Source organism: Homalodisca vitripennis, unplaced genomic scaffold, assembly GCF_021130785.1.
Source record: "Homalodisca vitripennis isolate AUS2020 unplaced genomic scaffold, UT_GWSS_2.1 ScUCBcl_1304;HRSCAF=4761, whole genome shotgun sequence".
NCBI lineage: Eukaryota > Metazoa > Arthropoda > Insecta > Hemiptera > Cicadellidae > Homalodisca > Homalodisca vitripennis.
In genome coordinates, this window is record NW_025777464.1 from 88,202 (window position 1) to 160,290 (window position 72,089).

At 32.6% G+C, this 72,089-nt stretch overlaps 1 protein-coding gene across 1 annotated transcript; it reads right to left on the reverse strand.

Annotated features, from left to right (window-relative positions):
- Positions 1 to 33,909: 33,909 nt before the first annotated feature.
- Positions 33,910 to 41,973, reverse strand: LOC124371386. Its single transcript, XM_046829717.1, has 8 exons — positions 41,509 to 41,973; positions 39,310 to 39,655; positions 38,670 to 38,867; positions 37,920 to 38,136; positions 37,198 to 37,324; positions 36,598 to 36,895; positions 35,600 to 35,828; positions 33,910 to 35,146 (listed from the first exon to the last, which is right to left on the reverse strand). Exons 1-8 carry the CDS (start codon positions 41,832 to 41,834, stop codon positions 34,959 to 34,961), a joined length of 1,929 nt encoding a protein of 642 aa, XP_046685673.1. The 5' UTR covers positions 41,835 to 41,973; the 3' UTR covers positions 33,910 to 34,958.
- Between the last annotated feature and the right edge of the window lie 30,116 nt (positions 41,974 to 72,089).

Genomic DNA, 72,089 nt, shown 5'->3' on the forward strand with positions numbered 1-72,089 from the left:
TTATTAAAAAATCAAAGGAGAAGTTAAACTGCCATATAAAAACCTTCCTTTGAGTCCCAACCCCTGTTTTACTTTAAATCAAAGAGTAATTGTGAATCAAAGCCGTGAAATTGGCTCTGAACGTTTGTGCAGTGCAGTCCCTGCGCTCGCTCTGTTTATTTTATTGCGCTACCATATGAAGCTGAACTTTTATAAAAGAGACGGAATATACGTTGCTATGAAAAGGTTATTGAAGAATTGTTGATGGACTTATTGAAGTTGTGTGGCTCCACTTTTATCTTAAAATAATATACTTTTTATATTTTTATACAAACGTTACATTTGTAGCTAACCCATTTTTTTTATTCCCATTAAAGGGCGAGCGTTATATCCAAATCTATTATTGTGCAGTCATAAACTACTTCTTCCTCCAGAATTTGGAACGGACTGATAGAGATCTTCAAGAGAAGGGTTTGTCAATTGTTTCTGAGCTCAATTATGAACATTAAATTCGTAACAGAACTTGCCCGTGTAGGATTGTAAATACAACGAATTAAATTCCTGAAATTGTATTTATCTTCGTATTTAGAAAGTATAAGACCATTCTCGGAAAGCGTTTTAAAGACACGCATGCAGTATCTTGGCACTTCAAAAGTTCTGAGTTGCAAATAGCAGCTTTTAGCTTAAGTAAAATTCCAAGACTGCTTTTGTAAGAATATATCCCTTTTTGCCCAATACTAAAAATACATTTAAATAATCTTTATTAGCTGAACAAATTCAGTATTAGATCATGTATACTCACACAAGAGGTTATCTGATCATAACAGGAAGTTCCCGTTAGGGGAAAAGGGTAATATTACGTATGTTAACAGAACACGTGGTTTTCTCTGGAGGGACTTGTTACTTGTGCTTGGGGAATATATGGAAAGTAATATTAATTAGAAAATAAATATCAGGGGGTTTAACTTACCCAGGACATTGTCTACCAATAACGAGGTTAGTGGGGGGAGGGGGCTTTATTGTTACTGGGTTAAAAGAAAAGGGATTCTTTTTTAGATTGTGTGTGTCTGTTATGGGAATAAATAAACCAAGGGACAGGTATTTCGGAAGTATATATCCATCAAAGTGTTGTATATAAATTGATTTTAACGTCGGGAGGTGAAACCTTTACCAGAGGAATATATGTACAGGGAGTTATATTTAGTGAGAAGTTTAAATATTTTTATTGGTTGTGGGCTAATTAAGAAGGAAATTATTCGGATTAATTCGCTCTCCCCTTATATACTAATCATCTATGTCACATTTTCACCAATGGGTTAAGTTCATAAAGTAATTAAAAAGACCAAGTAATTATTCAGGTAAACCAAACTAAAACTTCCTCTGTCCCTACCTACTACGGTTATGGTGGAGTTAAGTGTTACTGTCTGAATGTACTAATATTTTTAAAAAGGAAATATTTTCGCAGTGGTATAATCAACTGTTACTGTTATAAAGTCGAAATCTTAAAAGATCAATCTGCTCCAATCTTTCAATCCCACTAATTTTTAGGTTTTAACGGGTTATCCCGTAAATATGTGGGAAAACACACCGTGGACCGTACATGTAGATAGCCCGTGTTAGGAGATACACTGAAATTATACTTGAGCTATTGCCAATAATTCAGCCGCTATTAGGCTCAAATTACTCTTTTTAACGTGACCATAAATGGAATTTAGCTATGCAAGCGTTTTATCGCTTAACTATAAGATATAAGACGTAAAGTCACTAGATATTTTGTTAGGTCACTCCTCAACTAACGACTTTTGTCAGATTCGATCTACCTCTAACGGTTCATCCGCAATCCAGCTTTAAAGAAAGACCTGCAAGGTAGAATAGGGTGCAAAATTTCGTGAACTATTGAGGTGTTTAATTTTTTAATTTTCGGTTTTCAAACAAATCCAAAATTAAATAGGGCACTTTATCTAAACAATAAATACTTATTCAGAGAGGGTTTTGCCACTTGTTCCAATAAATAAATATAAATTATAATTCAACTTAGTTCAAGAATAATAGAATAAATATTCTATATATACAAACCTAACAAAATATTTTCAACAGTAACTGGGACCCTCTTATAAACATGTTATTCCATTCATTGGCACGCAAAAAATTTTTATTCTCGAGTAGGATTTTAAGGTATTAATTTTATTCTTTAATTTTATGTATCGAAAAGACTCTAATACTCGTGTTACATTTCTTTAGAAAAATATTAACCTACATTTAAAAAATATATATATTTTAGTTGAAAATAATATTTAGTTTTAAAACTAATTCTCTAATTCTTCTCAATATTACAATTTAAGAGACTGGGTCTAAATGTGTATGCACAGGGTTTTATAATGTGTAAAAACAGGGGTATAGAAACCACAGGGATTTAAGAATAAACAAACATTTATTACTGTACATGACAGCACACTAAAAATTATAATTCCTGTAAAATTAGATTTTAGTCCTGTATCAATTAAGATTAACAGCGAAGGAATTGAATAATAATTATTATTGGGCCGACTGAGTAAACGCGTGTGATTGGTTTCCCTTGTTCACTTTAGGAGGCAATTACAAATTTTTTATGGACAAAAGGAAGGTTGAATACATTTTGAGTAAAAAGAACGCGTGAACTCGTTTAACATTTCTTTCCTTCAAAATATGATTTAGGAGATCTACTCTATAATATATTTCTTGCTCAAATAAGAAATTGTGAGCTCTCATGCCACTCATACCTCAACAATAAAATTGAAAGGAACTGATCAAATAGCATGATTTGCTTGGGCGGCTCATTTAAAGCTACATTCATACGCATTGACGATGATCGTCGATTTGCCTTCCCGCAGAATTGTAAACTCATGAAATACTATCCCTCTCGGATTTAATTCTGCTAAATCTGCAATACTCAAATTTCGAGATTTGACCTGAATTCTTAAAACCCCTATGAAGTAAGCTTGTGAGGTCAAGTTATTCCTGTAATCAAATATTTTAATGAGTGAACTTTACATTAAAATGAGAGTATAATAATATCTTCTGGATGTGCTATGAGATGTATCTCAAACCTTGTGATTCACAATTAGTATACAATCTGCCTGAAGTGGATACCATTTAGTCTATCCATATCACCAGGCTATCTGTATACGTTTGTTAACATACAGCCTGAAAAATGGAAAAACTGTGGATTCAAAGAAAGTAATCTGTGGAAAGATTAGAGTGAACTGCTTAATAGAAATCTCCTACTTCATCCTTCCTTTACTGGAATATTTTATCTGTGAAACTTTAGTATTATCGGATAGTATCGTTTGTTTTTCTGATATAGCCTAGAGAACTGAAATTAAGACAAAAAAGCGTCTATAAGATAACTTATATTGTGTGCTTCACCCAAGGACTAAGTTGAAGTCCCTTCCTTCATTAGTTATTTGCTATAATATTGAACCTTAACAGGTAATGATTATTTTCCATCTACAACCTACAATATTTGATTGGATAGTTTCAAGAAAACTATTTCCCGGACTTCTCATAAGCGAATCTTTTATCTATAGAATTTAAACAATACCAGACACTACTAGTTCTCCTTTCTGTACGTTTAAATTTTTCAGTTATACAATAAATATTAGGAAATATCTTCAAAAATAAACTTCTAAAGGATAACGTTGTTGTAAATTCAGAGCTATTCACTCTATTAAAACAGTGGTTAATTAATACCTTCCCTCTTACTTTACAAGAATGTTTTCATTTTTAGACTTCAACCACTTCATATAATGGACTTGACCGTGCACTCTCACTAGTTTTTCTAAGTGTTGCATCAGAGCTCTTGTATTGTGTAGTAGTTTATGCTGCTTTCTTTTGCACTGTAGGGCCTAAAGTCAACATTTTATTTTAAGTATGTCCTTTTACTGAGTCCAGCTTTGCTCATTTATTGTTGTATATTAAAAATTTCTTAATATTAAGATACGTAATTAAAATTGGCTTCGAGCAAAATTACTTACGTAAAATCGTACGCAAATTTGAGTTTTCCAGCACATCCAATAAAAAAATATTTAGAAGCTTTTAAAGTTTATTTATGACATCGAAGTAGCTAATATTAGAAAATTATGGGAGAGTTTAAAACTGTTTTTTAATCTTCAAATACTCGTTAAGAATTGGAAGAAAAAAGTATGATAAATATTTTCGTGAAGTCATATCAATTTCAACTGGAGGGCTGTACCATTGATTGAATTCGCAACTAAAAACAAGAACTGTACCAGAGTTTGGTCCCTCGGCTACAAAACGGAACTACCCTAACAACGTTATTGTTATCCGAGGTTTGCGCTGAAGCTTCCCCAGGGATTGACGCAATCTGTGGTTCTTCTCTACAGCGAGGCTGTGAAACTTCATTGAACCATAACCTCTTTCGTGCTCGTATAACCGCTACCATAGGGAATAGAATTTGCTTGATAGTCTACCGTACTGTTAATTAATTATATAAAAATGATAAAAGCTTTAGGTAAAACTTGTACTACACTGTAATAAACTATAATTATTATAACTGTGTTTAGTATTTAGTACTATGAATGTAAAAATATCGTGAATGTCAAAAGAGTGATTATAATGTTATTTAAACACATTACAGTAAACGATAAATTACAGGCTATTTAGACTAAAACAAAATGCTAGAGATATATATTGAAAACAAAACAAATAAAATTACGCTCAGTTGATAATACAAATTTACACCAGTGTATATTTGAGAACCGTAAAGGAATTAAAAGACTAACAAAAATATTTGCGGACTATTTAGCATGCGTTAATTACATGTTGCACTTGATTGAGCTCATGTTTATGTTTAACAAATACAGTATTTTTAATGCTAATTATGTATGAGCTATGAAATATAGAGTTTAATTATCTTGATTAATATGATTCACCAAGATCCATAATAATGGAAAAGCGTAAAATAGGCCAAATATTTTGTCTTTTACAATAAATGTTTGTACTGACCTTATACCATCCTACAAAAGGAGCAAACAATACATTACATGACTTTTATAAAGTTCTATTATTGCCAAAAAACCACAAGTTTTATAAAAGATGTCTACTGGGTACTTTAATTGTTTGCAGTTGTTAAAACAGAACTTGTTTAGTAAAATAGTAAAATATTTCCTTCTTTATAATAATATTTCATCGCCATTGGGACTCCATGTCTTTGTAGATGTCTCCAATTCATAGTATTGTGGAAGTATTAGACCAGTATTTATTATATCATCCGGCTCTTAAAATAATCTCATTTACTTATTTTTTAATTTTCAAAATGCAAAATAAAGATCTTGTCAACATACAATACGACTACATTCAATCTTCCACAAACTGGCCCAAAATATAAAAAGAATTACAAAAATATTCAATCTTTAATAGGATTTTAAGACTCGCCAATTATAAAAGCCAAAACCTACATATGTGTAATTTTAATTGTTCGGACAACCAATACAGAATCCACAATTAGTCCATTCTCTACTATTTTTAAAAATTAATTTGGATTAAGGATACTAAACTGAATAATCAAATAAATAACAACAATACAATCCAATTAATTTAACAATTAAATGTAGCAAGGAAGAACACAAGACAGTGACGTTCATAAAACCATAAAAACACATACATAAAATTGAATAAGCAAAAACAGCACAGGTGCCAACTAAGGAAACTAATTCAACTGCTTAACCAATAAATAAACTTCATTGCACATAATTAGCTTACAAATACATTCCACTGTTCTGTCCGCACTAACATTAGAACTACTTTCAGACAACCACACTAAGCTTGGCTGAAGTTGCTTGCAAGCTTTTAAAATCTATAGCTTATTTAACTATCAAGATTTCCTGCGTACAGATAAGAATAAAAAATAAGAAAAAATTAACAAAAGACTTCTGGAAAAAGGAGTATCCGTGTCAGCCAAAACAAACAAATTTGGTTTTGTGTATGAGTGGTAAGCGTATATAAGCAATTGCTTGTGTGAATGTGTATATGTATTTATACATATTTAGAACTTAATATACGTGTTATTTATTTATACAATTACAAAGCGCAGCAAATGCTGTTCTTATTTTAGTTTGATCGAACCGGTGAATTTGGTGTTGCAGATTTTTGTTTGAATTGGAGAGTTATTAATATATAGTTATTGATAAGTTAATTAAAATAACTTTTTAAAAAACCCAAAAATAATGAGCCTGCCACAGAAGTAAAAAAATCAAAAAAGGTTTATTTGTTTATTTGCATAAAGTTTACACAACGCGCGCGTCTTTATGCTCTTGGGAGCAATGCACAACATTAGTATAATTTATTTATGTGAATAATATTTTTTACTTTGATTCTTTTTACACGTGTGATCATATATTCTCAAGAGCGCGGGCAAAATATTTGAATATTTTACTATTTTACTTTTACTATATACGTTAGCTCGAGATTTGCGATGGAAGTTACATGAGACATTGAAAAGAAATAGATAGATAGCCTGAGCTACTTAGACAACAGACACGGCTAAATCCTAATGAATGTAGACATTTAAGCTTTAATTACATCATTACACTTTTTTGTAAGCAGTGCAATTTATAAATGTGCCTTTTAAACCTTCTAGTCCATAAAGGCTTTTGCCGATTTGCACGACAAATGCACTTTTTACTCTCATATACTATTTTTGCAGAGTGGATTTATATCCTGTCAAAGGGAGATATATACAGGACATTGAGCACATCAAAGTGCACAGATATCGTATGCAAAATACGGCAGGATACAGCGCCCATACACTGTACCGTATATTACAGACAGCGCGCTGCATAACGTGGCAGAGAACGTGTTTTCCCTCACGACATTTGACATAGAACTGTTTAAAAATTCAATAGCAGCAGACTCTTCTCCAATATACATTAATCTTAAGTGCATATTCACCACATAAGTTTTTCACCCAAGATCTGCAGAAACTCGTACACGGTTTTATCACATATTTTAGAATTAAACTTGTACAGTAATTTTGTTCCGTAAAATTAAACTAACTAACTTTCGTAAGAAAAAGGAAAAACACAATAATACTTATGTTAATTAAACATTTTCTTTAGAAATACCTTTTTTATCGTTCAATATTGTTTTCGTCTATAACTAGATCTGCCTCTTTGAAGCTGCTTTTGATTATATAATACCGCAATATACGAAACGTTTAATGTAAAGTACAGTAAATGTGTAAAAAGTATATTACAATGTATAATCTCCACATTGTATAATCGTAACTCAAAAACTTTTAATTTCATAAAAATGAGTTTTTTGCCAATTAAAGTTTTCGCAGGACTTTGAAGCTGCTTTTGATTATATGATACCGCAATAGACGAAACGTTGTAAAGTACTGTGAATGTGTAAAAATGATATTATAATATACCTCTCCACAGTGTATAATCGTAAACTCAAAAACTTTGAACTTTTAATTTTTATTAATAAACTTAGAAAATTGAGTTCCTTAAAGAAGTGATAAAAAAGTAGTTAATTATCCTTCGTGCGTGAAGTGACACGTTAATCAATTTATTTTTAAAAACGAGTTAATTGCACTACTCTTAGAATTTTGAAGTAAAGCGACTAACCATTTTGTTTGATATGGAATAAACTTCTGAAAAATTAAATATAATTCAAGAATTTCAGGTGCTGTGTATTCTAGGTTGAATAATAAAGTGGTCATCATTTAATTTTCATTTAATTTAATTTTTGAGTGTTTTTTGTGTTCAAAAACACTCATCATCAAGGAATGTTTATAAAAATCTGGCAGTCTGGAGAAGTAGCCATATTTATTGTTGATTTGTTTACATTCTGCCAATTATAACACAACTCTGCCCTTGTACTTTATAATCGGATATGCATTACTGGCACTGCCTGTTCCGGTAAAACTCTGGCAGTCTGGAGAAGTAGCCATATTTATTGTTGATTTGTTTACATTCTGCCAATTATAACACAACTCTGCCCTTGTACTTTATAATCGGATATGCATTACTGGCACTGCCTGTTCCGGTAAAACTCTGGCAGTCTGGAGAAGTAGCCATATTTATTGTTGATTTGTTTACATTCTACCAATCATAACACAACTCTGCCCTTGTACTTTACAAGCGGATATGCATTACTGGCCTGCCTGTTTCGGTAAGAATCTGGTCACTGAAGATGGTCCTCCACAGTAACGCCGAAATATTTTAATTGTTTTAGTAATGTTTAGATTGCGGTTTAAACCGGTTAACATAGTCTTAAACTTTGATAGAACTAATACTAGCAGTAATGGTCGAATAGTGAAATATCAAGTAGTTTACATGAAATACTATAGCTCAGTTCTAATAGTTCTGTTTTTTTTTAATGTAACGTAACTCTGGCCTAAGTGAAAACTCTCTTTTAAAACATTCCTTCCAAACCAATCGAAATCAAATTTGGGAATTCTAAAAGATATTTAAAACCTTCGGAAACAAAATATCATTATAAAGAAGTGATGCAGGTCGTATAAAAACTAAGTGGTACTAGATACTTTGAATAGAAAGAAAATACTGTACTAAATACTGAGAAATATGTCTATTTAATGAAAGTACAGAGTTTCTTCTATTAATGAAATATACTTATGAATGTGCACTGTAACTTGACGGTTACAGTTGGTTGAAGTACGTTTGAAATAGTATTATATTAAAAATATAATGTTTAATCGGGTTATCACACTTTCGATGAAAATAACTCACAAAAAAATCAAACGTTTCTGTATCCATCAGATCGCAAGGAGAGAAGTGTTGCATAGACGCAAAGGCTGAAGACAGACTGCCCTTTTACTTTTTGAAACTTAAGTCAATCGAGTTCTTCTTCTGATCAGGAGGATCCTTTGTTCCAAGTTTATAATCTCTAGGGCCTTTATATAAAGAGCTATCGCAAAGTCGGAATCAGTAAGGTTCTTTGAACAAGACGAAGCTATATATCGTCTCCAGAACCTTTATATCTAGAGTTATTCTACAGACGGTCAGGACGATAAAAAAACAACAATACGATTCAAAAGGTCCAGACGAGTCCTTAATCACGCATGGGATGAGTAAATTTTTCACATGTTGAAAAAGAACTTGTCAGCTTTCTATGACTGAATTGTTTAAGAATATTGGTCGAATCAAAAAATAATTAAATTATCAAACTTATCAAACTTTTAAATGATTGTTTAAAAGACGAATTTGCTCAATTGTGGAACGCCGTGTCCTGCTCGGGTTTGTCTTATGCTTCTCCACAAGGGTGGTAATACTCATCATTTATTTCACTACCATTTGCTTGGTGCAACTGACACAGAACATTCTTTACTAATGCTAGAATATTGTACTTGAATTTTAATTAAAACTTTTACAGAAATTTGTATTTATATATTTAAAAAAACCAACAATAATTTACTATTACTTATTTATTTATTTCAGTTTGAATACTACTATTATTTTTTTCACGTAAAATAAATAACTTCTTCCTTAAAATGATCAAAAGCTAAATACTTGTGTGTTATACTGGTACAAAGTACTAGACAAAATATGATTACAAAAGACCACTATTTATTTATAATGTAAAATATTTTCAACTCATAATCAATACCCAAATAAGAAGAGAATTGACGGGAAAAAAGTACAACACATCAGTAAATAAATAAAAAATACCTCTTATTAATCACTTCTGTTGCTATAAATAACGCTTTTAAATTTCACGACTTATAAAAAGATAGTTAATTAGTTTAAAGTTCCTGTGATAAGACTTTAAAGGATGTGTAACCTAATAAACAAAGGAAAGTAATACCTTAAAGTTAGAAAGTAACCATTAACTGTAAACAAAGTTGGTCAGAGTTGTGGATGTCAACACTCAATAGTACTCAAGAGCCATGGATCCTTATAGTTTCTAATGACAAAGTTGACGAATGGCCTTCTGTATCTAGAAGTTGCTACTTGTCGAAGTGCTGTTGGATCGATGCAGATGTATTATGTCATCGTCACACGTTACATTGAAAAAAAGTTTGATTCTTTCACGAATATAGTATAATTATAATTGATTACCTTGCCTAAATAATCACTAGATGGCTTGTGAAGACAGGAGTGGTCGAGATCAAGTCAGGAACATGTCAGCGGTACTACTTTATTAAGTGTTTTTATTAGTACCTTGAGTGGGTAGGAGGTTTTATTTTTCTTTGCGCATTGATATACATATACAATAATAAACCTTTTTAAACACTTTTATTTATTTTATTTTGTAGAATGCACATTTCGAATCCAACGAATTCATCATCAGGTACTTGTAGAATAAGGTAAATGAAGTATGAATAATTGAAAGCAATAATATGGATATAAATATATTTATGCATTTTCCTTAGTTTATCATGAGATAACTCTTAGGGAAAGGAATTTTCAAGTTTAATGTTGCTGAAGTACGGTACATCTCGGTGGCCTATCTCTCTCAGTATTTTCATTAGTTCAACCTTCAGTGTGCAAGAAGTTTTATTGTTCTTGGCGCAGCATATTAGAGTGTTAGTATGATATAAATACTTTCATATTGATTTACTTTGCTGAATTAATCACGAGATGGTCTGTAGAAAATAGTGTTGAAGGACATTGTGGTAGAAGTGGGTAAAAGGTTGGTGGCGTTTCTCTCAGTGTTTTCACCATTACAAACTTGAAAGTACAGACGTTACATTGTGTGTTCTTCAGCATATTACTACAAAGTTTTAATCACACAACAATTTAAATCGAAGGAAATTTCTCTTTAATCAATGTCTCTCTTTGGCAATGCTGCCTTACGTACGTTATTGATTGTACAAGCAAGTTTAAGAGCAAATAGTTCTTTTTATAATGGGTAATATTTAAAATATTTTCCAATTTTATATACTGGACTAAATTTTAGAGCTGGATAAATTGACGGGACCTCTAGTTTTTTTACTAGGTTCCTTTTCCTAGGGCCCGAAAAATGAGGGTAATATGGAAAGAAGGAGTCTATATTTCAAAATATTTATTTGCTCTAAAAATGACACATTTTGGGGAGTGTGGGCACAATTATATATTAACATTTCATTTCATCTATTATACATAATATATTTTGAGTTAGGTATTTTTGATGCAATACTCTATAAGTTAGTCCGGATATTTTTGAACTTTGAACTTAACCTGTATTGTTCTATGTGGGGTAAACAAGATAGAAAACACGGAGTTTATATGAAGGTTATGTAGGATAACGTATTTAGTCTTCCTAACCCCACATCCAATTTATTTAGTTGTCCCTGTTTAGTTTTCCAACTAAAACCAGGTCAATACTGTAATTAGCACCTGTATTCCCTTTACTTTCCCATTATTATCCCGTTCTTCTTTTAATTTCTGTAATTGATGCTTACATTGTCGTGTACTCAGTAGGGTAAAACAGCTGTTTCATCTTGATACTGTAAAAGCCACCACAAAGAATACCTTTGGTCATCCAGTGATTAAACATAGAGTAATATAAGAGAAGCTAAGGTAAAAAGCAGTTTCAGGTTTACCTAACCACTCAGCTGCTGACACAATTTACCGACAAGCTTACCGCTAATGTCGACCGTCCGTCAGAGTGTAACTGCAGCTCCAGACTGCCTGTAAATCCCCGTATTGATGAAGGTTGAGCCCTGTAATGTGGTTTTTATTACTACGCGATACAGCTAAAGGGTCTATAACACCGTCTTGTGTAATCAATGATCATCTGTGCCTTCTTGATTCAATTCTCGAAGCAGAAAAGAAGCTTTAAACGATAACACTGGCTCTATGGATCTTATTTGAAGTATGCTACACATAACGAAGCTCTGAAACTTAAGTTGAACATTTACTACGTATCTATTATATGTATTGTATCTTTGATTTCATCTTAATTGAAAATATGGATTCAAACTTTTACTCAAAATTGGCTCAGTTCTTTTATAAATATTATCATGTTTCACAAAGTAAATTCTTATACCTCTTAATGTGATGTGAGTTGACAATACTTGATCTAATTTAAAGCAGTAAAAACAATAAATTATTCTTTATGAAACACTCTTTTCATAGCAATAATTATATGAAAATATCCTGTTCCAAAACTTGTTTTGAAAAAAAAACGTACAGGTTGCATTGTAGCTTGACCAGGCTCTACGTACCTCGAATATAGAGATTCCAAGAAGACACACGAGTAGACAACACTCACCGCTGTTTATACAAGATCTTGCCGGAACATTGGTCAACTCTGAATCATTAATTTACCACAACGTCTAGCGATCCCAGAACTCAAGCAATCTGTTTCAATACAATAATTAATCACAAGTTTAAACCCACTTACCTAGTAGATCTTTTATTAACATAACAATAGCTGTGTTAACACTGTGATAGTGCATAAGTTTATATAAACAATGATTTTGTTCTACAGCTCGAAGACGCTGAGTAATACGATAGAATTTTCAAACATATAAATGATTTCTCCATATTTACTTTAAGGTAATTGTAGGCTGTATAATAGGTGTAGTTGTTAGAACCACAGAGTAAGGAGTATGAAGCAAGACGTTTTACGTAGCAGCCTTCACTGATGATGTATGCAAAGTTTGAAACCTATAAGTACATTTGTTTACTACGTTAAATATTGAAACTACATAGAACTGTTTTCAGTTTATTTACAAACTTATTATTCTGCGATTTTCTACTTGCCGTCAAAATTACCTATAAACAACAATGCGCTATTTTCACTATCACTTAGCCAAATCCCATGAAGTGGACGTGCTCCATCATCGTACTCGGTGATGCCTGTATAGAGATTCAAGCTTTGCTACTACATTAACGAGTATACATGTCAGAACGTCCTCTACATAAGTTGTAGTGTGCAAATAAAGAATTAAAAATATTCAAAACTTGCAAATATTAACCTTCATTAAATTTGAGTCAACAAGGAAGATAAATGAAAAATATAGCACCTGTAATAGCAAAGGCAGACTTTCGGATGATTTCTGTAGTATGACTAAAATTGTTGAAGAGAATTGAAACGGAATCTTTGTTTACTTATTATAAATTACAACGCCTTATAGTTTTTACCGAAATTCCCAATAGTATACCTAATCTTCAATTATTTAAATACTTGATTGCGATGGCTGTAAATTCTTAATGTAATTACGTAAATACTTCGGGATTTTTGATCTGTTACTACATATTAATGCCTTGTCGCAAATTAATCACCGTGGACCAGATATTGCCTGCTGTATTTATAGACGGGGGACCCCTGGCCATTTCTTGTGTGTTTTAGAGTCCAGTAACTTTTCTTAACGACTCCCTATTTTAAATTCGTGTTCTGGGGGAAAAAAACAAAAAGCTGTTCCATTATTGACATTTTTTAAACAGTTCTGTAGTGGTTTATAGTAAGCTGTTTACTCTACTAACATATGAACGGATATATTAGTTTTCTCATATCCTAAGTATAATTATGTTTTCATTGATAACTTTCATCGATATTCTGATTTTATTTAAGTACCGGTAGATCTGGGTAAAAACCATTTGGTATTTACCTCCGATAATAATCTATATCTTTAGTAATAATAATAATAGATTATCCATTATAAACTTGCACTTCACATAGTCAAATAAAGAGGTTGAATATTTCTTGACCGATTTGATGAGTAATTTCTCTGTAATTTTTATTATTAATTTATTTTGGTACAGAATTTATTAGAAAAATTAATTTGTTCATACATATGTTAAATTAGTCTGCGCTTGAGATTATGTAAAATTATGAGTGTAATTGGCCAAAGGACAAAATTTTATGTAAAATATAGTATAAACTACGTGAAAAATTCATGACCAATGTAGCAAAAAATTTACAAAACGTATTTTTTCTAAACTTTTGTCTCGGAGGTTGTACTTCTTAAATACTGAAACATTAGACACAATGTCAACTTCAAAGCATAATTTTTGTAATGAGAAGTTTTTTTTAATATTACTTAACGTTCAAAGATTTAATTTCTGGGGTATTTAAACGTTACTTCGTTGTGTTTAATATGTCTCGATAGCAATGAATCATACTGAGACTTACAGTAAGGTTATAGAATATATTAAACTGTAAAACAGTTTTTTCTGGGATATTTTTACATTATAATGTATTACGAATATAATTATTTGTATTGATGAATTATTATTTTAAAATAACAAGTTAAATGGTAAGACGCCGCAGAGGTTAAAATTATAAATCCCCTTCAAAAAATTCCAGATGTTTTAAATCATTAAAAATAAAAACGTAATTAAAATCTCTATAGGAATAAAAAGTAAAATTTCCAGGCTTGTGGAAGAAATATTTCACATGAGGACGATTAAATATTCATCATAACATCAGAATTTTAAAAGTTATTAAAATCAGTATCAATAAATGCATCTTAAATTTGATGTACATCAAAATAATGGGCACTTATTTAATTTACATTTTTATCATCTGTACTGTACAGATATTTAAAATTTATTTTTCATACCAAGATTATTGAAGTAAAATTCACTATTTATTTTTACTCAAATATAACTTTAATTGCATGTTTCTTTATTTTTATTATCGGAACAAGTAATATGGTTGTGAGTAAAATTATTCATCCATGCGCAAACCGAATTTATCACTATGCACTAAAGTAGGATTCACATTCCTATAAAATTATTTTATGTACACTTAAACAGCAGGACTAAACAGTCGATAAATATCTTTACCACTTCGCTAGGATTTGCCGGACCTTAAAGCTCTCTTATCCAATAAGTACTGCTTTCAGATTTGCCTGCCTGTAAAGTGTTATCCACCACTGACTGCACATCGATTAACCTAATACTTGCCTACCCTTTTCTAGCTACAGGCTCCAGACTTGCATTGTTCTATAGAACTAAAATATTTTTTGACCTACAACCGCATAGCTAGGTTCACCTGCCTGTAAAATTTTCTGGACCTTTGTGTTCGGTCCCAATTTTAAGAAATATTTTTACGATGTTACAGCTACACTTGCATTATGCTTAATACTCTCACAAAAACAATATAACTAGATAGCATTTGAACAAATTGCAGTTTTAATTTTTAAGTGACTATTCTTTGTAACTTACTTTCTATGAGATTTCTCGTGTAGATCAATAAAAACCAATAAAATTGAGAAAAGCATTCTTCGTATTAATTTTTTACGAGGCACGAAAAAATACTTACATTACCATAAGTATAAAAAACTTAACTCGGTAATTGAAGGTGAGTTGGCATATAATGGAAGAACATAAAATTAGCATAACACTAGCAGATTTTGAAATGTTTGAAAAGGCCTATAACATCTTTTACGTGGGAGTTATGACAGAAGATGTACGCTAGTCCCTAACAGATTTTCGTCGACCCTCATATCTTAATCAGTCATGGTTACCCATAGGTATGAAAGAGGACCACTGTCAGCATAAACGAAGGACTGCATCCAGGACACAACAATACTACACAATGTTATTGATATTGTTTTGATATACAAAAATTTAAGCGGATTTTTATATTTCTGTACTTAAGGAAAACGTCATTGTAGTGCAACGATAACAAAATCACTTTACCAAGTAGCCTAGAAACTATAAAGACTATGAAAGGGAGAGAAGTACAAACACGTTTATAGCTCCATCCGTTTCTAAGGCCTTTGTAATTCGATCAAAATAGTGAAATGTTAAAGTGTTGTTCTCCGGTTCTGATATAAAGCGCGATGTTGCCTAGTAACTGACGTCAAGGCAATAAACACACTTTCTACCACGAGACACTTTAACGAATTTAATTAGGGAACTTTAACTACATTTTGTCTTCCTAACTTTATCGGTCGGAGTAAAGCACAAATACCTCACGCAACTGTAACTTGGTTCTGCCAAAACTGGAGTTTATAAAGTAAAAATTATATCATTTTAGTACTTAATACAAGAATAAACATGTTTTTCTTGACACGTATTTTTAACGAAACACTAAATATAAATAAATATTCACAAATTTATGAAAGGCTTTTATTGTCCAAAGGAGAAAATAGTATTTACTAATAGTAGGTTTATAACGAGCAGTTTTTTTAAATTAGGTATAATATTGCTCCAAAACATAAAAAAGCATTTGATAAAATTGTAACATGGTTTTTTAAACATACAAAATTAATTAAATTTAATTTATTCATTATTAAAATTGTATAATTAGAACAGAAAATTTTTTAACATTACAAATAACGACTTGAGTTTTAAAATTATCTTTAAAAGGAGCGAAATGATTATTTTACTGACGATGAGTCAGACACTATCTGGCAGGTCCGTGCCCGCACGGAATCGCCGCTTCCCTCCGATCACGGCGAGAGGAGAAGGCTTCCCCCACCCCCGCGATCGCGCGAACCTATATAACCCCCAAGCGACCAAATGGTGGCCCGGCATAACTCCGCCCATAAAGAAACAGCCGACACCACTCCGCCCATTACAAAAATATAGCCAATCAAGAACGGAGTTATGAATATTCAACTAACCAATAGATATTGAGCCAAAATAAGGCAGCGTTTCAATGTTTCGAGTATCAGGCGCGCAGAGATGGATAGCAGAACCTTGGCGATCACCGATTCCATCACAAATAACTGGCGATCTATTGAGGCGGGCAATTTGAATGAGCCGCTCTGTTTTAAACAAACATATATTAAATAAACCTGCGCCGATATATTTATTTCTGAACATAACATTTCTAATTTCTATAGTCATTAACTGAATAAGTTGGTGCTTTTAACGGGGTGGATTTTTAACAATAACATATTTATTGTAATTTATTTTAGTGAATTAAAACTTATAATCTAACTTATTTTGAACACCATTAAAAACATAAAAAAGGAGTAAGCTAGGAACTTTTTATATTATTGGGCAGGGAAAATACTTCCTACGACAAAGTTTTGGATTAAAGTACAATTTTTTAATATATATTTTAAAACGTTTTTGATAGGAAGTCATTTTGCACCGTTTATAAGCGACTACAAATAAGTATTCAAGCTATCATTGCAGTTTGAATACTGGTTATACCCACTAATTAAAACAAACTTATTTCACAATCGTGTATCCAAACTACTGTCAATGGCGCTGTGTAGCGGGTACAACAGTTATCCCAAGATAACTGGGATCAAGCAACGTCGAGCGTGGCTGCTGCTTGGATGGGTGACCGCTGAGAGATCCAGTCCTTGCAAGCAGCCCGCCTGCCCGACAATTGGTGGTGGTTCGTAAGTCACCTTTAAGCCGTTGGTCCCCAGGTTAAGTGTTAGAGAGGGCTTCTTAGCCCTCCCCCTGGTAGAATAAGACATCTTTACTGTACTTGTTTTTACAAATGAGGGGAACTGGCGCGACACTGACACTGGACTCTCGACTTCTGTTCTCAGTTTGGCGGAAGCTATTATATTGAGTCACACGTAATTATCATTATAATAATATAAGAACAATGAGAGCCACAAGTATTGGAATTTAGGTCATTATTTCCAATTTGGCTAGTAAAAGTACTAACGTGTATTAACTATATTTAACACAAACACATCAGAAGAGTTGCATACAACTTTGAACAATAGTACACTTATTTATTACTTTAAATGAGATTCGCCTCACGAATATCTAAGTCACAACTAACCAATAGAAATTGAGCCAAGATAAGACAGCGTTTCAATGTTTCACTGTAACTGAGTATCAGGCGCGCAGAGATGGATAGAGGTTCAGGTAGCAGAACCTTGGCGATCACCGATTCCAGCACAAATAACTGGCGATCTATTGAGGCGGGCAGTTTGAATGAGCCGCAGTGTTTTAAAGAAACATATATTAAATAAACCTGCGCCGATATATTTATTTCTGAACATAACATTTCTAATTTCTATAGTCATTAACTGAATAAGTTGGTGCTTCTAACTGGGTGGATTTTTTAACAATTATATATTTATTGTAATTTAATTTAGTGAATTAAAACTTATAATCTAACTTATTTTGAACACCGTTAAAAACATAAAAAAGGAGTAAGCTAGGAAATTTTTTATCATTGGGCCAGGAAAACACTTCCTACGACAAAGTTTTGGATTAAAGTATAATTTTAATCTGTATTTTAAACGTTTTTGATAGAAAGTAATTTTGCACCGTTTATAAGCGATTACAAATAAGTATTCAAGCTATCGTTACAGTTTGAATACTGGTTATACCCACTAATTGAAACAAACTTATTTCACAATCGTGTATCCAAACTACTGTCAATGGCGCTGTGTAGCGGGTACAACGGTTATCCCAAGATAACTGGATCAAGCAACGTCGAGCGTGGCTGCTGCTTGGATGGGTGACCGCTGAGAGATCCAGTCCTTGCAAGCAGCCCGCCTGCCCGACAATTGGTGGTGGTTCGTAAGTCACCTTTAAGCCGTTGGTCCCCAGGTTAAGTGTTAGAGAGGGCTTCTTAGCCCTCCCCCTGGTAGAATAAGACATCTTTACTGTACTTGTTTTTACAAATGAGGGGAACTGGCGCGACACTGACACTGGACTCTCGACTTCTGTTCTCAGTTTGGCGGAAGCTATTATATTGAGTCACACGTAATTATCATTATAATAATATAAGAACAATGAGAGCCACAAGTATTGGAATTTAGGTCATTATTTCCAATTTGGCTAGTAAAAGTACTAACGTGTATTAACTATATTTAAACACAAACACATCAGAAGAGTTGCATACAACTTTGAACAATAGTACACTTATTTTATTACTTTAAATGAGATTCGCCTCACGAATATCTAAGTCACAACTAACCAATAGAAATTGAGCCAAGATAAGACAGCGTTTCAATGTTTCACTGTAACTGAGTATCAGGCGCGCAGAGATGGATAGAGGTTCAGGTAGCAGAACCTTGGCGATCACCGATTCCAGCACAAATAACTGGCGATCTATTGAGGCGGGCAGTTTGAATGAGCCGCAGTGTTTTAAAGAAACATATATTAAATAAACCTGCGCCGATATATTTATTTCTGAACATAACATTTCTAATTTCTATAGTCATTAACTGAATAAGTTGGTGCTTCTAACTGGGTGGATTTTTAACAATTATATATTTATTGTAATTTAATTTAGTGAATTAAAGCTTATAATCTAACTTATTTTGAACACCGTTAAAAAACATAAAAAAGGAGTAAGCTAGGAAATTTTTTATCATTGGGCCAGGAAAACACTTCCTACGACAAAGTTTTGGATTAAAGTATAATTTTAATCTGTATTTTAAAACGTTTTTGATAGAAAGTAATTTTGCACCGTTTATAAGCGATTACAAATAAGTATTCAAGCTATCGTTACAGTTTGAATACTGGTTTATACCCACTAATTGAAACAAACTTATTTCACAATCGTGTATCCAAACTACTGTCAATGGCGCTGTGTAGCGGGTACAACGGTTATCCCAAGATAACTGGATCAAGCAACGTCGAGCGTGGCTGCTGCTTGGATGGGTGACCGCTGAGAGATCCAGTCCTTGCAAGCAGCCCGCCTGCCCGACAATTGGTGGTGGTTCGTAAGTCACCTTTAAGCCGTTGGTCCCCAGGTTAAGTGTTAGAGAGGGCTTCTTAGCCCTCCACCTGGTAGAATAAGACATCTTTACTGTACTTGTTTTTACAAATGAGGGGAACTGGCGCGACACTGACACTGGACTCTCGACTTCTGTTCTCAGTTTAGCGGAAGCTATTATATATTGAGTCACACGTAATTATCATTATAATAATATAAGAACCATATCAGAGTCACAGGTATTGGAATTTAGGTCATTATTTCCAATTTGGCTAATAAAAGTACTAACGTGTATTAACTATATTTAACACAAACACACCAGAAGAGTTGCGTACAACTTTGTACAATAGTACACTTATTTATTACTTTAAATGAGATTCGCCTCACGAATATCTAAGTCACAACTAACCAATAGAAATTGAGCCAAGATAAGGCAGCGTTTCAATGTTTCACTGTAACTGAGTATCAGGCGCGCAGAGACGGATAGAGGTTCAGGTAGCAGAAACCTTGGCGATCACCGATTCCATCACAAATAACTGGCGATCTATTGAGGCGGGCAGTTTGAATGAGCCGCACTGTTTTAAACAAACATATATTAAATAAACCTGCGCCGATATATTTATTTCTGAACGTGATAAAGGTGATTCGTATTAATGTTATAGTTCCTATGGCAATGTTTATAATAAAAAGATTATACAAAAATCGAACTAATTTAATTGCATGAAGTAGTCAAAAATGGATATTTGACTTAATAAAACTGATTGTTGGTTGACAACCAACAACAAATGGTGGATATTTTTTGCTTAATGAAAAATCTAGTTTTTTTGGTTTCACTCAGCGCTAATTTTACGTTTATTATTCGGTTTCTATAAAATACGTACTTAGGCTGTATGAAAGTTTGTAACATTCAAACCTTCTGCTTTTTGACGGTTCTTTAATTCTTCTTGTTTAATTACTATGCCATATTGCGATTCAATTGTAACGCATGTTGTGTGCTAGTTTGAGCAGTGGCAAGCGTCATTACAGTTTGAATACGGGTTATACCCACTAATTTAAACAAATTTATTTCACAATCGTGTATCAAACTTCTGTCAGTACAATTACATCCGGCAAAGACGTATTAAAATAAATTAAAAAGGAAACAAAATTTCCCTGAGGCCGTGTTGTTACGGGTATGAAGGACGGCTTGCCTCCTGACATTGATAATGTTACAGCTTCATTGATTAAAAATTAAAAAAGACGGCTCTGAAATGGTTGCAAAGCACCTAACTGATCGCTATCCAGTTAGGATATTTTACCAGAATAGTTCTAAAATAAAAACTGATTATGGGGTTTTGCAGGGAAGTATGTGGGGTCATCTCCTGTTTTCTCACTTTTGTGAATAACCTAGATAAAGTCAATTTTGTCGGGAACCGGTCGTTCTTTTATGCCGACGACACGGCTTTGTTGTTTGAGATATTTGTGATATTTTGATAGCGAATTGGGCTATGAATATTAAATTTTTCTAAGCTGTTAATAAGAGTTTGAGCAAAAATATATATTAGGAGGTAAGTTAGGCCACTATCCGTCATTTAACTTAACCATTATGTATAGTCTTGATGCCGAGAGCCAATTTGAATTTTATAAGTACACAACGTAATTTTCTTTAATCTGTTAAGGAGAGGCCCTAATAACAGAATAGGTTGTGAAACTGTTATGAAGACGGATTATTTTATTGAAAACTGTGACTTTATAATATGTGTGGCTTTCTTGCACTAGATAACTAAATATCCGTTTCACATAAAATTAGAACATAGGCGACACTGCACATCCGCCCAGCTGCACATCCACCCTATATATATATATATATATATATATATATATATATATATATATATATATATATATATACGGTATATATATAGTATATTTATATAGACTGTCCACTATGCCACTGAGAATATCTTACACCAGAAATACATCGTCCGATCCTTGCTATTAACAACCATCCCTTCTACTAGTGATGAGATAACCGAATGGATTTTATAACCGACTAACCAGTCAGTTATTTTTGTCGTTAATCGGTTATTTTAGTCGAATGAATAACCGATTACCTTTTAAATTAAATCAATATTTTAGGGATGGGGTGGTGGGGGAATGAACCATTCCTGTTGAGACAGGCACGCGGCGCGGCGCGGCCAATTTACTCACGGCCGTACTTAGCTTTGGCGAGCCCTGGTAAAGATATTCGGTCGGGCCCCGTCGTGTCCCCCCCACCAGACACAGTCCCTTCATATAGACGTGTGACTGGCTCCGGAAGAAATTGTACAAAAAACCCGGTCTGAGTTCGGACCTTAATATGCAATAAAAAAATTCCAAGCAAACCCGCACTGGCAGAACTGTAATTGAAAACGAAATTCTGTAATTGTATTATTACTTTTTTCTGTGCATACGTTATAGTCATAACATTTTAAAATGTTATATTATCATATATTATTTATAACACTACAAGATAATTACCGTTCAAATTGCAAAATTATAATTTATTTTAATTACGAATCACCAAAGTTAACCGAAAGTTAATCGCTAAAGAACGATATTTCAGTAATAAAAATAACTTATTATAATAAACGAGCAGTTCTAGTATAGACTGTCTGCACAACCAGTTAACTTGCAGAAAATTATTCGGTAGAAAAACTAATCTAAAGACTAATTTAAAATAACCGATCAGAATCAACGATTAATTCAAATATAGACTAAGTCTTCACAACCAGTTAACTTATAGAAAAATTAGTCAGTAGAAAAACTTATCTAAAGACTAATTTAAAATAACCTATCAGAATCAACGATTAATTCAAGTACAGACTAATTCTGCACAATCAGTTAACCCTTGACTGGTACAGTGCATTTCGTGGAACACATCTGGTACAGTGGGGTCTTTCAAGGCCCCAATACAAGAACTGGTATAAAACGATTTTGTAAGATCATATTAGTACCAAAATTAGTTTCTTTTAATTAATATATTGTTAGTTATATACCAAGACGACAATTGCAGAAAAATTAATGTATACTTATATTATTTTTAAAGTTTTTTAAAACGAACACAAAAATCCTCTTGTTTTGGTAGCTATCTGAAAAACGGGCTAACCCAGCAAAAGTATTTTTAAATTCTTCATTTTATTACTTTTTCTCTACTGAATAGATCTAGGGAAACTACATGAAACAAGAAAATAGCTGTTATCTCTTAATTTCATTAAAGTCATATTTCATGTAGCTAAATTTCAAAAATGCTTATGTTTTGTATTTATATTTTACTTGTAATTACAACTAAGTTTACTTACTCGTCACAACAGTTGTTGCAGATAATTACAAACTAAGAATGCTCTTTACACACTGTTTTATCGCAGTGTTTACAATTTAATTTTTTTATTATTTTTTCCTCGGGCAGAGTTCATAGCGCTTTCGTTTGGCTGGTTCTTTCTTTTTAGGTTCAGTTTTCAACCATCTCTATGTCAGCTACTGCAGAAGAAACAGGTCTGTTTTTATCTGGCAAAAACTCAGGTGGGATTTCTTGCTTATTTCGTCTCATGGTTCCGACATAAGTTAGACCAATCGCTCGAAGTTCCTCAAATAGTTCTATTGATGAGAACCAGTTATCTCCTGTAACATTTCTGTTTGTGTTTTGTATTGAAGACACCAATGTTAAGACATTTCTTGTAGGTGTAGAAAGCTTTCTAGGATTTGGAGCATTATCTTTCCCACAGTACACAAAGGAGTCAATCAAGTAGCCTGTGCGAGCATCGCATAGACACATGACCTTTAGGCCATATTTTTTGGGTTTGTTCTTGAGGTACATCCTATATTTGAACTTCCCTCGAAACGGAATCATATGCTCATCTACTGTGCTGTATTCTCCACAAGCATAGTTTTGAGTAAAGTTTGACATAAAAGAATTATATATTCCAGAAATTGGAGCTAATTTATCTTCAGCTGCCTTTCGGTCATCTCTGGTTGTTCCATCATCAACACGTTGAGATATTAGTAGGAACAAAAATCTTTTGAGAGACATTATTGCACGAAATATGTCCCTACCTGTACCATCAGAGGCAAACAGAGATGAGGCATTCTCGTGGCCAGATTTGAAAACTCCAGATAAAATGAGAAGACCAAGAAAGGCTTTCAATTCATTCATATCCACATGGCCTGCGAAAGATGGTAAACCCTTATATCTAAAGCTTAAATTTGTAATTTTTTGGTTTGTATGTTCTAGAACATTACAAAAAATGTCTTCTGTAAATAAAGAGACCAAGCATCTATCGGCAATTGGGGTCTATTAGTTTTCGCAGGTCCTACAACTTGAGGTATGTGCAGAATATTTTCTCTGCGGGTACGACTTGGTGCAGGGGGATTCTTAGCTCACTTATACCTATTTTTCCATAGAAATACGTTTCTGTATTACGTACTTGTACTTCCCCTTCCTCTAAATTTTCGTCTTCACTATTATTATCTGAATCTTTTGATAATCCGAACTCACTTCCAGTTTCATGATTACTATCAATTACTTCACCGTCAGACAAATCGCTTCCACCACTACTCTTCCGCATTCCAATCAAGTCATCTTCCGGTCCCAACCTATGTTTTGTTTCTCGACCATATCGGCTGATGACTCGATATACCCAGCTCCTAAATAGTCCTTAATATTTTGCGCACTTGTTTTCCAACAACCCAATCCGTTTTGGAAGTTCTTAATCAATATATATATACACACAAAAATTATAATTTAAATTATTTTGTAGAATTTTTAGTAGCTGAAACCCATTTGAAGTTCAAGATTTTGAAGGTCGGAATAAAAATACTTAATGAGTAGCCCATCTCGTGGTAGCATATGGTTTAACACTGCTTTTCCCTACCGAATACCGATACCTTCGGTAGAATAAAAACTGAAAATTATTTCACAACTTTCAAGACAAATTTAGGATTTTTAAAGCATTTTAAAACCTAGAAGACGACAGCCATGCCATAAATTGTTTACTATAATTTGTTTTTCTAAAAAAGATCCCTCACGGAGCTGGGTCTAGACGACCTCTATTACAAGCTAAACATATCATTTCAAACTTCTACCACATAAAAGTATACACCTATAACACTTTGGAAAATTGTTTACTGATTGGGTTGTATTCACACATGTATTCGAGTAAAAGAAAAATATTTTGATTGTTATTGAGGATTGTGATAACCAAAAAAAGTTTTCTGTTTAAAATATAAGCTTTCTTCACGTTAACTTATCATTATTCCTTATTCTTATTCTGCATTTTGTGTGTGTCTTTTGAAGAACGACGTACAAAAAAATTAGAGTTCACGTTAATAATTAAAGGCGTAATTATTTTTGTTGAAAACCCTTACATAATCGGTTATCAGTTATTATTTTTAGATTTATAAAATACTGTATGATATATGTTCTGCATGTGAATACAGATTTGGATTTGTCCTCATTAAACTTGAATTTATTTATAAATCAACTATCTGTTACCTTCGGCCGTAGCCTACTTTGTCGAAGCACTTATAAATATTTGAATGTTGAATTTAGCTCAAATTCACATTGCTTTTATTGCAGTGTGAAGTATTTTACGCTGTCTCAGACTTCACTCCTGGAATGAGATCCAAAGAAAGTCGGCAACTACGAAGCTCAAAACGAAGCTTTAAAACCTTTTCGACATCAGAGACACCTATAAATAGAAGAAGTGGTGTTCTCATTATCTCATCATATGCACAGCTGAGTGCACCACGATGTTTTGACGTGGTCTCTAAGCATGATAGAAAGAGTTTGTTCCATTTGAATTTAGAATTTCTTTGGATCTCTTCAGACGAACGAGATACTAGGAGTCAAGACTGAGATAACAGATGCTGCAATTAAAGGAAAGTGTACTGTAGTTATTTATCATTCAAATTGAATACACCCTTTCTACCACAGCTACGTTATGTTTAGGTTCTACCACAGCCCTGTACTGCCGATGTAAGTGCGAGTTGGTCCGGGGCAGGGACGTCCATCAATACGGGACAAGAGGCAGGGACAACCTATGTTAGAACATTGATTTTAGGTTATCAATTGAACGCCGACTAATACCTATATAAGTATAGAAGAAAAGTTGAAAAAATAACTTCCGGTCGGATAATACACCGGAAAAACTCTACTGATAAGAAGTTCCGACTACTTTGGATTTCACTGACTGGGGTATTATTTCATTTTCCTTAGTATATATTCCGATCGGAAGTGATTATTTTTGGTTTTTTTTTCTCGATAATTATATATTGTCGGCGTTGAATTAATCTCTAAAATCAATGTCCTAACATAATTACTACTTTTACCTCAACCATTCAACCAGTGAAATCCAAAATCATCAAAACGAATCAGTAGAGAGCTTTTTTCGGTATTTACCGACCGGAAGTGATTTTTTCTCGATAATTATATAGGTGGTCGAGTACAGTTTAATGATAACAAAAAATCGTCGTCCTAACTCAATCAAAAATACCACGTTTACCTCAATAACCGAAGTCCGAAGTAGGTAAAGTTCTAATCATTAGAGGTGTATTTTATTTCCGACCGAAAGTGATTTTTGTTGCTCTGTTTTGTACTTTTTCTTTCTTGTCCAGTAAATCTAACATCACTTTGGTACGTTCTACTCAACCAGAATCTAACTTCGTAAAGTTTCTGTAGCTATACAAGAGAATTTGTGGTACTAGAGTTGCTGTGAGAGTTTAATTTGTCTATTACATCTTTCCACTTTCTATAAGGCGTAGTTACTAAAGTTACATATTTTTGGTATTTACCGTTTACCAGTGAATTCATTGGCAAATAACACACAAAACGTCCCCCGGATCCCCCGGTTTCGGACCCCCCCCGAACGAAATTTCTGGCTACGCTACTGCAACTCGCCTATCTCTTCCGAGGGATGGTTCACACATTGGGAAGGGTTTACTTAATTTCGTCAGCTGGCCGGGCGAACCGCGCAAGGGCCACGTATAAGGGTAAACGGAATGTAGGCCCACGTCGTATAACTGTCGGGACCATTTCAGCGCAGGAAGCTCGCTATCTCGGCCCACCTGCCACACGTGTCCAGTCTAACAATGACTCACAACTAGTGATGGGTTATTCGAATAAAAAAGTTATTCGTTATTTGATAGTTTTTTGCCATACAATTAATCGATTATTTTAAAATTATTCGAATAATTTGGGTGAATAAATGTTTTGAATAAACTGTTACGGGTTGCGGCCGTTTGCGTTTAGTTTTATTCGCTAAAATTATTATTCTTTCTTTGGGGGAAGTATGGGACCTGTTTATTCATTCAGCTGTTTGTAAATGTGAGCTGAACGAATAAATAACACTTATGATTGATCAGTAAGAAAAATATTATCATTAAATTAAAAACATTGTATTAATTTTGTTATTTTAGATATAGAAAATTACGTATTTGTTATTTAAAAATTAACCTTATATAGCATTGCACTTAAGATAATAATAATTGCCAATTTATGAAATATTGAAATTATTAGTAAATTAATATTCATGTATTTTATTCGTTAGTAAAATGTTGGAATTGTTTATTTGACCAGATATGTTTTATTTATTACTTATTTTACTTTTAAGTAATAATGTTAACGGGGTAATCAAATGTTAGAACAATTTCAGGATTATTACACACAATTTTATTCTTACATTTTAAAGGAAATTAATAATAAAGGCATAAATTCAGTAAATATTAAAATATTTTAACAAACAAGAATATGAACAGTAGTATTGATTAAAAGTAATAAAAACACATACATTTTTCTGTTAATACTACTTAGGAAAGCAACAAAGAAAACTAAAGTTTAGGTTTTAAAAACCAGCACAAAATAAGTTAAATTAATGTGAAAACACACAAATGGAAAGTTCACTCCAAGTTTGAATGTAAAAATAATATGTTGTTAATGTTTTTTTTTTTTGCTTTAATCGGTTTCTCCGATCATTTACTACTTGTCCCGCAATTGAGAAGAGTCTTTCTGACGGAACAGAAGTGGCGGGCAAACACAAATAATTTTTTTGGAGATTGTATATTTCAGCCAGTACATCTTTGTGTTTACGGCAAAAGGGTAGAGGATTTTCCCAACGTTTTGGTTGAGGAAGTTCTAAGTAATGCCGCACTATTAGAGCAGTACTTGCGATGGAAGATGATACTTGATTTTTCTTCTTTTCTTCTATCCTCGAATCGACCCATTTCCATAGATTTTGTCTGATTGCAAGTTTTGTTTTTGCTTGCGTAGCCTGCTCTGAACCAGTTTCTTCTGTCTCCTGAACTTCTTCGATAATTTCCTCTGACGAAGGAACAGAGTCTGATTTATTTTTTATATTAAATTCCAACTCTTCCATGATTAGTTTCTCTGCCCTATCAGCATTTTCTTTCAATCCAAAAGAAGTTTTCATAAATCCCGGATCGAGAAACGTGGCTTTTGAAGCTCCTCTATAGAATCATGCCTAACTATTTTTCATAATTAAAGGAATATATAGAAACATCAAATACACAATATCCCTTCCGGCTGATTCGGAAGAAAGGTATATTTCACATGAGGCTACAACTTGAAGATACATTATTAGTTTATGAACTTAACACAGTGATAAAAAACTTATGGATGAGGCATTGGTAGCAAAGGATGAAGTATATTAATCCGCAAGGTTTCTTCATAACTAGTTAATGTAAAAAAATGTTTGGTCTACTTCTGTCCATCTTACCTCTAGTAGATATATCCCTCTGGTAAAGGATTATACCCTCGATTATATTACTTTTTCTAACGGTATCGATGATAATTAGTGTCATATTACGAGAATGAAAAATAGAATTCATATTGGGACTTTCATATTAAGTGATATCAACTATTACATGTAAAATATTCTCACATATACGTTTTGTTGCTCCTTTTGTGAGTAAATCTATTTTCAAATGTGGATCATGAGTCTTTAATTACCTACAGTACTATAGGAAAAGAGGGATCGTGATTTGTAATTACTTTAGAACATCAGTTCAAAAAATCATGGAATGTCGCATTTAAATTAAATTTAGAATATTTTCCAATGACCATAATTTTTTTCATCAGTAGTATGCCATTTTTTTTTAAAGACATCAAGGAGATGTCTATGACGTCCCAGTTATTCTACAAAAATTCCGTACGAAGGGGTGGGTATCAGCTAGTAAACATAAAAAAACTTGAAACTCCTTATTTTTGCCTTAACATCGTTGCTCGTTATATATCGACCGTCTACCAAATATGAAATATACAGAGTGAAATCAACCTGCAAATATCGATTGTAGGACTGTAGGTCCACACATAATTTTGACGAAGCTGACGAAACCCGTCCGTGCACTACCGACCCTACTGTTCAGAACTGATGTGGCCGTATCGAGTGGCCGAGTAATAATATCGATGTTATTCCCAGTTGTTATTCCTATATTAATACATAACTTATTATGTATAGTGAATTTGTTTGATGAACTTTCGAAAAAAATATAAGAAGAAATCAAACAATGTTTGAGTGTACTGGCCCAAGGTGTGGCATATTATACTCTCTAGGCAACGGATACTTTTACACTAGGAAAGAGTAAAGATAAACTAGAACACGGTAATAATCTATGGACAAAAACTGAAAATCATCGCCTTTTTGTATGCAGTTAAAGAATCTTTAACTATTGTGTGTTACATTAGTCACACGTGCACTTCTAACCCCATGTATCTGGAAGTGTCAAACTTAAGGATGACATTCTTACAATATTGTAAAAAGAAGAATGAAATCTCAGCGAAGTCTTTAATAAAGCGTCTATAAAAAGGTAAAATTTAAAATTACACTTCAGCCTAGCTGTACTTTTATTTTAAGGCTATTTATATCGGAAAGTGTAATGAATGTTGTTACACTCTAACTTTCAATTCCTTGTAATTTTTATAACTGATTTGTTAACTAGGTAGTCAACAGATGTATAGAAGCATAAATATTACTTCATTAATAATAAAAAAAATACTATACAAATATACATAATATTTCATTTTGTATACAGTAAACTTTTATGTCTTTTAATGTTTTATTTTCAGGGTAGAACAAAATCTTCAAACCTCGGTTAGAACAAACTTAACAACGCAACAAATAGCAATCTTTACTGGTACATTTAAGCATCTACGTTTTACCACCGCATACCATCAATAGCATATCTACAAACTCCGTATAAATTTACAAACCAGAAGTAGGTCTGAGGTCTTCCATTTAAAAAACAAAGTATTAAATAGAAATATAATAACTATAAAGACATTTTTTATTTTTGGTCTAGGCAATCAACATGTATTAGAGTGTTTTTATGACGTCTTAATAAAAAAAAAACTTATATTCAGAAATAATTAAGGTTACTGTGACCAACGTTCAGCAACCAATTTTTAAAACTTGGTATCGTTGGATTTTTAATTAAATTGTGTAATAATTGATACCTTTTTTACCATATATCGCTTTTAAGATATTTTCGCTTAAAGATTTTCTAGAAATCACTATTTTGAAAATAAATCTTGTAAGAAATTTAAATTTTTGATGTAATTATTCCGGTTATAAAGGTATATACAAAATTTTAACCTAAACAATCCATCAAATATAAATAGTAAAGTAAAAAAGACAAAAACAAAACAAAATTGTGAGAAGTGTGTTTTCTATATTGTCTGTTGTTACCTTGAAAGTTGGCATGAAATTATAGCGAACTACAATTATTGTCCCAAATACAGTCGTAAGGAAGAAGTGGTTACATTTTAGGATAGTTTTTAAGAAATATATAGAATCTGTTCAGTGCCTGAAATAAATGAGTTTAATGGCTCTGGTGGCGGAATCAATGGTATTAATTTCGATTTCGGGATCCAATACAAACGCAATGATAGTTACTGTATACAATTGAAACATTGAATCTGGGAGCGGGTCGATTCAAACTGAGTTGTTATCAGAGTGGCGCGCTACACAGTTCTGTGATGTTCGATTCATTTCAAGTTCATTTCCATTCTGACATTGCTGGACATTCCGAAGACGGACAATTTGCCGGATTTGAAGCATTTCTGATTCCTCGATGCAAATTTATTCTCCTGCGTCTTATTGGCTTCATAGTCTTGAAATAATGTATAAAACAAGTCACAAGGAATAAAGAAACCGAGGGGGGTGTTTGTCCATTGAGAAGCAACAATATATTATTGTTATTACAATCAACAAAATTACACAAAAATCTGATTTTTAAAACATGTGCTTTGCTATAGGCAGACAGCCATGTTGCCTAATCAAAAAATGTAGTGGAGCTTAATCATTGTTTGAAACAGATAGTTATGTGAGTGAAACCAAACTAAGCTATATAAAGCCCATCGGAATTACGAGTATTATAAAACTCCTTATATGAGTGACATATTTTTTGTCTTATACCTGTGAACGTCTTACTTGGGCAATATAAACTCTAGTATCGTTGTAGACTAGAACACATATTTGTTTCTTACTGACGCGTTTGACTTTAATATTAAACTGACAAGTTTCTTAACCGTCAGCTATCACCAGTTTGGCTAAGAAGAATTATTTTTAGTTTTATCGATACTTCTGGGCAATTTTTCTCTTCATAAGAATTTTATTCTTAAATATTTTATATTGTAGATTTGGTTCGCGTGCTTTGTAGTAATGCTCTCAGCATTTTCCGTCTTTTCTTTTTGCCCGTGGTTTCACGCGAAATTTCCTGCTGAATAACAGAGACGCCATGGGCAATATAATATTTAAACGCGTACCAGACACTCCTGTGATGGTTACTGGAAAATATTCTAATGTGATCCAAGAGGTGGGTGAAACAGCTTTTATTTTCCCTCCTAGAAAATACCTAGAATTAATATTTCAATATTCCATTTTATTTAAAAGTAAACCGTTGTTTCAGCCTAATTGTAAAATTTCATATGAAAATGATAATAACGGTCAAGATTTCACTTCAGATTTCGTGTCGTAAAGATTTTAATTCTTTACATGAATTCTTCAATATGTTGGGCAATTCTTTTAGCCTCTCATTGTTGTAACCCATCCTCGGACTGCAACGAATATTAAAAAACCATAATTAGCCAAATTGTTTTCAACCTTTCTCGAGATTAACGCTTACCTACACATTTAGCTATCCATTTTTATATAGCAGTACACATATCCCTAGTAAAATCTAAAAAGCAACATAGAACATGCTTCACAAAAAGGATGTTTGTAATATATCGATATCTACACACTTAAACACAGTCTTGTGAATATTGCAAGGCCAAACAAAATCCTGCTAAGGCCCAAGACGGCCGACGCGACGTGCCGCTGGACAAAGGAAGGCCATCTGGAGGGGTTTATGGTCTTATTTTTTTCACCAGTAGAGATATCCTTCATAATTTATGAGGGTTGCAGGTGTTCTTCAGTTGCTCCCGATCTACAAAAATTGGTCTTTCGCTTCATTTCCAGAATTTTTGAACCGTTACAATTATTACCAACACAAGAACTCCTTACTGTCTTAGTTAGTAGGTTTTTCTTATCAACCCATTCATAAGTTCAAACTACACTAAAGTACTCATTCAAAAATAAGAAGTAAAGAAATCTGTTACACTTTTAGTTATAGTTAATTATTTAAATATCTTTCATAATTTGTTAAGTAAAGCAAAGTTTCATAAAAAATATTTCAAAATTGTATCAATTTATCTTCACCACGCGTTTTAAATTATATGATAGTAACCATAAAAATTACACTTTTTAATCAATTCTTGAAGATAGATTTTTGGCCTGTAGATAATCAATCTACTTGCACTGGCCAGAAGTAACATAGTCAATTTAGATGCTCTTTATGACAAAGACATGTATACATGTCCTATAGGAAGCGTCGTATAATTTATTTTTGTTCTTATTCCCACCACATCAAAATCAAGAACCAAACGTGTAACTTATCCGTTGCTCCCTAGGTACAATTTTAGAGATGGTTTCTTAGTCCTACCTTTACCTGATGAATTAAGACCTTTTTTACCTTTTACCTTTTTACAATTTAGCATCCTGTACATTTAACTTTCATTAATTTTTTAATTGAACTAACCCAGTTTTCCGATTGGCCGATCTCCCAGTTGCATGCAACAAAACTCGTTAATATTGTAAATACGTGTGAATTTGAAACACTGTTTAGGCATGTTTTAAGTCCCATGGTCATTGGAAATTTTTAATTTATTTTGGCAACTCGTTTATAAAATGAACACCTGCCTTCAGGGACAGGTGCTATGCATTCCGGTCGGTTAATTTACCTTGCCTCATACGAATTTATATCTCGGCCAACAATCGAGGCATACAATAAAGAGCGCTTTTCCAAAATATAGAGGTTGAGTAGAGTCAGCAACAGTAGTTTTTCAAGACTCTGGAAATCAAATAAACGATTGCAAATTACTCGTTCTTATCATTTTAAGCACTAAAAATTTGGTTATTTGCACAAGCAAACGACATAAAAACTCCAGAGAGGTGGGAGTTAATCGGTCCATAATATGACATGATCAGATCCTGAGTAGGGTATTATTTCAATAAATACTACAAGACATTAATGCCTGAGGATAATTTTGCTCAAAATTGATATTTAGTGTCATTCAATGTCAGCCTTTGTCATGAACTTTTCAAATGTCAAATTCTTTTTGTATGAAGTCTGTCCAAATGACGGAAAAATATCACGTTTCGGTCCTACAGAATGCAAGGTCAAGTTCATTAATACATTTAATTTAGATGTACTTAGAAGTACTTTTACAACTACAGTAAAGTAACATGTTACCAGAAGTGTAAATTCACCTTATTACAATCAGATTAATTTTAACAACAAATTCTTTCAACGCGTTTTTGTAAATAGTAAAATTATGAATTATAGATAAACGTTTAAAAATGCTATTTTAAATAGGAGGTTGTATGTATAGCCATTAAAAAGGTTTGGTGAGGAAAAATAAATAGTTAGAAATACGTATTATACTGAGTATATTAAATTTTTATTGCTCTGCTTAAATCTATGATATTATATAACCAGACTTAAGAAACAACAAAAAGTTTACATAATAAGAACTTAAATTCAAGTCTCTAGCATTCAAAATAAATTAAGAAGAAGATGAATGATTTATTTCAATGCGTAATAGGCTACAATATTAAACTATTTACAACTCAGTAGCTTCAAACATAATTATATACATATAGTAAATTAATACAAGAAACAATTTGTCATAATCCTAATATTATTATAAATGCGAAAGTAAGTTTGTTTGTTACGCTTTCACGCTAAAACCATTCTATCTGTTGTATTGAAATTTTACATGGACATTCCTAGAAAAAAACATAAGCCTATTCTTATTTTGGAAATCCTTTCGGGCTACGCCCCGCTGGTCTTTCAAAAGTTCTGTACTGTGGGCTCCAAGAACTGGATAAATGCATTCAACTGCTATTTTTAAACATCGTATTAAGTCAGCACGACCACATGTTTTATTATTTTAACCAGTATTTTCTATTTGTTTACATTTATAGAGTGAAAGCATAACAAAGGTAACAAAACTTCTTATTTAAACATAATGAGAAAAAAGGCAAACCAATTGATTTATTCTGGCTCACAAAGCCAACACGAGAGTGACTATAAACGCAATTTTAATGACAGAAAATCGTCAAGGTGACATAGCATCCATTTACTTCCTGATGGGTTCTACGATACTGATTATGTATATAAATACTGATGTAATACCTAAACTGGACCGAAGAAATAGCATACATGAACATGTACTGGGAAGTAAGAACTTTACTGTATCATGTATGATTTACATATGGATGAAAACTGTCACAATGTAAGTATTGAAATGAATTAGTATTGCTGATGTTGATTTCAGTTTTTTATTTTCGATACAAATATTGAGATATCTATATAATTTAGAAAACGATACTGTTTTGAATCGAACCCCATTTCAAAATTAAGTATTTCTGTCTACTGAAATGAATGAATGATTTACTTCCTAAAAACACATCTATTAGTACCCAGAAAAAATCATATGAGTATTATAGAAATCTATACTAACATAACATAAAATTCTGTTTTGACAAATCAAATATAATTTTAATAGGAAGATAGGGTCCCAAAGGCAAAGCAATAACAGTTCATTTGCGGTTGCAGACCTATAACTATTTATAATCCTATATATCCTATATACCATCAGCATGCCTACTTACGATTTAAAATTTCCATAGGACTCCATCATAAGTGCTTTTATTAAGTAATATAAGAACTTCGATTTTGAAAATTGCGTGCGAAACTGCGGGTAACAGCTAGTTAAAAAGAAATATAATTACATAACAACAACAAAACTAAAATACGACTATTTACAATAAATTATTATCCTAGGTTAATTAAAATCAGTGTAGGTTATTTAACCTTAAATAGAGTTCAACGGGAGCCCTACAAGCTATACAAAACCGATGTTCTCGTTCCAGTTGTGGGGCACAGTCCTCGCAGACAGCGGGATGTCCGCAAGGAACAGCTACCATCATCGCTGCCTTGTGCTCCAGGCAAACGAGGCAGTGATTTATCACTAGCTGCTGACCTGTGGAATAATATGTTGTTGTTTGATTTTGAGACATAAAATTAAATTGTATCATATTACATAGTTTAATCGTCAACCCTTGAAGGTTAATTTCTACTTTAAAGTTATTGAAATAAACTGTTAAATTGGATTAGAAATGATTATATACTGTTTCTTATATATTTTATTAAATAATAATAAGCAAAATAATTTTATTAAGTAGTATACTTATTATTCAGCAACTTGGATCTGACCATGTAAAGAAATAGAAACACGGCGTGTGATTTTAGAATTACCAATTTATTTCTATCAATTATAAAGAAAACACAATAATGTTTGAAACAATCATTTTAAACCATTTGAAATAATTCAATTAAAATGTTCTATTAAATTTCAACATTTTATAATTTTAAATCAAACCTTCCTCCAATGTTTAAGAAACGAATACATTACTAATACGAATATTGTTCTTACCCACAACTGGAACAGGTGGTAAAACTGGTGCTTGTAGTGCTGCACCGTCAACTACCATTAGAAAATATGGAATGGGTGGTACCACTGGTAGGGCTTGAGGAGCTGGAAAGACCACTGGACCAGGAGGAGGTACTGGAACAGCAGCAGCAAAAACAGGTAAAGCTTCCACTGCTTCAGCTCCAGGGACCACCGCTGCTGGTGGGGCACGTCCACCTCCATCGGGAAACCTCTGGTACCTTATACATTTAAAAACTATTTATTACAGGTATTGCAAATTCTTTAAGATGGCCATTAAAGGTCAGTTGGAGCCCAATTATATGCAAAGTACAAAATTAAAACAATACGTATTCTCTTCTCTGCTAATATATTTGCATTAAAAAAAATTAACTATAAATGAGTATAACCTTAAAAATATATAAATAAATGTGGAAAATAAAAAATATTAATATCAAGTTTGGTTTTAAATAATGTCTATTTTATAATAATTTAAGAAATGTTATTTTCCATTAATTCATCACATTTGTAGAATGCCTTGGGCTTTTTTATTGGTGGAAGTAGGTGATAGGTACCTTAGTGAAATGACTTATTTAACAAATGTTACTAAAAATTAGATAGCAACTCCGTGTTTCCAATGTGTATTACACTACTGATTCCTAAGCACTATACATTTTATTTAGACTACATTTTAAATGTAAAGACATGTTTCTGCATATTTGGCAGGTTAGTCGACTTACATAATGCAATAGGGTTTTTATTGAGCACAAGAAACGATACTATTTAACTGTCATTAAAACAGAACAAATTATTCCCTAAAATATTATTTATTTTACAATTTGCCTATCTAGAGTTGCTTAAATCATTATGTTATACAGTTTTGCGTTATCTGTAATTGGTATAAAATATATTTTTGGGGATTAATTAGAACTACTTTTCCGTCTCTACAGATCCATATAAAGATACTAGTAAACATGTCATAATGGCAAACATTTTAAACTCACCATCACATGTCTTCGTCTCCCGCGTGCTGCCACTGCCCCACGTCGAACACGTCCTCTTCTTGCCACCGCTCCACGGTTGCGACCGCGTACAGCTACTGCAGCTTGGCCACCAGCTTCTTCGTCCGGCGGCAATCTGCCACCGTCGACACCAACAACATCCTCATCGTCGTCTTCGTCGTCGCCTGCGACGTTGTAGACTTCGTTGTGGATGTTGTCCAGCTGGTGACTAGCAGCCTCCAAAAACTCGCCAACACTGTACTGCCTGTCGTCTAAGCGTGTGGTGAGAGTATTTATTGTCCTGTTGGACAACAAATATCTCGGACGAGGTGGTCTGACAGCGTTGAGACCCCTTTGTAACGAAGCCAACGTTACTGAAGCCTCGTGTTCAAGCGCTCTCAGACCATCTGTAAAATTCAATTATTGTTGTTCAGTCAGTCACTTCATTGCAGTCTTCATTGTATGTCTTTATTAACATGAGCAAATATATCAATATGAGTGAGATGTTTGAGTTGTAATTATTACCATAATTGTTCTTCATAATTATTACTTTTACACGTAAAAGCTACTTAAATTAAATAAATTTAACTTTTGGACCTTTACCTGTAAAAAACCCACACGTTCGGATGGGCAGTATTCATGGTATCCCTCAGCTTTCTGTGGTAGGATTCCATGTCGTTGTTGGTTCGTCTCCTCTGTTTATAAACAGAGAAAGACTCAACACCGACACCTAGGACATTATTTTCGTTGTAAAATAATGTTGTTAGTTTAACAAACTTTCCAATTAAAGTAGAATCATTTATTTAGAACATAATTGTATTTAAATAGTTAAATATTAAAGAGGAAACCAACATCTTATCTGAGTAGTCTGTTAATACGATAATTTTCTTGCCCTTTTAGTGCTACAGCGTCTACGTTGTAGACGCAGCGTATTTATATATATATATATATATAATATATATATATATATATATATATATATATATTGGTTCAGTTTATGCAATTTACTGACTGCAAACGATGATAAAAATAATATAAAATTGTTTACACAATAAAATTGTATGCCAAAGAGAAAACAAAAAAAATATTATAAAATTTACATTTAAAATTTTTTTTTATAACAATCCGAATATGTACAAATGTATTTTTTGTATTTATTTCTGTTTATTGGTTATTTATCTTCAATAGAAAAAAAGTAACAAGATATGACCTGAAATAAGGGAATAGTAAGGAATTTACTAAAACTCTGCATTTATGCACTAAAATGCTTAGCACTCTTGGGTTTGGCAATGCGCCAGACCCCTTAGCACTAAAAGGGTTCTTACCAGTAATCCACACACGGTGCACATAGTTGAGGAACACCGCGAGATTTTGGAGGACGCCCGCCTGCTGCGCGAAGTTCACAACATGGTCGTACCCTGCCTCGATCATGTTCGCTGGAAGTAGAGGCAAGGCCTGGCACATCTTGTAAACTTTTCTTGCAGCAGGGTTTTGGCGTAGCAGCTGAACGTGGCCCAGAGTCCGCGCTTTCTTGTTCATGCTCTGTTAGAACATGCATAATATCGAATTACTTTGTTTTCTGAATTGAATGTCAACAAAAGTAAAATATCTGTATATTTGTGAAATATAAGTAATTTTTCTTTAAGGTACTTCTTACCTACTTTTACCGGTAAAATTATCCACGGCATTTTTACACATTTGATGAGTTAATGGAACACAACGTTATTTAAATAACTAAAACAAAACTTTATATAAATACCTTATAAATCTTAACGTTTTTCTTCGGTTATTTTAATATCTCCAAGGTTTAATTTATTTTTTTAAATTTTTATAGTAATGTATTATCAAAGAACACGTCTTGTTTAAATTTTTGTGTGTTCAATATTGATCTTGATTAACACAACTTACTGTTGATATACATCAATAAAAAGTTTATTATCGTTATTGTTTTATGTACAGTCATAGACAAGTTATTTAATAAACAGTGGCCTTAAATATTTATTATTATTATTTATATATTATTTATAAATATTTGTTATTGACATACATATTATTATACAACTAGAAATACTTACATTTGCCGAGTGAAACCAACATCCGGCCACTCGGCTTTCCGGCCATGCTCTTCTTAAGGCACGCGTCACCGCCTTCTCAAAGTCACATGTGAATACTGTGGGGTGCCAGTCGGACAGAACCTCCCGCAAGTAGTCGAACACTCTACTGTAGAGTAGCTCTGTCTTTCTACCCATCAGCACACTTGCCACCGGAAAAGCCTGTTATAAATCAAATGGCATATTATGACTATTACTTATTTGATATATTATATTAAGATTGGATTATTGCAAAAGATGACTAGTACACCCGTTTCATATAACTTTTCATGGTCGAAAAACAATTAACATTAATATTGTAATGTAATATGTACATTAATGTTCACTTTTAATATAATGAAAGAAGAAATTGTTAACACTTCTTCAAAACTAGTAAATTAAAGGAATACAACATGTTTACAAATTACACAATTATGTCTGAAAAATTCAATAGGCTGGACACGCAAATACAATGTTTTAGTTATATAGGAAATTAAATAAGACCATTCCAACCCATGAAACCATGAATAGTGGAAGTGGTCCCATTAATATTTTTTTCGGTAACTGATCAATAAATATTGTTATTACAGGAAAAATAAAGGATAGTGAGAATACGATAACTTACATGGTCGAAATAAATAGCACTGATAGTAAGGAGCTGGCAGCTTGGAGGAGTGCTCGGCACTACCTTAAATGTGCCGTCCAAATGGATGTGAGAGCCATCGGCCGAGAGCCTTGCAGACAGGTTCTCGGAGATGAAGATTACGGCAACATCGCCGTTGTCGTCGACAACTGTTGCCCTGTAGAAATCTTCACCCCGATGACTCTGCCCGTACCTAGGGTTCTGCGACAGCGCTTCCCCATACTCTTGCAGAGTACTCGGTACGGGCCCATTAGCAGCTCGCCTGGCACGCTGCATCGCTTTGGACAGCACATGATACGGCAGTTCAGCTGCGACGTCAATATCAACCCTAAAATAAATGAAGGGTGTGCATTATTTAATAGTAGTTAAAAATAAGCCGTGTATTCTATGTTGAATACACACTGAAGGGATCTTGCAAACTATGAGATATAGTAAAGATGTAATGGACAAAGTTGAGCGTAATAACAAGACCAGCAAATTTAAGTGGTCAAGTTGATTATTGGTTGCGTCGTTCACACGCTGTGCTAAAAAAACTATTTGTGGTCAAAATGGTCACAACTCTCTTATTAGTAGCTTTATTGAAAAGTGTTCACAGGAAATCTGTATAAAATGTCTTCTAGCTCTCTAAAATTATAATTAAAATGAGATTAATTTATTTTTTGAGAAGCAAGCAGGAGGTGTAGGGTTGCAGTGTATGTTATTAATGCAACGACCCATTTTTTACCTAAAAAAAAGAAAGTATATTTTTTAATGATATCAATAATATAATACTGTGTTATACTTTCCTCTTGGTTTTGATCGAGTAACTCATAATAAACCCGTTATTATACGGTTGTGTAAAGGGAATTTTTATTCTACTATTCTGATAGTTAAATAAGGATGGCTGATATTCCACTGGACGCATTGGTGGATTCAACTGTTTATTTAAACATAGAAATGATCAGACAAGGTCAGTCTAAAAGTGACTGTTTCTGACATTTATGTAATTTTGTATTAACCAAATAGCATGTTGGTTTCAAATTGTATCATCATTTAGAATGTTATATAAAATAAAAATAATTAAACAATCTAATTATGGGTGATTAATTCCAAAATAAAAATATCAAAAATAGATTATTTTTTATTAATTATTCGATACTTACCTTGAGGGAATATATCATATACGGTATCTTTGAAATTAGTAAAAAGTTAATATCTTTTTATTAATAAAAAATTGGTTTAACAAACAATTTTTAGTCGAACCCTATATCTTATGCTTGTTTTTCTTCGAAAACTTGTTCTTACAATTTTTAATAACTAGACGATATTTCATGCAGATTTCATGTGAGCAACGTTTTAATATAGCTAATAAGAGAGCTGTGACAGCTTGAACGTGTTGACCAAAAATAGTTTTGTGAACGACGAAACCAATAATCAGCTTACCAAGTTAATTTGTTGGTCTTGTTATTACGCACAACTTTGTCTATTTTAAAACTTGCTGTATCTCTTGTAGTTTCTAAGACCCCTTCAGTGCGCAATGAATGTAGAACAGACGGTATACATTTGTTCCATTACTTATAATCTTAAAAAATCCATAAATCGACTAAATATATTGCTTTTTTATACTTTTAGATTACCTAAAGACCCCGTGGGCAGTAAATAATCAGTTTTATTCCTAAACCAATTTTGAACATAAGGACAAAGCTTCTGTATTCATTTAGTTTCAGGCAAAATCTAACATTTAGTTTCTGTATACTTAAATTTTTGCTATTTATGTGTAAATTACTTGTAACCATTACTTTTTTGTTACTAAATGAGCTCAAATGTTGTGTATAAGTCTTCACTAAATCTGCATGCAAAGTTTCAAGAAAATAGCTCATTTCCTTCTCGAGATGTTCTGCGGACAAACTGACAATCAGACCGAAAAAAATATTATTGAGATGAAATTGAATATAGTTTCTTTTCGTCGGACTCAATCGAACTTATTAATTCTTATATAAACCGATGCTGCGTACAAAATTTGATGTATATAGGTCTACTCGTTTTCGAGATATGCGGACAGACGGACAAATAAACATATAGACTGATATAAATGAAAAGTTTCCGGTCCACTCGCAAATGCTCAGTAAAGTTAAAACTCAATCTATATTTGATAGCTGTTTTAACAATATAGACATATATATATATATATTGATTACTTACCTCTCACTTTCCTCTCTCTGAATATGCCTAAACGGCGTTGATGTCGTCTCGCATCTTCTCAGAATTGATGTCCTGAGAGTATTCACTTCGAGCCAATTAGGCTGAGGAGGGTGGCTGTGAGGACGAGACGTCACCAAAGAGGAAGCAAGCCTGGCTTCGGGCTGGAGAGGCATATTGGCTCTTGCTGTGCACAACTTCGATACCGCACATCGGAGATAGAACTTATTATTTCTGTCCGTAGAATTTTTGTAATAAAAATATCCGTCTCCTATGTGATACACTGTTGCCTTGAACTTGAGCCCTAAAACCTCGGAAATCATTGCCATGGTTAGCGGACGAAGTAAGCTACACGGAAACTGAAGAGCGAATGACGGTAGAAGGTAGTGGTGGAAATCCCTAAAATGTGGAATTAGAAGGTAATCGGTTATTCATTCGACTAAAATAACCGATTAACGACAAAAATAACTGATTGGTTAGTCGGTTATAAAATCCATTCGGTTATCCCATTACTACGGAAGGGCGAGCAGCCGACTAAGTTCGTGGCCCGTGGAATCTGTGCATAGCGCGCGACACCACCAAGTCTGTTTTCTACCAAAACCACATATGTAGCAGGAACAAAGTGATTCCTATCGTAGAAGTGACAACACCAATCTATAAACATTGTTCATGTGCTACTTCAATCCGTTAACATATTTTCCAATTGTTAAGAGTCACATAAACAAATAAATGTTCATTAAATGTGTCTGAACCATAAAATTACTTAGGGTTTTTTAACAATTTATTATTTATTTGAGGTGTTTTGTACTCTAATTGTTTCAACAGAAAACCAGTTATAATTTAAATATCATCGGTAGTTTTTAAATAAATACGTTATGATCTTAATTTTATTTTTACAGAAACAATCTTTAAACATCCGTCATCTAAAATATACAACTAGAGTTGAGGCGTAATAGTTCAATTTATAGAGGACTTAATAAGCCTTTAGCATCTCAGTCACAACAAATTGTTTTTTAAACGATATCCTACTTTGTTAAATAGTTATACATAGTAAAGTAAATTACACTCATACACAACAATAACTCAGTTACTAAACACTAATGTATAACGGTATACAGCTGTTGTAATTAAATAAGTAATTGTTATATATTTAAAAAAAAACATTACAGGGTTAGAGTTTACATGCAACATTTCAGCTCTGTTGAGTAGTGGAAAGAGGTTAAATATAAGCAATGTATTTTTGCGTCATGACGATACAAACACAGAGATAGTTTGCATACTAGTAGTGGGCATTGAATAGACATTCATACGAAATTGTAACGCTATTATGTCTCAAACCACTTCGGCACTATCAAATGTTTAAGGAGAGATCTAAATAGATATAGATAATAAACAAAATGAAGTAATAAATACATTTCTCAATAGGTTTCCTTCCTTGCTCTTTTCATTTTAAACCAAACCACGTGTCGCGTACCTTATAATATAATATTTGATTAAGAAATGAATATATGAAGCATATTGCAGTATACAAATTGTCTACGAGAATAAATAATAAAGTTTATAATTTTGGACTAGAATCTTGAAGCTGCAGGTGCTGCACGAGCCGCAGGAGCTGCACGCGGTTGACAGGACATGAAAGGCGGCGCGGCGGAACATTCTTTAAAATACAATAAATTTTAAACCGTTAACCTACGCCTGTACGCGATGAGCGTGACAGGACTCTGTAATCACAGCCCCCGGACAGGCCTGACACAGGCACAATATTCATAGCCGCCATATGATTGTACTTGATATATATTCTTAAGTAAAATCTGGAAACACTGTTCGCCGCTAATTACACATACACGGCTGCAGAATTACGCAATATACGCTTGTGCTGAATGATGACAAATTCTTACGGCAGTAACATGACGTAATTATTGATTTTCTTACTTTCAATTATGGTACTGATCTGATATCGTTGCTATATCATTAATTTAGAATTTTTAAAACAATATACTCCTCAATATCCCAAGAGATGTCTCTTACAATTTTTGAATAAGATATTGTTATTGTCATTATTTTCTTGTATAGTAATTGGTTAAAGTGGAGAGAGAGAGCTTAAAATTTAAAAACACAAAACCAATCTTCTTTAGAAAAGCAGTCTATAGGCTACTAAAAGAATTGGGCTGGTAATAGATAAATGCAGTTTTTAAACTGCAAAAATATGATGTAATATGTAATCAAGAAGTACAACAAACTTATGTGTATAGAGATAACTAAAATGCGGCTGCAATTTCATTGTCTTATCTAATACACCGTCGTGAGTACGGTGGGCTCTCAACGACTTCAACGTAGGGAGCAATGCAGGATAGCGATGGTCACTCTGCCCCAATGTTATTGTTGTTCTCTACTCTCCTGATACTTGAGACGCTCATCGCTGACATTTTCAGACACTGTTACGTCATATCGCCCTCTCTCATCGCCCTCTCCCTAAGCAGCTGTGAGGGAAGGATCATCCAATTCTCTTGCCAACCTCTGTGCGCCTGATACTACTCTTTCCTTGTATTACTTTGGAGGGGGGAGGTTGCGTAAACCACGCCCCCACCGCCATTCTGACGTCTGATTTGTACTTGGTGTTTTCCAATAGAAAGATTTTGTCGCTTGTCCTTTTGGTCGCTTGTCGGCCTCCGTATAACGACGGCCGATTGAAGACAGAGAGACAGTCAGTAACCGCGACCACCGCCGACGACCGCTGCTCACCACGAATACTTCGACCCCTTCCCCCGACCACGCTCGCTGAACGACTGTACATCGCGACTCGACGCCGCCGATATCCAGCACCAGGTAAGGAACAACGACCCTGTTCCTTACTAAAGTGTTTTTCTCTATCAACAATTCTTCCAAAGTTTTATGTGAAACAGAATTTAATATTTTATTTGTGATTTATGAAAATTAATCGATCTGTAATATATTATTAATGTTTGATGGTTATAGATTTATTTTGATAAGATAATTGTTTGATTTTAAATATACTCTTAATAATTTATTTGATATTTAAAGGTATCAATAAATTTAAATAGAATATATTTGACTTTCTAAATTTACTCAAACTTTAATTACTTTTTCAACTAGAATTACTAAAGTTATTCTTTTCTTCAATTTAACTTATATTTTGAATTCCAATTAATCAGATTATATTTTTCTGTCATTTCGACTAAATTTTAAATACTGTGATAAAATTTTCCTTTCTAAATTTTTCAGGTCTCGCATTTCTTTTGCCGGCGATCGATCTGACACCTCATCCCGAATTTCCTTTACAAGCTTTCCTACCAATTATCTCCTACCCGGAAAAAATTATAACAGTCGGGACTCGCCTTACCACTGCTTTCTTTCCGGCGATAGTACTGGCATCCTCTACCCACGACTTCCTTTTATAAATACTTTCTTCCCACCGACCCCGTCTTCATAAACTAAATCTTATGTTCTGTTGTCTGATTATTATCACCTTTCTTGGCGAATCTCTAATCTACTCGGAAATATTTTTCTTTCTTATTGAAATTCAATCTAATTTTCATTTTATTAATTATTTATATTTTTGTAAGTGATTATCTTTATTTTTCTCCTTTATATATTTCGGGACTCGCAATCCTTTCTTTTTATTTTTGCGAACGTCCTGACACCCTCACCTCGATAACCTCCATCAAATTATTTATTTAACGATATTTTAGTTTATATTTCTGGTGAACTGTGCAGATAGGGTGAGTGTTCAATTTTTCTTTGATATTCATAGAGCCCTAATATTTATAGTAATTTAGCTTAGTAGCCTATTGCATGGTTTTAAAATCATTTACCTTTATCTTAGCTTGCATATGGTAGGGTAATTCTGCATGGTGTGTTATAAGTGATTATTTTGTTTTTATTTTCCAAAATTATATGCCTGAGAATGTAAACTCGATATTTTATTTTTGGAGCTATACACTTGTCTAGAGAAAAAATACAGTTTAGTCCATTTTTATCTTATTAATTCATCTAGCTTTTGCATCCCGTAGAAATATTTTTTGTTAATGGTTAGTACTTGCTTTATGTATATAGTAGTTGCACTGTGATATTGGTGCATGGCTAATCTTTAATTTATAAGATTTTATATTTGCTATTGGTGTTATTTGAATATTGCTTTTGTTTGCCATTGCTATTCATATTTTGCTTTGATTCTGTATTTTGCTTCTACTAACCATCATTATTTAACCGATTAATTATTCCAACCCCAGGCTCTTACAATAATTACTGTATACGACTCCCCGACCCAGTTATCAGTGGAGACTACTCAACTTACTTGTAATTCCTCACTGACCGACGTATTAATAAACAATACAGTTGTTTTCGAAAATCGAACTCGCTTGAGCAATAACTTTCCTAGAACAAGAAATTTTTATTTTTCTGAGCAAGATTATTTTTTTAATTTTTTTACTTCTTCAAAATTTTATTGGAGTTGACGTGATGAAGTAAGCCTAACATTATTTTGGAAGTATCAATTCCTTCCGCAGGGCCCTCTGATTCGACTCCTAACAATAAATAATAGTTGTATGAAATTCTCGAACCCTGGAAATTTTTAAACCCAGCTCGACTGGCTATCTGGCAAGTTGCGAATATTTTCGCTTGCCTCGAAAATAATCATCGCAAAATGAACAATATTACACTAAGCATTAAAAATGCATAACTGTGCATATGTAGTTTCCTACGTTTTAATGATAATTTCTAATAATAAAGAGGGACATTTATTGTTGTTTTAAACTATACGTTTCATTGTTTCTGAGTGTTTTCGAAAAAGTTATGAATCGTAACAGTTTTCTTTACCGCTACTGTTAAAATGTTGTAAAAAGAAAATAAAAAATGCTCTGTTTAAAGTGAAAAGACAATGTGGTCAAGTCCGCGGCTCGGACCTAATTTTCTTCAGACTGATGTAAGCTTTGCCTTCAGCTCCCTACTGTAGTGAGCGGCTGTGTAGTAGAGTAAGTAGCAAAATGTAAACTCAGCACTTAGCAGAGTTCCATTATACAGGCTAGGACGGATATTATTAGTACTTATTAATGTAAAAAAAGCCTTTACTGTTATATTGTAATATTTATCAAAACAACGTTGGATTCTTCTTTGCATAAAGTATACAATTTTACTTTAAATTATTTTTCTATATAATACATTTTATTAGGATCGCATGGGGCATATTCATCCCCACTACTTCTTGTATAGTAAACCCAAGTGTTTGACAAAGTTTTTCTTGCACAAATTAATATCTACTTTCTTTTATTTAAACAAAACCTTGTATAATGTAACACTAGTGTCACTAAGACTAACATTGGAATCAGTACGCACAGTTGATGTAGTATAACATATTCATATACCAACCAAGTACTACACTTGTTTCAGCGAAATACCTTCGACATATATCACTAAACAATACAAATACATTAAGGTGCTGCAATAGATTTTGTGTTTGGAAAATACTATTTTATATTAAACACGTAGCTCATTACAGTAACTTCCCTGATTACAGAAAGATTAGACAAATTGTTTCAGGTTACTCTTCATCAAATTACAAGCATTTAGAGTTGGAAAGTTTACATATTGTAATCAGGCCCTAATAAAAACGGCTGAAGATAAAAATAATTTACTAAAAACTAAAAAAGCTACTAAAAAACAATTTTCTCCTTTTTCTGTATACAGGTTTATTTTAAACAGCTATGAATTTTAAAATAGACTTATAACTCAAAATGTATTGCAAAACCTCAAACAAAAAACAAATATAATCTGTTTAATACACATCGCGGTCAGGTGGGTTGGTAATATCGGAATCCTTGCCGGACAGGTACATACTCATGAACCAGATCACGTGACTGCCTGCATGCGGTGCAATATTGGCACAATAAGCTCGCCAGTGAACAGCTGCTGGTGATCGCTTTCCTTTCAAAATCAGGGTTAAAATTCGGTTCGATTTAAATTCTAGATTTTATAGAGTATTACAGAGGTCAGATTTATATAAATCATTTTATGATACGAGTAAAATAAATAAAACACCTTAAAATGTTAAATATTAATTATATTCAGTTAATACATCATGAGGTGCACTTGTAGGTTAGGTTTAATGTAAATAAAAGCAAATAATTTGTTCACTTAACCGTGAATTAGAACTACTTTCTTAATTTCAAAATGTTCTAAAGTAGACATTGGGTTACTTTACTTGCATGAAAGTAGTTTGAAGATTGCTTTCAATATTTATAAACGTATCTCTGGTATTAATTAAATGATCAGTATATATTTATTGACTGTGTCTTCAAGGCTTTGACACGTTCATTAATATTAATTTCGAGGGATCGACCAGTTTCTCCAATACAGTTGTTTGACATGCATTGCATGTCAATTCGCATGTTACATGATTGTTAAATTTTAAATTAAGATTTTAGTTTATTGGATTTTGTTCAGTTTTGTTTATTAAATCTAGATTATTAGAAATTTTTAATGCTAATAAATTTACACAATTTTTAAATGCATAAAAGTATTCAAATTAATTACTACAGATTTAATATTTCTTTTTCAATTAAAATGATATTAAAAAAAAATATTATTTTAACAAACTATCTTAATAGCACATAAATTATATATAAAATTTAGCTGCAGACTTAGTTAGTTCTAACTACTATAAATTTAATTCGATTATTATTTTTCACTTATACTTACCTTAATCTAGAACTAAACATGATGAATTCACTGAATCAGAAATCTACATAGTACACTTTAACTGTTAATAGGGTTTTATATCTTTATTTTATTCCACTCTTTTGGAAGCTAAATACTAATACATTTGTATCCCTTTTTATAATCCACACTTCAAGTTTTCGTCATTTTTGACAACGATGTATTTAAAGACCAAACACTTCCTATCTTTAAATGGACACCTACAAGCAACCCAGGCATAATCCAGGTTAAACAGCCTAGCTACAAAAGAGTATTTTAACTTCGTTTTCAATGTCTGATTTGTTTGTTCTACATGTATATGCTGTGACTCTCTGAATACCTCATTCTATAGACGGTGTCTATGCGTTATATTTGTAGTTCTGAAGACAAAATCGATTCCTCTCCACCTACCTCTGTTATCCAACATCTTGCTGGAATCGACAGCCATAATCTATACATATTTATTAGATTTTATATTAGTATATTGGATAATGTGTTTTAAATTGATAATAATTTATAATTTTAATAACTTAATAGCTTTTAATATTTTAATAAATTTGTTTTTGAAACTGCAATATATTTATTCTATTGCAATCGCCACCAGGGATGCCAGTAATTCGTTCTAATTATAAAATAAATGTGTTAATAATTGCTTCTAAGTTTTAAATAAAAAATTCGATTAGCATAAAATGACCTTCTTGGGAAACTTTGCTACCCACAAAGTTTTAAATTAATTGTTATGAATTAAAAAAATATAAGTATGAAGAAATGTTTTAATAATTGCTTCTAAAGTTTTAAATAAAAAATTCGATAATCATACAAATCACCTTATTGGGAAACAAAGTTTTAATTCATAGTTATGAATAAAACAAATATAAGTATGAAGGAAACATGATTTTTCCGGACGTTTCCCATCGTTCACTGACACAACATATCTGGAACACCACGTTTCGAGCTCTACAACTGAACTCTTCCTCACTTAGATAACTAACCTAACTTATAACTGAAATGTAGGTTAAAACAATTAAAAAATGCCAGAGCGTTGACACATAAGTCAAGAATCACAAAATACATGATGTGCTAACTCTATGCACACTAACTATAAAACATGGACTTAACAAAAACAAAACATTAATTATGATTAAAACTGAGCTAAAGAATACAAGTTACAATAGGTCTGCACTGAACGACCACCCACAGAGAACTGACCGAAGATTAACAGTAAATGGCGATCATTATGTCGGAAAGAAGATGGCCACAGATAAGGAGCCTTTTTTATTATTTTATAGTTCCAAATGAACTTCTCAGTAACTCAGCATTTGTTTATATATATAACTGCGCAGTATTTCATATAACAGGCAAATTCTACACTAGATTGAACGAGATAACAATATCTTTGTTTTAGACACTGTAAATAATTGTATTGTTTCATAAAAACTAATAAATTTATATAAAACCTGTCTCTAATTTCAAATTTCTAGTAACTGTTTAACGTAATATAATTTCTACGGTAACCTTACAAAGTGGAACCTGTTGCAGACTATGGTAATATAAGGATTTTTTTAATCTTAGATATTTAATTCCAACATTTAGTTTAACTCAAATAGAGTTAAGACTAAGATAAAAAAGATAAGATAAGAGTTAATCTTCCGCTTGTTGCAAACTCCAAAATTAGACAATGGTAATCACATGTTCTAGTTGGATCAGCTCTTCCCGCCTTATTCAGATATTTAGTCTAATCTCCAATAAAATGTTCGTAAGTCACAAACATCCTAATGCCAATAAAGAAATTTAAATAACCTGTATACAGTAAAGTATATGGCGTAAATCTCTGCTTTTTAATGCATTTTCAAAAGAAGGGTTCCACCTCTGAAGCGACGTGTTAGTTGTGAAATATATACTTGTGTCCTTTTAGTAAAATATATTTACTGAAATTTTGAAACTTTACAAGAAAAGGTTTAATACAAATATTACTAAAACTGTTGTACTACAATTCATTACTGCAGATAAATCAACGCAGGGAAATGTTTTTCTGAACATCAGTATATATCACGTTAACCAGACGGTTCTTGCCCACTGAGTCTGAAACTCGTTCAATAAATCTAACATGCTCGATGCAATGGAACCCTTGGGGAAACAAGCAGCTTTTTATCGGAAATAACAGTGTACAGGTTTTGAAAGTTTGCTTTGCATGAATTTTTTGCAAGTCTGCGAATATTGGCTAGGGCAGTGATTTTGAATTTAATCAGATTGCCAAGCGTTACTAAGTATATCGCTATAGATACTATATAGTGATATATACTATACGAGATATATAGCGTTACTAAGAGCTATAGATTTAAAGTTTTGCATTTAACCTCAGCGAAGCCTCTTACGGCACGTGATGTAGCGTACTTACTATACCTTGTAGTATTAATTAGGTTTGTGGTAGTGAAATCCTTCAGGTTTAATTAGAGCTTCTGCGATTTCTGTTTATTAAAACTTTAAATATTGTAATTTTCATGTTTCATGGTGTATTGGAATACGGGTGATTGGTTTTGAGAATGGATCATAATACAATAATTGATTATTTTAACTAAATTAATGGAAATTCTTTGATACAACTTTTGTAGCCTAATACAATTATAAAATAAAAAAATGATTATAGTTTTAAAACTAATAAATAATTATGTGAGTGTGTATTCTCTTTACAGTTTCATAACTCGGGTTTTTTGTTTCAATGTTTATTTTGTGAAATGTCAAAGGCATGTTTATGTTTTCCTACTAGCGATTACTCACTGATTTGCACGCAATTTAGTAGGTAATCGAGTGAATTATATATCCGATGCCAATGTTGAGTTTGCCTTGTTGTCACGATCGACAAAATACATCAAAACGTTTAGAGTTATGGCCATTGTAATTTACTTGTTCTCAGTATGATTTGTTCCAATATTTGATTTTGCCTTGTTTTATCAGGAAAAATATATATATCACAGATCAGAGAATCCCACTTCTGTCAAAAGTGAACGAAGATGAGTTTTATAAAAGTCTTTGGATTTATAGTAAAAGTTAGATAGCAACATTGCCATTAAGATCTAATACTATAAAACTACATTAACGATTACACTACGCTTTTGCTTTTTTACAAACAGAACAATATTTTAGCATATTTAGAACTGGTATTGGTACATTATATCAAAAGCACAGTTCAGCGAACTTCCATCTAGCATAGTTTTTGCTGACTGCCTGAGTTTTTGGAGTCAAATTCTGACTATGTTTTAGGACATATTCTAAGGTAGATGAGTACTGACTTAATCACTCAAATCTAAAACGGCTTTAATAATAATTGTTATTTCTATCATTATTAGAAATCACTTATATTAGAATATACTCCCTTTAGATGTAAAAAAATTGAAAATCATAAAAAATGTTTATACAATACAGTTAATTTGACATGCTCATTTAATTAATATTTATCAACCTTAAAGACCAAGATGGAATTTTTTGCTACATTTAAGATCAATGAGGCGTAGCCCGGAGAGATTTTCAAATAAAAATAGGCCTATAATCATCCCAGGCACGTAAAAATGTCCACGTAAAATGTCAATACAATCGGTTGAATAGTTTACGCGCGAAAGCAAAAGAAGCAAACAAAGGCGCTTTCGCATTTATAATATAATTAGGTTATGTAAATAGTAAACAAGTATCTTTTAACAGTGTTAGGGAAATTGTATGAATGTTCTTTATTGGTATTTACCCAATAACTGTAAAATAATTTGAATAATAATGACTAAATAATTATTAATCCCTTTTAATCCTTTTGACTAAGACAATGATCGAATATAACTTGACAAATTGCAACAGAGTGTACCAAAATATAATCTTGGTGAACTCTGTTTGCATGTAATCTACATATATTACTTTATTATACCTCAATGTATTGTACATACAAGGGAGACAAACGCCACACCACGAGTCGCAATAGGTTTCGGTGAGGTTGCATGCAAATTTCAAATCTATAGCTGATTTCATTCTCTTGGTAGCTTCAACGGCACTCAGCAAAATTCCATGGTTGGCCATGTACTAGCATAGAACTAATTCTTGACTATGTATAAATAAGGTTTCATGCAAAAGTCTGCAGATGAAATAATTGTCGAGATATATTTTCACATGATACAATTTTGTTTATTAAATAAGTTTACGTATCAGTGTTTAAATAATAAAATTCTATTCACCAAATAACCACATAATGATGTTATATGTGATAGGATCGTCAGGCCTACATCTGTTAATATATCACATTGTGGAATATCCTATGGGTCTATTGAGTTTGAATATACATTTATTTACTATGCTATTTTATCGCTACCAAGATGGTTACCCATAAGACCAATGTAATCTATTCACTAGTTCTCAGCCAAATTAATTGTATAGACATATATATATTATATATAGACATATATATATAATTTCAATAAACATTGAAATCACAAAAAATATATGTATATATATATATATATATATATATATATATATATATATATATACATGCAGACGTGCAGTCAGATGCACACACATGCAGACGGATGATGTTTCAGCTGAAGTTCGCCAAAGAGGGTGAAACGCACATCGACATTTAAATAAAAAAAAAAAAACGAAATAAATATCAATGCTTGATCAGCAATAGCAGTCATGCAAATAAAAAATGCCAAGGTACCATCTTACTTTTATTCCAGATTGCGCTAGAGACGAATTAAATACTTCTAATAAATTGTTAAGTTATTAAAAATTGAAAATAACCGCATATAAAAAAACTTTTAACATGGGATGTCAATAGAAAATAGATTTTAACCTTCTATATTTGTGTAAGGATGATTTAATAGTATTCCAAAATGAGGTTCAGAATTTTTGATGGAATGGACACAAATTTGGTGAAGTTTTTCTCAAAGTTTGGGAGGATTTATAACAATTTGTTGCATTAGATGAATCTAATGTCATGTTACGTCTGGTCTAGCCAAGTACTTTAAATGCCGAAGAAATCCATCAATTGCAATATAGTCATCCCTGTGGAGAACAAAAAGCTTAGCAGTTTGTATTAAAAATGGGGTGAAATATGAAATACCTTTGAAGAGAACAGATCTTCACTGACATTCCAGCAAGCTCCGCCATTCCAGTTAACATTCCTTCTACAGTTGAGTGAATGTCTTCATAAAAGGAATTATACACAGTTTCTCAATCCCGTCTGAACAACGGTTGTTGCATCAAATTCTACACCCGTTTTTAAATGTTTTGAACAATGCAATACTCTCTAATATAAAGTATACAATGGGCCAATATGAGTTTAGCTATGATTTAATATTAGCGTTTCGTATAATAGGTCGGATCTAGTGAAGGCTACAATTGAAGTGCACAAAATCCAATGTTTTTATGTCTGAAAGTAAACACAACGCATAGTTTTGTCCTACTTTGGCAACTTATGGAAGTCGAAACTCATCCTAATGAAACGGTTTGTTTATAAGATGTGTTGGGGATAGATCTTGAGATGATTTTAACGTTATATAAATTTCAGGATCAAATATTAAAAATAACTATAACTAAATGTGTTGAAGCCTTTATTTCCGTTCCACTAAATTATGAGCAAAGCATATAATTATTCAGTTTGTATACTTCAATTCTTTTACTGCAAGGGATCTGAGATATACGCTACCAGCTATAAAGGACTGTAATATGGACAGCCGACGAATATGTCTATTCAGCAGCAACAGTTATTCGATAAACGCCATCTGGTCCAATATCGGTTAAATGCAGAACTGGGCTTATAAAGTTAGAGAGGGAAAACCTTTTTTTTTGTTTTGTATTTAAACTTGTTTTGTGGAGTTTCCTGTATTGTATATGGTAACATGACTAATAATTTGTCTATATTGAAATATGAGAGTGAAATATTATGATAAAAAGAGCTTTATTGAATTTTAAAATATATATAAATTGGAACTTTAAAGAGTGGGTAACTGCTCTAGCAGAAAGCGTATTTTAAAAATGAAATTGTTTCATAGTGTAGATAAAACAGAAAATTGTGTTTTACAATTGTCGCCGATGTACCTTTATCAATAGATGTACTAAAGTAGCTTGCACCAAAACAGTCCAAATCATTTGAAGCGGTGTTGCAAAATCGCTGCCGACCACTAGCTGTTTCCGGTTATGGTCATAGAATACTGTATGAAAAAGAGATGAATAAAATAAAATATATATTTGATAACGGTATTAGTAGATGATATTTGTTTATTGAAATAGACGTTGAGATGTATTAGTAATTCTCCATAAACGTAAAAATGGCAACATAGTTGCGCACGGAGAGTAGAGGGGCAATTCAGGTGCACCAGACACCATTGGACTATTTTCGTGCAAGCTGCTCCATGATTATTTCCATCATAAGGAATACGGCTTAATCAGGTACTATATTTATATAAAAGCGGATTTGCAACGGAGATTCTCTTTCACTCTTTAGGAAATGAAAATGCTGCGTCTGCTAAATAAATATTGTACGAGGTGAAATGTCTACTACGAGGAAACGAGTCCATCCCACTTTGGAATTAAGAAGCTAAGACCAGTTGTTGAACTTCAATTTGCTGAAAAAATAAATCCACATTCTAAATTGTGTGTTCTTTATATGGTTTCCGGTTGACTTGCCCCTGCTGAAACTAATAAAAAATAGTATTTTAGTTTTTAAAATTGAATGTTCGTTTACAGCCTTTCTGGATTAGTATAATGTTCGTGAACTAAGTAGGGATTAAGTTAAATAACTTTTTTACTGTCTACAGAACCAAGGCCGTAGGCAGATACAATTATAGGGATTGGCTAACTATAAAACCTTTAGATTTGGAATTTTGGGTGATTTGAGTCGTTAAATTCCTTTGTCTTGCAACCGCATTGGATAGAACAATACAAATCTCTACTTTAACAGGTGAAGTTACAAGTAACGTATGCTACACGTGTTTTTTAATTTACTGACCCAAAATTATTACAGAAAGGGCAGAATATTGTAAGTAATTAAGAAACACAACTCTGGAATTTCGTTGGATAAAATAATGTAAATGCCAATAATGTAATTGTAATACCAGTTTGATATAGAATTAAACACTTAATTTTAATCTTTTCTCCTTCCTTAACTATTTTGATTTCGTCGAAATCTCTGTATCTTATACGGTGAATGCCTATTTTCTCCTATCCTACCTTCCATCTCCTATCTTATATCCCATCTCTATAATACCTGGAATCTTTCTGGGATCCTGAATCTCCTCGTGTGGTACTTGCATGTCCTTTGGTAAGTAAAGGTATAATACAAGCATAAGAGTGGGCTAGAACTGACAAAGACAACACCCACACACTCAAATGTAGAGCAGTCAGGAGGGAAACGTTAGTAGCTTTTACAGTAGTGTAAGAAGAGGGAGGTTCTTTAGGGTTATAAATTAGGTTAAAGTGAAGGATTATGGATCACATACAAAAACAACCACACAGTGTTCTTAACGACATTATATGTCCTTCTTTAAATTGTGTCGTTGTGAAACTTTGCTATAACTATTTGTAGAAAGCTGTAGAAAATTGAAACGTGGTACATAGGTTCTTCATGGGCCACATAAATCTACAGATTTTGGAGTCTAAAAGTCAAAGAGCAGTACAGTTGCCATAGGGAGACGGCATATTGATATTTTGCGCTAAGGAGGTTATCACGTATGAATATAGATGGAATATATGTAGTTATTTATGCATACATGTATACTTAGGTATAGGGTCTAGAGGTCTAAGAGCAGTAAAGGTAGTTACGTTGTGTTTAATTACACAACCTAAGCCAAAATTGAATTGTACAATCAATTCAGTAAAAGTTTTCGTACGTTAATTGTAATTAAAGTCACGTCTGTGTACTACTGTAATTTAATATAATAAAATAATTTTAGATAATGAACGTACATTTTTAATTCTGGTATTTCAGAAGTTATTGAAATAGAATGACCCACTACACAGATTTTAATATCGAATATGATAAATGTTATAAAACATATCAATACAGGGAGATACTTCACGCTAGTTTTCATTCGTGGAAATATTTGAACGAGAAGGCAAAGTAACTCAATTTCTATTTGTAGATAAAGTAATCGTATATATCATGATGGCTTCAACATTGCCCCGGGGACTTTGTGGCAGCATTTTTACATCACAAAGAGAACTCTGACTTGCAAACGAGGCAGGCTTTATAGAGCAATCGTTCAGTTCAAACGATGTGTACAACATATGCCCTTTATACCGGTCAAAGTAAAAAGCAGAAAATAAGTTTTACACAAAATTCAAAGCTGAGTATTTTTGTTATGGACAGGTATGAATTTACCTGCATTACAATTCAATATAAGGCGTTTTATTCCTGTGATGAAATTAGTCTTCTAATGTATTAGATCACATGTATGAATTTATTATGAGTTTAATCTATGAATGCAGTCCTAATGTAACTATATAATAAACCATTTCAGATTAAATTACCATGCTTATTGACGGTGTTTTATCAAATTTATAGTTATACTAACAAATTTAAATGCAGGATATATTTTTGTGTCAGAAACCACAGCCGAAAATATTTAATAGCCCAATGGAAAATTTGACGCTTATAGCCAAAGCTTCTGATTTTAGTAATCCTCCAAACGTTTCTTCAACCTTTGTTTGGTGATTGCATGTCAAGGGGCTGATTTCTAATGGTTTTGTTCCATCTAATTATAGGTGACGATTATTTTCCTTATCTTCTGTTAGGCCTGCAATCTTTATTTTAATAAACAAATTCAAAGCACCTACTTGCATGGTAAGAAACCTTCTTATGGAGCGGTGTTTACTGTTATGCACAAACAGTACATAAAAACAAATGAAAAGCATGGGATAAAACTGTATGTATATACTGAACCCAATGGCCCTGTATTTGTGGTTAGTGTTTATTCAGGCACATTGGATGAACTACTATGTCCAGGATATACTGAACAGGCTGTTCTGCATATGCTCTCTAAAGACTTTGACAAAGGTCATCCTGTTTATACAGTCAGATTTTATAACACCATGCATGTGTCAAAATCTCTTTTGTAAAAATAACTTACATCACAAAGTTGGGTGCAGAAAAGTTTGGATCTCAGACTGCTGTTAATGGGAGATTGTAAGAATATATATTGCACAACACTGTGAAGGTTAGAGTTGGCAAGTAGAATAATTACGTGAGAGTAGTAAGAAACCCGTCCGCCCTGTTTGGTTTGAGAATCATACGAATGTAACCGTAATCATGATGAGTGAACGAAAATATCTTCGGTGGTGTTAAATCCTTAAATCCACATTTTCAAAATGGCACTGGTCAACGCTCATCTCTAATATAACAAATATAACATTAGGACGACGATGGCAATGTTCGATTTCAGGATCAATATCATTTAGAGGTCTTCTGACACCTGCCATAAGCAATGACGTAGCTTTAGTTCGAAAATTTGAAATTCAGTCATCCGTGGGTGCTATTGATAGGATCAAGAGAATACTTTGTGTGGCCTGCTCTCATAGAAGAAGAAAAGATACAATATGTCAGTGCCTGTAAATTCCTCCTTTGTGTCTTGAAGACTGCTTTTAAACATAGTGCATGCAATAATATTTATGTAAGATGTCAGATGTGGCATGAAAGACTATAAGTAGTGAGTTAAAAGTTTAAAAAATACTTATTTGCGAAAACTAATAAATATTAGTTTAGTGTATTATTGTGTATTTGTTTTAGTTTAGTTAATACTAGCGGTGTATATTTATTAAGTAATAATAAATAATAAGTATTAAAAAAACATATTTTTAAATGCAAAATCGTTATTACTGTTCCGTACCAAAATCGAATTCAATGTTTTAGGCGTTACCCCCTCACAGAACGAAAAGCAAAGTATGATGAGATCCATGACGCCTATGGGCCTCATCATAGTTTTTCAGAATTGGCTAAAAATTATTAGTATTCATTTATAACATTACTAAAAAGTAATAGTTTTAAACAATTTTGAAATGTTTATTTCAGAATAAAGCATAGGTTAAAATAGCTATGTCAGCAAAGAATGTGATGAACCGATGGTCTGTAAAACTTTGGGCTTGGAATTTATTGGTTTGTTTATTGCTCGAACTAGGCAAGTAAGGTCAAAATAATATTCCATTTCGAACTCTTCCAATTTAATTCGGATGGTTATTTCTTTCTTACGAACATTTTACTATCAATTTACCTAATAGGTGTTCATAAAGAATGGAGATTGTCACTTGCACCCCGGACTCTGCTCCTCAAGCACACATGTTCCATGCATGATAAGACGTTTGTGCTTGTAATGTTTTAATGTGAACGGAGTAGCTGAGTAATGGGGGAGTAATGGTGTAAGTGGAGAAACGTTTAACACTGAAAACGGAACGTACAGAGTTATAGAGTTTTTCTACTCTGTAAATTTCTCTTTAGCCATCTAAAGTAGCATATTTGAATACCATATCGATAGGTCAAATGGTACTGGTACATTTGAATACCAACTGGTACATGAATAACCCATTGAATGTCAACTACACACATTTTAAATGAATACCAACCTATACCAATGTTGCTCAATGAAGTTCGTTAAGAGCCAATTTACAATATGTGCCGATTCTAATTATGAAACAATAATTAAATTTATACACGATATAGTATGTAAATAATTAAATACCTATTAGTTTCTCCAATCTAACGTTTTCGTTCTTTCAACTATATTGGAATTTCTGAGGGAATCACACAATTACAATTTGACAAGTACGGTTATATAATTATACTATTTCAACTTTATTTGTAAACGACATAGAGGACAATTGATGACGTCATGATTGCTTGTGCCTCTTCCCAGGAAAGGGTAGAGTATATTGATAACACCGGTGAAATTGTTTTTTTTTCATAACATTTTACAATTTATTCACATTTCTATTTTGATATTAGTGTATGGATCTTCTAAAATACCATATCATATACATCTTATTATTCCAATATACATAAAAATTTAGACAGTTTCAGGATATAATTACGTTATTGTAATGTGTTCCACGTCGTAGTAGCTTTACCTCTACAGGTTGACCTACGATACTCCTTATGAACAGTGAATGCTCTCGATGGTCACCGACAAAATTGATGACCATTAGAAGAAAATATCTTTAGAGATAGCTTTGACTCAGTTCTTTAGGTTAGGTTCTAAGAATCTGCAAGATAAACTTTGCTGGAACCTTAAAATGAAGAATAAAATTTCAACTTTAATTACAATACAGATTGTTTCAATCTTCCGAGTCATTTAGAATTTGTCGCTGATAATTCGTAATAATTATACAATATCAATAATACAGTAAAAGTATACTGTGGTCCCCAGAAGACGGTAAGAGGACACTCGTATGTGTCTGGTCCAGCCTAACATTCGAATAGATAATGAGAACACAAGGATTCATACTATTCCACTTTTTCCAACGCTGGTTTGGCTTTGATTTGTGCTGTTGGTTTTTATCGCTCGTGATTTGTGCTTGTAAACTGTCCAGAGACAACTCCTGAGTTCATTTTCTCCAAGCAGTTTCGAATCACCTGACGAAAAGGATATATTTTAATCCTTGAAACGTTGTGTTATACGTTTTGTAACACAAACGATTTAAAATCTCCAAAATCATAGTATACTTTCAAACCTTTCATCGTCAATAACAAACTTTATACTAAGAAGTGCTCTGGAACCTTCGGAGTCCTCTTTTATTTGTTTCAGTACAAGTTAAAACTATAGCATCACACGCATACAAATAAAAATGCAACTTATAATTGCACAGGATTTGTTACACCCATCTACCAGGAGACTTAGTTGAACGACCTTTCTAGACAAGGAAGTGCGGATGTATGCCCTGGTTTGAGATATGTTCAACAAAATAGATCCTGTCAGAAATCTGGTTAAGGAAATAAGGATAAAATGATTGATTTGAAAAAATGAGCTGTTGTGTTAGAAATCAGATTTAAGGTTTACTTATTGAAGTTGTAGTTTGAAATTATATACGATTGGGTTTGGATTTATGCAAGGCTTATTTGATAATGACTTCCAAATTTATTAGTATTCAATTAGTCTGTTAGTTTAGGTCAAACTCAACCTTCACTAAGTGCTGCGTCTGGAATCAAACGCTGTCAAAGACTTGATTCCCGGAATCTAGAGTAATGTTCCTTTGAAGATATCCAAAAATAAACGGTTACGAAGAAACTCAAAAACTAACTCTTACATCCTCTATAGACATCAGAGACATACATTTAGAATACAAAATATAGTAAAATCTAGGTGAAGAGGTATTCCTATTGTCCCATTAGGTGCACAATTGTTACTAAAATTCCACTAGGATGAACTGGAGATAACCCGAACGTTAACTTTGAATCAACCCTTCCAACTATAGCTACGTGCGTCTGATGAGACAATGTGAATACATAGATTACACTTTATTTAGTAGTTTACGTGCCTCTAAAAATCGAAACTATGTAAATAGTCCATTTTGAGTTTCTTTGTCGCCGACTTTTATGAAATCTCTTCAGACGAACATGACTCCAGACTTCAGGAGTCAAGTCTATGATAGCGACAGGTTTCAGTCGCTGCACTAGGAGGAAGGTGAACTGGAGCTAATACAACATTCACATAATATGAGATGATACAAAAAACCCCTCATAATTGCAAAGGAAGTCTTGTAAAGATAAGGAAATCGTGGTCTGAGACAAAACAGGTTTATGTAAAGATACGATGTCTTGGTAGCTAACTTGAAGTTTTTAATTAGCTCTTATTCATCATAACAATAAAAATTGCATCAAATAATATTTGAAGACTACTGTTAGTACTTAACAATCAGAAGCGTACTGATTTTCATGAAAGATGATAGCGTACTTGAACAAAGTTCAACAATAATAAAATGTCTGAACAGTAATGAGTCCTCTTTTAAAAATTTTGTAAACCTAAGTACTCCACTTTACATTCCACTTAAATTAGAGTAAATATAACAATACGAAGAAACATATTTACTTTCTCTTTGTTCCTTGTAATCATTTGAGCATTGCACTTTACAGCATATTGATAGATTCTTTAAATAAATTTCCTACTGAATAAACAATTAGAACAATGGTAATTAATTAAATTTGTCAAATCATTCCACCTGTCAGTAGTGGGGATGTGGTACAATTTTTATTCATCCTTATTCTACGTATGTGAGTATTTAGATTTCAATGGGACATCCTTTTTTGGAGAAAACCCAATGAGAACAAGAAAGCATAAAGTAATAAAACTATACAGCCGTCAGAGGGGAGGGGGGGGAGATGGCAGTAATATTTCTTTATTAACGACTAAAACGTGAAAGCACTAGCAATATTTAGGCCATTACTTATTCTTATCATGTCATCACTGCTTTAGAATGGAAAAAATGGACAACACTTTAATTAAAAATTATTTGTGCAAACGTATTAATTATATAACTGTATTTATGAATGTTTAGCATTCAACCGTACAGAATTGTAATTAATTTTGTTGTGAACAACTTACATTGGTTTTTGAGCAACTAAAATACGCCTGTTCAGAGTAGTGCTTAAAGTTTTAATGTTTCCAGGAAAGAGCTGTTGCCAGAATATTATGTTGTGTTGGTAGAGGTAGACTTACGCAAGTTGGGAGCAACAAACATTATTGTCAGTTGAAAGGCATCAGCCTTTTTGACATAGTTTCACAAAACAAAAACTACTTTGTACAGTGCTATATGACCGCCATAACTACGTTTTTAAACAATAATTAAATTTACATTAATTACAATTAAATATATAAATTACACCCCTACATTAGTGAGACCGCCGTGGGAACGTTTAACAATTATAAAATGAAAGATTAGGTAACTATACGATTTTAATAGTCTTTATTATTAAAGCCTGATTCCACAAACTGCACTTCATAAATTTATTGTTATGTTATAAAACAGGAAATAAATCTAATTACATTGTAGCAGTACAAACAAATCAAAATGATAAAAAAGTAGTTTGAGTCCAAAGCCCTTGTCCCTTAAATTACTGCAATAGAAGTAAGTAAAATAGAAATTAATATTATTGTAAACGTAACATAGACATAGTTTTTAATTATTGTAAATAATTAAAAACTACATAATACACATTCAGATAAATAACAAATATACGATAGTAAAAATATCAGGGAATAACTATATACCACCTTATATGGCAAAAAAATTATTTCAAGGATCTCTAATTCTCATCATTTTAAAGCTCTACTACTATAAAGTACGTTACTGAGTGCTCTCCATTTGGCTCTAGCAGGTGGTGAGAGCTCGCTTCAGACCATTTACTCTCCATCAATCTCCAACCCAAGGGACACCGTTGCCTTCTAGCACAGTGTTTCCACCGCGATAGATCTTCAGTTCAACCTCCTAAACCATAGTTACATCGCATCAGTGAAATAAATATTGTTCTTAAAGATTTAAACAAATTTTAACATATAAATGTTATCTCATATAAAGAGTTTTCTCTTGCATATACAAGTTGCTATTCGTTTACACTCAACCGTTACAAATCTGTCTGAATCTAAATCCAACGCATTTAGATTCAAATAGATTGGATCCATGTATTGCATTTGAGTTTTAATCGAGGAAACCAATAGTTGTTTTTTTTCGCGTGCGAGTACGAAAGAATGTCCTTTCAGTGATATGTGTTTAAAATTTATTATTTTATAATTACTGATTCTCTTTACACCGATGTCAAATATTTCGCCTATAGTGTCACTTATGCTGGAAGATTTAAATTTGATTTTGTCACATCATAGGTTTTCCCATTGCGAATTACTGACTAAATATTACGTTATGGGATCTGCTTTTAACCCGTTCAGGCGTTTGACGTAATATTACGTATATAGCGACTGCATCATTGTGCTACTGACGTAATATTACGTATATAGCGACTGCATCAGTGTGCTACTGACGTAATATTACGTATATAGCGACTGCATCAGTGTGCTACTGACGTAATATTACGTATATAGCGACTGCATTAGTGTGCTACTGACGTAATATTACGTATATAGCGACTGCATCAATGTGCTACTGACGTAATATTACGTATATAGTGACTGCATCAGTGTGCTACTGACGTAATATTACGCATCGTTAAATTATTGACTTTATTCTGTAGTCTTACATAATATAGTGAAGAAGAAATGAATGGCGACTGAGTTCCGCGCAATTAGTTCTAGTGTTTTCTATTAGATGTCAATAGTTCCTCGGTCCTCTGTCATGAGTATTTCCACTTTGGTGATATTCCTGTAGTCGCACAATGGAGAGAGCTACTACGTTATTTTGTTGCATACACATCCGCGAGTAATTTATGTTTTTATTTCTAGTGAACCATGGAACTATCTGATTGGCTACGTTTGCTTGATGATGACACGGACACGATAATCAAAATAACTTAGTGGAAAACATAAAAGATAACAAACATTTTCAAAAAGACAATAAAAGTTATTTTTTCATAAAAAAGGATACATAAAAACTCTTTAACAGTAAACATATCTTTACAAAAAAATCTAAAAAACTGAACAACATAGTTCAGAAATATTTATAATAATGCCTTTTAAACAGTGTAATCGTCATTAATAGTCCACTGGAGAGTGACATTGGTCTTTCTTTCGTTTTTTCAAACACGTTTGTAAATATTCTATAGATCACAGTTGTATTCAAAAGTTGAAGAAATTTACTCTCTGCTAAGAAATTGTGATGATTTATTGTTTCTCTCAGTTATTTTACAACAGCATCTTGTTTAACACTTTACTGTATCAATTCCATATATTATTATGAGCTTTAACTATACTATAAACAACAGTAATGTTACATGAACATAGGGCGGTCAGTGCAGCGAGGTATTAGTTTTCTGCAGCCGCTGCGGTCACGTAAAATATGTGACGCCTGTTGGCACAGGCGCGCGGTCAAACAAATCGACCCAAAATGGGTTAGTTTGTGTTTAAATCTGGATACAAAGTCAATTTTCGTAATCGGGAAACAAACTATGAGCACTTATCTATTGGTAATGTCCATTTAGGCTGTATATCTTCTGAGTATGTATCTTTTGTTTCTTGGCAAAACTCATTAAATCTTTTAAAAATATTACTTTACGTGTTCCTTTCTCCATATCCTGATCTTACCTCTATCACCTTTTCTCACATCTGCTCAACTCCACTTCTGCTCCTATTCCAACTCTTCCAATCGCACTTAATGTATCTCTCTCTAAAACTCCCTGTACAATTCTTTCCACTTAAGATGGTGCAATCAATTTTTGGTTGGAAAATAATTTTTGTAATAAATTCCTAGCTCCGTAAGTATCACTACTGTAACTACTGGAAATTATAAAATTGAAAACAAAGATTCTTCGTGTCATTCACCGTGAAATCACAGGCACTTTAATTACGGAATTTAGGAAATTTTGTAACCCAGCCCAAATAAAGCGGCTGACGACAAAAACATTTAATTTGTACATTTTTATAGCTTCAGGCAGTGATATGGTTATTGTTCAGTAATGACACAAAATTTAAGAAAATAACATATTTTTTAATATGTTGATTGTATGAATAGAAAACATGTTACTGTTACGCATGATGCAAAACTTTCATAATTTTATCTTATTTCGGCTGATTAAAAAATTACCAATTTTCCTAATTTAGCTGCCTGTATTTTTTAGACGGATAAAAATGTCTATTTATTCTGTAATTAATGAAGGTATCTTGCAAAGCTGGTAATTTAACGTAAGAAAACATAATCTAAATATAAAATGAATTGCGCCACCTTAACGTCCTAAACCACTTTTAATGTCACGTTTAAAATAAGTTATCCCTTAAATATTGGTAGTAGCATTTTTCATAACTTTAAAAAATAAATCATAATCAGTTCAGTAGACTTTGGGCTAAATCATATCTAAAACGGATTTTAATTTTCTCACTGTAAGTGTATTCTTGGTTGTATACTCTGTTTGAACACATTTATGTAAGCAGGCTACGCAGCACACAACTTTTGATTTACTTCCACCATTTTGTACATTTTATTGTTTCATAAATAAATTATGGAAGATAATTTTTTCGTATACTACTTGTAAAATAGATATATACGGAGATATTCTTAGGAGAATTTAATCAAGAAATATATATATATATATATATATATATATATATATATATATATATATATATTATTAAGCATTCACTTTACAGAATACTGAAACCGTCATTATCTCATTATATTGTGCACAGAGTATCTCACAGATGTCGGTTCACCGAATAATTGCGGCCAAGTTTTATTTCATGCCTTGGACATTCTTACACGTCCACATATTTCATGGAACAGGTACGCTTGGTTCATGGTTATGAATCATTTCCTAGCAGAATTCATCTTTAGATTGCGTTCAAGTGAAATTCTACAGAAGTTTAGCAAGCAGATTTAGTTTTTACAGCCAGCATTTCATACAGCTATAAACAATAAAAATTGAGGTTAAAAATATGGTTTCAAAATGTATCAATTTTATCAAAATCCTGTATGTCTAATATTTAGTATATTTTCAATGTTTTATACAGATTATATTGAAATAAAGTTTTATGCAGCGACACAGAAAAAAGTAAATGTTAGTCAAAGCCGAAGAATGTCTTATTTTACTCAGCGAATTTAGGGTCTTCAAGTTTCTTACTTTTGCCATCGTTCAGTGATACAGAAAATTAAGTAACTCTACTTTTCGAGATTTACAATCTGATCTCACTTACAAATGGATAACTACCCTAATACATAAATATTTTTTAATTTTATACAATATACTTTTTAATTGCTTTTTAATTATTTCTATGAATAGGTTACATTAAAATTGATGTGTATAATCCCACTATATTGGGCAAAACCGGCCGATCCTTCTAAATTAGATTTAATGAACACATAAAAGCATTGAAAACATCATAAAATTCAAAATATGCAGACCATTTAAATAACACCGGTCATACATACACCAACATCGAAAACAATCTTGAAATTTTACATACAAGCAAATAAAGTTGCACATATTTATCAAACATGTTTTAGGCTACATCTCTAATATTAACATTGAGTTTAAAATCTCCAAAACTTTAACCAAAGAAGTAAAGGAATGTGGTGAAATGGTTCAATTTCCAAACTAATATTGAAATGACAGATATTATCAAGTAAACGTAGAATATATGGGCCGTATACTAAACAATCAGTCCAGCTCAGTGTGGGAACCAGTCATGAATAAATTGTGGTTATTGTGGAGATAAGCAAAGTTCTAGTGAAAGATGACAGCGTAGGGGTTGAGTGGTGAGGGGTAAGGGGTGGACCGACATGAAAGTTTTTTCAAGCAGAGAATCATGTTTAGCTCAAGTTTTATCACGGCCTACAATTCAGCAGTTTTGGAAAATTCAACTCCAAGAACTATAAAGCATATTTAAACTCTTTATTTTTCAATAGATTATTAATAATTCAACCAATATCATTTCAATATTATATTTAATCAAACATGACTTTTATGTAAAGTAACATCAGACAAAAGAGTAGTTGTTATTGGAAACGTTGAGGTAATGGATTGGACTGGAACTGAACTGATAAAGTCTAGATGGACTTTTCCAATCATACAAATCAAATAGAAAGGAAGTTAAATTCATATAGACCTTAATGCCGATTCTGCAATTTGACTTGTTTTCGAAAACAGGTTAAGTTATAGTGTACTATTTGGTTCTTTGGATCTTTACAAGCTTCTAGCTATACTCATTACGCTGATAATACACTAGATTAACCGATAGTACATTCCGACATTAATGATAACTTCTATCACAGTTATAAGTAGTCGTAATTACTCACACGGTACTTTTATCTAAAGAAACCAATTTCATGAGTACATTTTAATTGGCAATGACAAATTTACATGATCTTATAAGTAAAACTAAGAAGTTTTATTTCGCACATCCAAGTTGAAATATCCATTGCACATTCTTTCTGCAGTTAAGGAGATTGTTCAGGCATGCATAAAGAGGAAAATACTATAATTAGTGGGATATTGAGATTCTATTATTGCTATTTAAATATAAAATATAAAAAAATATAAATGTAAAAATATAACAGGCGCCTTTGTTGGCATCAGGCAACGACTTGTGTCTTATGTTTGTCACCAGGACGTTGGCTGGGTCGGAGTCGTGGCCTATCCTTGTATTGTTTCATGTTTGTCAGTGTTCAGTTTGACATTCTCACCTATCCTTCCCTACACCGCCCATATCACGCATCTAACCCAAACTGATGAACTGGCTCCGTGTACGATAGATCTGTGAAGTTTCCGTATGTCTAGTAACAAGTAAGCACCTCTTTTGGGCTGCTACTACAATTGTCATCTATTGTAAGTCTGAATCCATTAAGTAGTCTTATTTTTATATTTTCATTGCAAATTAAAAATAATTCCTAATCAGAGACTGGGGAGTTTTTAATTTTAAAGTATGAAGTTTCCTGTTCAGCTTTGGTCAATATATAACTTAACTGTTTAGTTTCATAAAGCTTTCGGATTCATTTTTTAACTTCTTTAGAAGTTTTTCTTTAATTCAAAATACTTAGATAATTTGAATTTTTGACGAAATTTTAGTTTTTATTAATTTTAAGATTTTTGCATTTTAACAGGTAGTTACTTTATTTTAATTTTCATGCAATTTTAAATTTAAATTTTCAATATTTTAAAAGTGTTGTTAAATTTTAAGTAAGAATTATTTTTTGAAGAACCATTAGTATAAGTTTAAAAAAAATTATAGTTTTGGTAGATATCAAGACTCTAAATTGAGTTTTTGTCAGTAGAAATGAATTTTATATTCCAAACAAAAAGGAATGTAAAAACCCCTGCATCTTAAGTTTGAAACAATTCTGAACGTAGAAATTGATCCTTTTGTTTTAAATTGATTTTAATTTTAATTTCATTTCCAAACATTGGAATAAAATTCATTAATCTGTAGTTAAATTTAAACGAATTTAAGTCGTAATAAATGAAAAGTACTGTTCAACTCCCGTCCTAAAATACATAAACTTTTCTGTATTGGAATTAATTTTAAAATTTCAGGAAAAATATACGATTTACTAATCGACAAATTATATTTTAACCAATGAACGCTGTTGCATTAAAAGAACGAAGAAAGTTTGCAACGAAACAAAATACTTAAATTAGTTTCTTTAGATAAAGAACACAATGCCATGGAATTTAACTTTTATAGTGACAAATACGTTGTTGGAAGAATAATAGAGAGAAAGACAAATTTCTTGGAAACAAGAGTGAAGTAATTACGTCATCAGTCAGACTTGTCAGACACAGCGTCCCGCACACAACAGCTTGTTTGTACAACTTTAGAGACGTTGTTATATAAGTTTTACTTTTATCCTGCACAATTTGAAGCACGAAAGTAAATAGTATGATAGTAACACAATTACATAATGATAAAGAAAAACTATATACTGTACTATTATTTTTTGAGACCGGACACTTGAATCCGGTCTCACGTTGATATCATTTCTGATCCCAAGAAACTAAAATAATCAGTCAATTGAAATCTTATAATTATAATGTCCGGAATGTGGTCATCCCACCATTACGATGTCAGAGGGAGGAGTTTAGAAGAGTCAATCAGGGAGTAACAGATTGTTGCGGGAAAATTTCGATAATAAAAAAAAACAATATACCTACTGCTATTTTTTGAGACCGGAAACTCGAATCCGGTCTCACGTTGATATCATTTCCGATCCCAAGAAACTAAAATAATCAGTCAATTGAAATCTTATAATTATAATGTCCGGAATGTGGTCATCCCACCATTACGATGTAAGAGGTAGGAGTTTAGAAGAAGCAGTCAGGGAGAATAAGATTTTCGTTTGGTAAGGGGGGGGGGTAATTAAGAGTAGAGAAATTAGTGCATAACTAGAGTTCTTGTTGGAAGGTCCGGGCGGTGGCTATCATAGCATTACGAAAATATACCACAACCGATAATTTATCCGCATAGTGTAAATTATTTCATGTAGATTGATTTTCTCGCTGAATAGCTTTTGAGGCCATATGAACGTTTTTTGTTAAATGAAAAAGGAAATTTTATTGATTCGCCGTGAGCGGAATAAAAGTTATGATAAAATCAAAAGGACACAGGTGCTCTTACGTTACAATTGAGTTTGTACGATGTATGGACAATGGGATTGGTGCTCTGCATTATTTAATTTGGACTCTTGAACTTAGCAGGATAAGGAATGAGGTCGGGGAAGGACAACAGCTATCTGTGGAGAGGCAAGGAGTGACTCACAAACTTCTTAAAGGGACAGGCGATTCTGGGAGAAGCTATCTCTAAAATAGCATTTTGCATAAGATTAGTTCTGATAGCTTTCCTTGTTATTCGATATGGGTTACTCCTTAACATACGTATTAAGACAAATGTAAAGGCTAACATATTTTTCATTAATTTGATGGTTCTTCTATATTTGATTTTTAAATAGTTAATTGTACTATATCAATATTTATTTTCGAAGAGAAAATCTAACAGTTTATTTATTAACTTATTTAATTTTGACATTTTGTTTTTTATTATTAAGACTTTGGCAATATGTAGCCGGATAGAAGATAATAACAATTTGTACACTTTTAATCGTTTATTGGGTCCACTAAGATAAAATATAAGCGATCCTGAGATTTGTAATCATTGGTAAAATATTACTACAAGATAGGAAGACCTGGCACGTTTAAAAGTAATACTAATTACTATTTGGTTTGGCTTTGTTTTTCACTATACATACAATAGACGATAAACCCGAAACTGTACTAAAAATATTTAGTGTATCAAAGATCTTGACCAATATAACATATATATACTCAAAATGTGTTGCGATTGGATAGAAAATAAGTTTTTATAGCTCACAGGCAGACATAAGAAAAATTTACCAGCCTAATGAATTCAATTTCACTCAGTCAAATCCCTTTTATATAAATGCACCTTTATTGAACTAATACTTTTCTATTACTAAAAACAAGTTCACAAAGCAAACTGCAGAGTTGATACTGAAATAAATGGACCTTAAATTACAGAACCGCAATACAGAGAGAAAAACAAACCTGCATTTAACCACATAAACGAATGGGTACGGTTGGGATCAATAAAATAAAACGTGATGGTAACTATATTCATAGGGACCAACCATATGCACAGGGAGCATCATAACCATAATATGCCCTTATGCTAAGCGAATAGTAAAAAGCATAATATAGGATGGTTGAGTTTTATCTGGAGTGATGTTTCCGTTCAAGTACATATTTTACAGGTTTTATTATTTTAACACTACTGGTATATAATTTATAATATTACACGCTTGCGCCATTTAAAAAAAATAAGAATATTATTTTACAAGAATTTATATTAGAAGATATATTTTACAGTTTAATCCCAATACCAACAATAGACTTCGTTGCGTAATTAATGCCCCAGGGATTGCCACTAATGAGGGATTGGTAAACGGACTGTAGGTCCACGTCATAAAACTGCCGGAAGCATTTCTTACCTACTTCTTAAGGGGTGTACAGTGGGTCCACGGTCCCGGCCTGGGACCCACTGTCCGACTCACGGGTTTCTTTTGACGAGGGGTTGACAAGGGATCGTCATACTCACACTGCAGCACTTGAATGGATGTTTCGAGATCTAACCTCTATATCTGCTAAATAGTTTTCAATACACTACATAAGACCGCTGCAAAAAGAATGAAACAAAATTATATACATAAAATAAAGTCAGGTTAGTTACGCCATTTCTAACTTAAGAATGTCTGTAACAGTTATAGTGGTCTTTGCTTTATTGGATACATTTTCACTCGGACTAGGAGAACAACAATTAAAATATCGTATGAATGCACAGAAAAATGAGGTAAAGAGAACAATACATTTATATAATAGTATAATAGCCTTTTAACTTTAGTCAATTGTTCTGTGTAAACATTGTTTTATAGTAGCACAATCATAAATTACCTTACATTTAGTCGTGAAAGTATAGAGTAAGCTTGATAATAACAAACTTTTTTGCGACCACTGTTGAGCACAAGTAAGACAAATATTTAGATAAATAAACTAAAAGTTTTATTAAAAGTCTACTTTTAACTGTACACTTTAGTGAATATTCAGTATGCATGATGAGTACTGTATGCAGACATCAAAGGAATGTACTATATAACTTTTATATAGTTATAAAACGTATATTTTATTTGACTTTTGACAGAAGTAGGCTGCTCAGAAGTTTGTTTGTACCTTATTTGAGAAAACAAAGCATTATTAACTAGGGCTTTTTTATTAACTAAACACCAAATTTTAAAACTTTTAAGGGTTAACGGTTTATTTTAAAGGGGAATAAAACTAATAGGGTTTAAGAATAAATTTAAGAATTTGGAGCGTTCGAGGTCCTTATAACTGCTAGTAATTAAACATGTTATCTCCTGTCGTTCCGGGATCACTATTTGAAATAACGTTAATTTTTTTCGCAGCGAGATATAGCGATTAATAGCAATTGGAATTTTGAATGAAAATAGACAAATGTTTTAGCCGTTCATCGAATTCCTGTTTGAGTGATATTTACAACGTATCGTTAGCGGCATAAGGTCACTATTATGTAAGTTAGTGTGTCTGTGTAGGCAGATGTTTTGTTTACTGTTTGGATGATATGCCAAGAGCCACTATTTAAGGTAATAAAATATTTTTCTTCGTATCTATTTAACTTAATTTGGTACAACTTAAAAAATGATATATTATATATGAACTAAATGGTTATTTT

What these genes read in the sequence shown, in the direction of transcription:
- LOC124371386 (XM_046829717.1), bottom strand. Translation starts at nt 41,834, where the DNA reads ATGGCAATGATTTCCGAGGTTTTAGGGCTCAAGTTCAAGGCAACAGTG. An exon ending in CAGAGAGAGGAAAGTGAGAG is followed by an intron (nt 39,656 to 41,508) that starts GTAAGTAATCAA and finishes CATTTATTTTAG; the next exon opens with GGTTGATATTGACGTCGCAG. An exon ending in GCACCGTGTGTGGATTACTG is followed by an intron (nt 37,325 to 37,919) that starts GTAAGAACCCTT and finishes ATAATGTCCTAG; the next exon opens with GTGTCGGTGTTGAGTCTTTC.